The sequence below is a fragment of the Vulpes lagopus genome, chromosome 16, assembly GCF_018345385.1.
Source record: "Vulpes lagopus strain Blue_001 chromosome 16, ASM1834538v1, whole genome shotgun sequence".
Taxonomy (NCBI): domain Eukaryota; kingdom Metazoa; phylum Chordata; class Mammalia; order Carnivora; family Canidae; genus Vulpes; species Vulpes lagopus.
In genome coordinates this window covers 7,332,315-7,404,403 of record NC_054839.1, presented here as the reverse complement: position 1 = coordinate 7,404,403, position 72,089 = coordinate 7,332,315, and positions in this window count along the sequence as shown.

Sequence of the window (72,089 nt, the reverse complement as noted above, 5' to 3'; positions counted from 1 at the left end):
GCCTCCAAGACAATCTTAAAAAAGTACAAGAGGACTTACTCTACCAGATAACACAACTTATTGTAAAGCTATAACGATTAGAGGAATGTGATATCAACCCAATAATTAATAAGTTAATTAAATGATAGAGCATAATTAAAAGCCCCAAAGCACATATCTTCTACACATTTTGATTTGGGACGAAATTGGCATAGAAGATCAATGGAAAACGGAAGATGTTTTCATTAAATGAGTCTCAGGCCACTCAGTATGCATATGTTTAGAAAACATATCTTTGCCTTAATTCTCATCATATCCAAAAATAAATTAGAGATATTATTGTGAAAGACAAAACAATAAAATTTCTAGTAAGTCATTTAGGAAAATATCTACACAAATCTCAAGTTAGGAAAAGTTGTCTTCAACAGGATACAAACGTTCTATCCACAGAAGAAATTAGTGATATATTTTAATACATTTAAATTAAGAATATCTGTTCAACTAAAGACACCACCTTTGTTATTAATTTTAAAAATACTCAAAATAAGTCTTTGCAATATAGATACAGAATAAGAGGTCTTTGTGATATAAATAATCAACAAAACAAAAAGCATGACAAACAAAAAAATCCTACAAATCAATAAGAAAATATCTGACAACCAATGGAAAAACGAGGAAGAGACAATATCAGGAATTTCACACTAGATTAATTTCAAATGGCTACTAAACAAAGGAAACAATATTTACTGCCTTAGTTGTCAGGCAAACATAAAACTTCAGAGAGATACAACCACAGACCCACCAGAATGGTTTAAAATCATCTACTAAACTTAATCTATAAACACTGGAGATATGTGCAAACATGGCCCAAGAATACTACAAAATAATATTTCCCTGAGAAATGCATGCTTGTAGGTAACAAGTGTAAGTATTAAAACCACCAGGGCAGTGTCATTCACAGTATCCAAAGAAAAGAAACCCTTCATGGATCCATCAGTGGATGAACTGGGAAATAGTACGGTATATTCATGTAATGAAATAAAATACAGCAATTAAAATAGCCAATGTATCCTAGATAAATAAATCTCATGAGCATAATATTGGGACATCAGAAAAGAATAATGCTTTAGGATTATCTTTTTTTTTTTTTTAGATTTATGTATTTGTTTACTTGAGAGAGACAGAGAGAGAGCACTCATGAGCTGGGAGGAGGGGCAGAGGGAGAGGGAGAAGCAGACTCCTCGCTGAGTAGGGAGCCTGCCATGGGGTGCAATCCCAGGACCCAGAGATCATGACCTGAGCCAGAGGTAGATACTTAACAAATGAGTTGCCCAGGTTCCCCTAGGATTACTTTTAAAAATGTTAAAAAGTGGCAGATATAAACTACCGCTTTTATTGATACAAACCAGGCAGTGATCACCCCACCAATTTAGAATAAAAGGTGGTTAGCTATTGATTAGGAAGATGCTTGCAAGAGCATCAGGAATACTGGCAAAGTTCTACTTCTTGAACTGCATAACAAAAACAATTTGTTTGCATGTATCTCCAATGCCTTAAAATTAACATCATAAATAATATTTACAGTAGCTTAAAAGAAAAAGTGTTTCTGATTTTGAAATAATTATATTTACTAAATATAAGAGTAAAATTCCATTGGTAATGCACCTGTAATCAGAACTATTTTGTATTCTAATAATTAATATACCCCTCTTTTCATATTAGTTACTGCTAAACTAGGATTAGCTTCAGTGGAAATAAACAGAAAATAAAAGAGAAGGTCATTAATAAGAGAAGTCCACTAGGAAATGTGGAGCTTACAAAAAGGCCTACTAATTTTTTTTAACATTTTAAAAAAATATTTCATTTATTTATTCATGAGAGACAGAGAGGGAGAAAGAGAGAGAGAGAGAGAGAGAGAGAGGGAGAGACACAGGCAGAGGGAGAAGAAGGCTCCCTGCAGGAAGCTTGATGGGGGACTCTATCCTGGGACTCCAGGATCATGCCCTAGGCCAAAGGCAGGCGCCAAACCACTGAGCTACCCAGAGATCCCAAAAAAGGCCTACTAATAATTGGTATTGAGTGCATTACTTATGGTTACAAAATTAGATTATTCTAAATCTCATAAGTAAATGAAAAGAATGAAGAAATTAGTAGATAAGTGATTGGTAAGTTACAGCAAGGAGGAGAGATTCACTCAAGTTAACAAATAGCATCAATTAGTAATTTTAGCAAATGTTAAAGACATTCAACATTTTTTTCTGAGTAAATTTCAGAAAGCATAAATACTGACATACAGCCTCTACTGTATGTCTGAACTTAGAATTTGCCAGCACAGGTTAAAATATTCTTTCAAATGCAACACTTTTATGGAAAAAGTGTTAAAGAAAAACATAAAACCTTAGCAAGAGTGTATGATGTCTGCTTAAAAAAAAATTCACCCAGTATTCCAGTATTTCTAGTTGCCCTATATTTGGTTGTTTTTACACCTTACTGCAATGCATCATAGGATACCTCCACATGGGTGTTCAGTATCTTTTTCTTTTCTCAAGTGGGAAGAGTGATTTTGAACAAAGAGGTTGGCAGTTAGGAAGGTGGTGAAATCTTCCTATTGCCACAACTTTAGGAAAATCTCAGACTAATCAATTTTAGGAAAGAGTATATTTGGAAGATCTATAAATTGATTCCCTTAAAACGACCTCATTTGTGAATCCCTTGGAAAATATGTGGGTACTTTTGGAATATGCATGCCTTATTTTGCAGGCCACTCTTCTCGGCCACCTCATTTACTTTCATGGCATCAAGTAGCAGCACTGTTTTAGATCACTGCAAATTTATTCATTGATAAAATACTTGCTAAACTTCTACCATGAGCCAGGCACTGTGCTAGGAATTGGGAAGCAAAAATACACTGAGTCCTACTCAAAACCGTTCCTAATATAGATATTTATATTTTAATTCAGACATTATTTCTGATCCCAGGCATTTATTTTCATTGCCTTTGTATAACTGAAATGTCTTTATTTCTCATTCTTAAATAATATCTTAATCTGGTATAAGTAATCTTGGCTATATGTTTCCTCAGTATTTTGAAGGTATTGTAACATTATTTTTAACCTCTATTCAATTAATGCAAAGCCTGCAGATAGTTTTAGTTAGTTGATTGTCTCTCTTTCACAGAGAATCCCTATTACTCTCTCTGGATTGCTTTATGTTTTTCCTCTGTTTTATTTTCTGTAGTTTCACTATAAATGTATAAATTGTTGTTTTTTAAATTATTATTCTATTTTTCCTGAAAATTATTACATTTGTTCCAGCTAAAAATTCATTTCTTCAATTTTGGAAAGTGTTCATCCAGTGTATGTGGACCTCATCCTTTTGTTGCCTCTCTCTCCTGTGAGTGCATAAGAGCATCCTCCCCTGAGCTCTTTTTTTTTTTTTTTTAAGGTTCATTTATTTATTTTAGAAAGAGAGAGCATGAGCAGAGGGGAAAAGGGGATAGAGGGAGAGGGAAAGGCAGATAAGTAGTCTCCCTGATGAGCACAGATCCTGATATGGGGACATGGGGCTCAATCTCATGACCCTGGAATCAGGACCTAAAAAGAGACAAAAAGCCAGAGGCTCAGCAAACCAAGCCACCTAGGTGCCCCTCTTCCCTGAGTCCTTAACTACTCTCTTGCATTTGTATCTTGTATCTCCTTTGTATTCTCTGTGCTGCATTGAAGGCAATTTCCTCAGATCCATATTTTCCTTTGTTAAATTTCTTCCTACATATCCAGAGACGAATTCTCATCATTGAAATAAAACATGATGTGATAAAATATGTTTTGAAGCATATCACACTTTACCTTTTAAAACTTCTTATTTTGGGGGCACCTGGGTGGCTTAGTCAGTTAAGCATCAGATTCTTGATTTCAGTTCAGGTCATCACTTCCGGGTCACGGCATCCAGCCCTACATGGGCTCCATGCTCAGCAAGGAATCCATTTGAGATTCTTTCCCTCTGCCCCCCATCCCTACTCACACTTGCTCTTTCTCCCTCTCTCTCAAAAAAATAAATAAATCTTTAAAAAATAATAAATAATAAAACCTATTTTTAGAGTTTTTGTCTGAATCCCTAATCTATATACAAATTTCAAATTTCTGTAAGATACATAATTGTCATTCAATGTAAATTGACTTTCATATTTATACTTTCAATTTCAGAAAATAAAGAAGAAATGTATTGCTGATACACATTTAATAACTTGGAATTCAAATAAAATTCAAATAAGATTTAATATATGTTTTTATCACATATCTAGTCTGCATGAAATCTGATGCTATAGGTAAAAAGAAATAAACTGAATAAAAGGGAATAAAATATTTAGATCTCTGACTTTTAAATTACAGGTCTTCCCCAGGGTATGAACGGGCAAATTTCTGATTTTCAAATGAGTGAGTAGTGGAGCAAAACAGGATGATAGAGAGAAGCTCTTTCAACGAACTTCTGCAGGATAAAACATTTCTGTAACCAACTTGTATGCATTTGAATTTTATACTTTGCTTATTCAAATACATTTCCCATTTTTAAACAAAATCCCTAGTTTAAATTATGTAGTCAAGAAAATAATATGCACAATTTTATCCCTGTACTTTATATGCAATATAGATACATTTTATTATATTTTGTTTAATTAATATGTAATGTAAGGACAGAGTTTGTCTAAATAAAAATAAAAATACATATGGAAATTTGAAGGTAGTAAAGACTTCAAGAAAAAATATTTATTTATTAAATAGATATAATCAACTTATGTGTGAAATACTGAAATACAATGTTTGGTAAAAATCAGACATGGTCCCTGTTTTCATGGAGTTTTTTGTTTTTTGTTTTACTTTCATATTTTTAAAATTTAAATTCAAGTTAGTTAACATACAGTGCAGAACTGGTTTCAGGAGCAGAATCCACTGATTCATCATCTACATAAAATACCCAGTGCTCATCCCAACAAGGGCCCTCCTGAATGCCCAGCACCCATTTAGTCTATTCCCCCACCCACCTAGAGGTTTGTTCTGTATATTTAAGAGTGTCCTAATGGTTTTCCCTCCTTTCTGTTTTTATCTTATTTTTCTTCCCCTTCCACTATATTCATCTGTTTTGTTTCTTAAATCCCACATGTGAATGAAATCATACATTTGTCTTTCTTTGACTGACTTACTTCACTTAGCCTAATACAGTCTAGTTCCATCAACATTGTTGTAAATGGAAAGATTTCATTCTTTTTGATCACCAAGTTTTATATATGTATATGTTATATGTATATATATCAGTTTTATGTGTTTATAAGTTTTATATATATATATATATATATATATATATATATATATATAAAATCACATTGTCTTATCCATTCATCCGTTGATGGACATTTGGGCTCTTTCCATAATTTATTAGGAGGACAGAGTAGCAAATTATTATTTTTTTAAACTGTGACAACTATTAAGAAAGGGAGGTTGAGGATCAAGGATCGGTTGGTAGGGCTTTGGGAGGATAGAAAAAGATTCTTCAGTAGCACAGAGTTGAGAAAGAGAAGAGGTGTGAGGTATACAGAAAACAAGGGGGAGCTTCTTGGGGAACAATATTGCTGATTCAGTACCTGTGGCAGAAAGAAGCAAGGAGAACTCAAGGCAGTAAATGCAGTTTGCTTATGGAGCACATTACTAACAAGGCTGTGAAATGAGGTTGAAGAGGGGGAAATGGGTAGGCTGTACCTTTGGTGCTATTTCAACAGTTAGCTAACACCCAACTCAACAACTCTAAGGTACGGTTTGGAATTCAATTTGATATACAATACATTTTAAAGGGGCACCTATTAAAAATAAAATATTTTTCATTAACTTGAGATTTCAAAATGAATCAGAGAATTTCTCTATACTTGTGTATTCTATCAACATTTGAGTATTTGTAGAGAAATGATTCCAATTTCTTAAATAACCCCAGAAATCTCAGTAGCATTCTAATGGAAAGGACCATATTTCTGTAACAATGGGTCTTCACTAGCAAGTGCTCCAGATGGGTATCCCAATTTGCTGCCTATCCCACCCTTCTTTTGATGTATACAGGAGTGCCATGAACCCACTGGATGCTCATTCCTGTCAGAAATATTTTGGGCTCAATACTGTTGTGACATGTTGTGGAAAGACATCTACACTGAAAACCCTGATAGGCACAGAGCACAGACTATTTAAACGTGATGATAATTTTCTGTTTAGTTAATCAAGTGCCAAAACATTATTGGAAAATAAGAAAATTCTCTCTTCTGCCCCCAAACAAAAACTTACAGAAGGAGGCCCTGGGAGGAGGAGATAATGGGATAATTCAATGTTCCAATTTTGTGAAGAGTGAGTCCTTTTCTTGCAATGCTTTGATTTGAAGCAAGAGTAAAGGCTCTTGACCATGGCCATCCCAATGGTCCCTCTCAGGCACTTTCCCCACATATCCTTTCTCTTCAAAGTCAAGCACTTCTTATAGTTTCCCTGGTTTCTAGGACCTCATATTTATTTCTCCTCATGCTTTCCTCCATTACTTCTTAATATAAATCTAAGAAATACTTGCACATGTACACACATACAAGCACACATTGTTTTCCCTTGTCTGTCATCAATATATATTGAAGAAACATTTTATTTAATGCCTAAATCTTTTAGCAAACTACCATCTAGTGTCCTTTACCTCAAGTCAGTGAAAGCTCAGTTTCCAAATCTATTCATGGAAATGAAGAAATCATTACCTTCAGTCTAGGGGAAAATGTCTTTCTTCTTTTAATTGCTGGAATCCCTCTAATAGACTAAAACAGGGAGGAATAGTGTAACAGAGGTGAGGATGTAGTCAGAGAATGTAGTCAAATTTCCAGATTGAAACTGGTTGAATATTCACATTTAACTCATTTCCCATGATCCATTTATTATGAGAATTTATGACTGGATAATAATGATGCTTGTAATTTGATGGAACAGATATTTCTTGGCAGAAAACAAGTGATTTATCTGGAAAGTAAACAGCTGTGCAGAAAATGATTTTTTTTTTTGGTAAATTAATGAGGAAAAAAACCTATCTGAAATATTTTGGCTTCTAATTTTTAAGAGCTGTATCAATCAGTTTTTCACCAAGAAAGCAGAATTTTTATGAGTATTTGTAAATAGGGGACTTCATGAATTTAGACTTTACTCCCAGTGAAAGTGGTTGTGATGATAATGTCTGGATAGAAGAGTTGAAGGATCAGAAAAATCAATAGCCAATTTTTGCAATGCACTATGATATGGTGGTAGACATTGAGGAACCTATGGGAAGATCTGGGAAGCCAGAGGTGTCCAGAAATTTCAGTGGAGCGTGAGAGGGAACTGGTGCAGGTGTGTGTGTCAAACTGCTAACCCTCTATCTGATGGTGGCAAAGGTGTTGCTGTCAATCAGCACAGAGAGTAGTCTGAAAGAGCTGCACATGCAGGAAGTGAGAGAAAGGAAAAGCTGAGAGTCAGCACTTCCATGTTCCACCAAAGAAGCCTTCACAGAAAAATGACTGCTATTCCACTTCTTCCTTCTAAGCATTGTGTGGACCTCCATTTCTAAAGAGTATGTGCCAGTAATCATCCTGCCTATATTGATTGGGTTCTTCATTAAATTTCATCACAGAACATTGGAGAATTAAGAGGATTCCAGTAATAATAATCCCTCCCCCAATCTTTAGTCATAATCCGATTTCCTTATGATAGCCAACCCAACCAATATGAAAGCTCTTTTATTTGCCTGTAAGTTTGGGATTCTAAGAAGCACAAAGTGGCTAAGTGACAGTCTAAGCTTCTAGCTTAATGGAACCTTTACTGAATCCCCTAGAAAGAGGATTCTTCCTTTGTAACTAGGACCTGTGTACTGACAGAACCCAACTTTTTATGAAAAGTAAACAAAATTTTTCTAATAAATCACCAGGGAGAGGAGTGAGAGGAACTACTCCCATTTTCATCCCTTAATTACAGGACTCTTAAAACCTGGGCTTAGGAGAAATTTGGAGGATATTACCCTAGGTCCATAAATTATTGTCATACAGATGGCACAGACAGCCAAGTTGTCAAAAGTCCATCCTCCATTCTACTAGGAGAGTTGCTTCATGGTAACATGTAAGGTCAGTGTATTTTATGTGTCTAAGTCTTCAACATACTTTATTTGCAGTAAAATGATTTACTTGGTCAGAAACAATGTTATGCTTAATATCATGACAATGAATAATTCAGCTGTAAGCCCCCATGGATGGTGGTTTTGGCAGGTACATTACAGACAGGAAAGGCAAATCCATATCCAGAGCAAATGTCTATTCTAGGAACAGTCTTCCCCTTCTCATGATAAAAATACTGTAATGGAATCAGTCAGACCAATGCAATCAGCCTCGCTGTCTTATTTTCTCAGGGAGTAATGCCATCATAGGCTATTCCTCAGAAATTTTGGTCACCAATTTTCCAATTGTATTTCTTCCAAGTTCTCGACTATCCATCCAAATCATTAGCCTCTGTCCACATATCAGTGTAGATCTGTATTTTACTTTTCATTTTAGGCAAAATAAACAAAGTATACTGCTCAGAATTATGCCATCTGGGAGCATTGCCTCTTACCACTGCTTCTCACTGACCAGCCTGCTGAAACTATCTCTGGTGGGTACCAACATATCCTGTAGAACCATCTGTATATGGGGCCTGAATTCTTCTTTCCCAAAAAATACCCTCTTCGTTGAGATCATACTAGTAACATTGTGTTCATATATTTTACATGTATCTTCAGCGCCCACTCAAATCATAGTCTTTATTCACTATTACAATTTGATAATGGAGCACTGCAGTGTGCACCTGAATTTATGGCTTGGTGGGTGAATTCTACCAGAATTTTGACTCTGCAACATGCAATTAAAAGCAAGCAGTTTTCAAACATATCTCCTAGAGCCTCCATGAGCCTTTCCTCCTGCACTCCTCAGTACGGATTTCTTTACTGTTTCATTTAATTTGCTTCATTGATAAATAATCTCAAATTTTGAGTTGAAATTTAGATTTGCCAGTGATAGATTTGCTCATGACAAAAATGTTGTGGTCTTCATTACATTGTGTATAATAACTTCTTTTTATGGACTGTCTAAACCAAATGGAAGAATGGCTTCAATTTTCTTTCTAAGAGGTAGGTCAAGTTATTAACCTGACCATTGTTTCCAGAGGGTGAAAGTCAGCCAACATCTGTCTTATACTCGTCTATGCACTCAGATCTCTAGAAAATGAGAATATGAAAAAATAAGATTCTTGTGTTACCGGTGATATTCTTCAGAAAAGTTTATCATAATCTTTCAGCTAAGGACTTTATTTTATTTCCTAATGTAGTAAGATTTTAAAGTTTCACACTCAATCAATTACCAATGATTAGTAAAAATTGAGTGAATATGTTATATTTAGGATTATTTTTCAATATAAATCTACATATATAGTAATAAGGGAAAAAGAGAGAAGAAAGAAAGAAAGAAGAAAGAAAGAAAGAAAGAAAGAAAGAAAGAAAGAAAGAGAAAGAAAGAAAGAAGAAAGAAAGAAAGAAAGAGGGTTGACCCTTTGTTTATATTGACTTAGCCAAGAATTACAGTGATTTTTACATATTCTTAACTACATATTTCACAAAGCCTGAACAAGCTTTTTAAAATCATTACTTACTGATTGATTTAAACTTTGCTATTTTCTTTTCTATAAAAATACCAAAACTGACATCATACACATATACCTATAAAAGTTTACATATGGTTATATAAACACATGAAAGTATAATGGGTATGATATATTTATTTATCTGTGTATATATGTATATATATACATGAATTTAATATCAACATTTTAAGTCAAACATTTCCTATTTAAGAAACACTTTATAATACATGATGTTATTGTAAAATATATTTTTGAACATATCTAAAATAGTTAAAGTTTCAGTTTTATGAATATTCTTGAAACAGACGTGTAATTTAGATTTTGGCAGATAATTTTTCAGAGAATTTTTCTAAATTAGAGGCAGCCAGATGTCATTTATTCATTTTATTAGGAGAATGAAACCAATAGGTAATCTAAAACCTAGCTTCAATCTTTAAAGTATTTAAAGTCTTTTTTCATCAAATAGGAAAACTGGTTCACTGAATTTTCCCATTTTTCATTTCCTTTCTAAATGTAGATAGTAATGAACTCTGAGATTGTAAAATGATAGGTGATTGAAAAGGGGCTAAAACAAAGATGAAAACATTGAGTGATCTGTTAGCTGAGTATTTACCTATGGAGCACTCACTATCAAAGATGGAATTAACAGAAAGCATTCCACTGTCCCCATCTTTAAGAGTTTGCATAATGTTTCACTGAAAGACTCGAACTGATTTCTGAAGGGATTATTTTGAAGAGTGAGTTTGGTAACAAGTAAAACTCATGCAGTCTGTTTCTCCTTCTAGTTTCTGTCTAGTTTAATCTACAAACAAAATCATTTTTGAGTATGTGAAATTTTAAATATATTTTTTCCTAAATTTTTTTTAAACTCTCAGAGAAAGAATTGGTTTTTTTTTATATGACTTCCTCCCAAGAGTAATCACAAGTATTTCTTTAAAGAAAACCCTGAGAGTTTATATCCATTGTTCTACTAACTCAGCAATGAACCCAAGGCTGACACATAGAATGCAGAACACCAGATAAATGTAAATTTCAGGTAAACAACAACTAATGTTTTAGTATAAGTATACCTTACATAAGATTTGGGACATACTTTTGGGATAAATCATTATCTGATGTTCATTTAAAAGTCAAAAACTGAAAAACAGGTATCTTTTTTGGTGTGTGTGTGAAATCTGACCTACAGAAATCATCACATTCATCTTCTCAGACTATCGGTGGTGTTGCTGAAGGAAAAGACCCATAGTCTTGTCTTGTCCAGTAGTTTTTTAATTACTTACGCTTAGATTCCCTAACTAGATTGTGAACATTTCCTGGGTTCCTCATATATAAATTCTTTTTGAAAGAAGAATCAATATTACAGGAAGTTTCAACATATGGAACATTTAAAATTCAGCAATTTCAGAAGAGCTGTCCTTATTAGACAAAGATGCTCCTATTTGTGTGAAAAAAAATTTTTATGCCCAGCTCTATATATTTTCAATGTATATCAATTTCATTCTGTTTTCAAGGAAGCAGAGCAAAGTTAGAGAAGCTATTATGATCATTATGATAATAGAAGCAAAGTTAAATGTTCCGTGTGGATACTGACTCCCTAACTCTATGGTTTGGTATCTCCTGCTAACTGATTCAACCAGCTACTCAGACCAGATTAAGAGTTGAAGCATTAATGTTTAGTAAATTCAATAAATTTTGATCAGAAGTGAAGAAGGGGAGGTCATTCTGTTAACCTAATAACAGTTTTCTTTTTCTATAAAACATTAGATTATTAATTCTGTGTCAATATAATAATGACCCAAGTCCTTTTTTTTTTTCTTTAGCCATTGTGTGATTTTCTCAGGATCACTCTGAAAAGTGATCAGATTCTATTTCTACTGACTTTGATGGTTTTTTTCTGCATTTATTACTTAAAATGCTTCCTAAATATAGAAAAGATAACTTCTACAGTATAATTATCTGGGATGTCTTATATAAATCGTCTTAAAATAGATCTCCACTATGACAGTCTTCTAATGCTCTCTTTTCAACTTCTCATAGAACATGCTATATGGAAATTTTCTTTTTATATTTAATTATGCCTCCATGACAAAAACCATAGGGAGAGCTAAAAACAAACAGATTTTCTGATGAATTCTCTGAATTATGCAGCATCAGTTTTTCCTTTGTTAAAACAAAATTTGTTTCAATAAATAGACTTTTCCTAGAATATCTTTATTTTTTTTTTTTTAAATTTTTTTTTTTATTTATTAGGCACACAGTGAGAGAGAGAGAGGCAGAGACAAGGCAAGGAGAAGCAGCTCCATGCACGGGAGCCGACTGGATTCATCCGGGTCTCCAGGATCGCCTGGGCCAAAGGCAGGCGCCAAAACCGCTGCGCCACCCAAGGGATCCCAATATCTTTATTTTTAATTAATTTTTATTGGTGTTCAATTTACCAACATACAGAAAAACACCCAGTGCTCATCCCGTCAAGTGTCCGCCTCAGTGCCCATCACCCATTCCCCTCCAGCACCCACCCTCCTCCCCTTCCACCACCCCTAGTTCGTTTCCCAGAGTTAGGAGTCTTTATGTTCTGTCTCCCTTCCTGATATTTCCCAACATTTCTTTTCCGTTCCTTTATATTCCCTTTCACTATTTTTTATATTCCCCAAATGAATGAGAACATACACTGTTTGTCCTTCTCCGATTGACTTATTTCACTCAGCATAATACCCTCCAGTTCCATCCACGTTGAAGCGAATGGTATATCTTTTATTTATGTCTCGTTTTTAAGTTTTTTTCTAACATTTGAAAATTGAGAAGTCACCTATTCTATTTTTTTAAATTTTCAAATTTATTTTTTTAAAGATTTTATTTATTTATTCATGAGGGGCACATAGAGAGAGGCAGAGACACAGGGAGAGGGAGAAGCGGGCTCCATTCAGGGAGCCGGACATGAGACTCAATCCCAGGTCTCCAGGATCAGGCCCTGGGCTGAAGGAAGCGCCAAACTGCTGAGCCAACCAGGCTGCCCTAATTTTTCAAATTTAAATTCAATTTGCCAAAATATAGTATAACACCCAGTGCTCATCTCATCATGTGTCCTCCTTAATGCTCATCTCCTAGTTCCTCTATCCTCCACCCACTCCCTTCTATTCTAATTTTTTAATTATGCTTATTCAATAGCCACTTGGTTATTAACCATTCCATAATAGTATAGGATACATGACCTAAATAGTTCCTTATATAAATTCCATGGGTTACATGGAATAAACATAGCATGAAAGGCCTCTCTTATTTTTATTATGAGGTTATATATATTTTAGTAGTAAAGAGCATGCTGGATTTAAAGTCTGACAGTTCTGTGTTTAATTCACAGATTTCTCCTGATTTGGGTGGGGGGGATTTCTCTAACCTTTCTGGGACTAAGTTTCCTAATGCATAAAATGGCAGTAATAGAGATTTCAAATATTTAACATAAAGTAATTTCAAGTATTTTTTTAAAGATTTTATTTATTTATTCATGAGAGACACACAGAGAGAGGCAGAGACATAGGCAGAGGGAGAAGCAGGCTCCTCACAGGCAGCCCAGCCCGATGTGGGACTCCATCTCTGGGCTGGGATCACACTCTGAGCCAAAGGCAGACGTTCAACCGTTGAGCCACTCAGGTATCCCAGTAATTTCAAATATTAAGTGGAGTCACAGGTACCCAATAAATAGTAGTAATAATTACATTCAAGCCTCAAGTCCCCTTTGGGAACATTTTAGTGGATGCCTTTTTAACATATCAGCAAATGGAGCAAAATGGATCAAATGGAAATCATTTTATAACACAGAAAATTCAGTACTCATCTATAGAATGGTAACTGAAAGCCCTATAGCACACCAGCTCCAGATTTTTTTTTTTTTTTGTATTCTTCTGTGTGTATAAGCCTGTGTTTAGAAGTTTAGGGAAATATTTTATACATTTATATTTATATGTTTATAAATCATATGTTATAGCAGAATGACCTCTCATGAATTGAAAGACCTCTTCCAAAGAAATCAATTAAATGGTTGTTAACTAGTTAACAACCTAGTCAACATCTTAATTTACAATAATCTAGTCTGGATTAATATCAAGTTAATATACACATATACCAACTTTCTCTTTCTAAAAAAAAAATCTACCATTACTAGTGCTTCCTAGAATTTCTGTTAATTTTCTCTCTCCACCATCCATTTAGAAAACTTGAGTTTTTCCATAGAGATTCAAGATATTAGAGTGAATGATTTCAATGTCTCTCCTGTTTTAGAGGAAAGGCAAATCATTCTAAAATGCCACCCTTTGTTTGTTTGTTTTCTTAGATATGGAGAGAGGGGTGGTAAGGGCAGAAGAGAGAGAGAGAGAGAGAGAGAATCTTAGACAGGTGCCACACCCAGCACAGGGCCCATTGCAGGGCTCTATCTCACAACCTGAGATCACGGCCTGAGCATAAATGAAGAGTTGGACATTTATCAGACTGAGCCACCCAGGCGCCCCTAAAATCTCACCCTTTGGATTATTATAAATAAAAATTACAGACATGATTTCAAGGAGATATAAATGAAATTGCACGTATATCCTGGATGTATTTCCTATTTTTAATAATTTAGGCACGTAATTCAATTGTATCTAATTTACTGTGAGTAGAGATTGGGTATTGATATGCTCTGAAACAACTCTTTCCATCATTTCATTGTGGCTTGGTTTGTATTTCCTTAATAACTAATACTAATGCTAATGAACATCTTTTTGTATGCTTATTGGACATTTGTATATCTTCATTTGGAGAAATGTCCATTCAAATTCTTTGACCAGTTTTTACTTGGGTTGTTTGTATTTTAATTGTTGAATTATAAGTGTTCTTTGTATTTTCTGGATGCTACACCATTATTAAATAAATGATTTGCAAATATTTTTCACCCATTTTATAGCTTATCTTTTAACTTTCTTCATAGAGGCCTTTGTTGAACAAAATATTTTAATTTTAATGAAGTCCAATTCACCTATTTTATTCTTTGATTTCTTATACTTTTTTGATATATATATGATATATATGTTATATGTTATATATATGTTATATGTTATAGATATGTTATATATGATATAAATATATATAACAATAATATATATATAAACATATGTATATTTTTTCGATATATCTTAAAATAATTTCCTACTCCAAGGTCACTCAGATACTTATCTTTTTGTCTTACTAAAAGGCTTATAGTTTTAAGTCTGACCTTTTTTGAATTATGATTATTTTTCATATAGTGTGAGAAAGGGCATTAAATTCATTCTTTTCCATGGGGGTATCTAAAAACAAAGTCACTATTTGGTCTACTGTTTGTGTATCAACTTCAGCTTTTTTGACTACTGCCTTCATGAAACCTATTTGTTCTGTTTTGTTCTATTGTTTTGGTTTGGTTTTTGCATAAAAACTATTTGTATCTTTACATCTAAAGTAAGTCTTTTGTAGACAGTAAAGTTGGATCATAGTTTTATACCCATCTTGTCACTCCCTGCCTTTTTAATTGGAGGGTAATCTATCTATATTTAGTTTACTTATCAGTAAGGACTTAACTTCTGTGGTTTTGCTATTTGCTCTTTGCATGGCTTATGTTCCCAGGCTCTCTAACCTGATTTCATAAATCTTATGGCTTATGTTCTTCATTTTTTATTATCATTTTCTTTTGTATGAAATATATGTTTTCTAGTGTATTATTTTAATTCTTTTGAAATTTCTTTTACTATATTTTGTATTGGTTTCTCTGGGAAATGACATTTTACTTAACATCTAGTCAACATCTTAATTTATATCAATCTAGTTTGGACTAATATCAAGTTAATATATATGTACACCAACTTAATATCATATCTATCTACCGACCTACCTATCTCCTATCTAATCACTATGCTATTATTCCCACAGATTACATCAATATGTATTATGTGTGCATCAACCTAGATTTATAATTACTGTAAATATGTAATATTTTAAATAAGTAGTCTTTTAAATAAGATAGGAAAAAAAGGTGGCACAAACAAAAAATACATTTGCATTATCTTTTATATTTACCTACGTATTTACCCTTCCCAGTGTTCTTTATCTCTTTGTGTGGAATTGAATTACTGTTTAGAGTCATTTCATTTTAGGATCAAAGACTCACTGTAGTCCTTGTGCTGTAAGGCAGGTATAGTATGCATGAACTTTCTCAGTTTTGTCTGCATATGAATGTCTTAATTTCTCTTTCATTACTGAAGAGTAGTTTATAGGTTAAAGAATTCTTAGCTGAAGGTAAGGTATTTCTCATTTCAGAACTTCGATTATGTCATCTCACTTCTTCCTGGCCTCCTTATTTTCAGATGAGAAATCAGTGTTAATCTTGTTGAGATCCTTTGTAAATGATGAATGACTTCTGCCCTGCTGTTTTCAGGATTCTTTTTATTTGGATTTGAGAGATTTTTAAAATGTTTTTGTATGTGGATATGTTTGCTTTTATATTACACATAGTTCAGTTAGATTATTGGATTTGTAGAGGAGTATTTTTCAACTTTGGAATTATTTAGTTAAGTATTATTTCTCCTTCCTTTCACTTTTCTTTCTTTCTGGGACTCCCATTATGCATGTGTTGGTAATCTTGATGCTGTTCCACAAGACTTTAAGCCTAAATTAGACTCTAAGATAAGTTCATTTATCTTCATTTAAGTTTTATTCTATTCCTCAGACTGGATAATATCAATTGATCCATCTCCAGTGCTGAGTGTTTCTTTTGTCTGTTCATATCTGCTTTTGGTATTTTCTAGTGGATTTTTTGTTTCAAGTTATCATACTTTCACTTCCAAAATTTCTATTTATAAAAATATTTTATTTATTAGTTCATGAGAGACACAGAGTGAAAGGCAGGGGGAGAGCCCGATGCAGGACTAGATCCCAGGACCCTGAGCCAAAGGCAGATAAATGCTCAACCACTGAACCACCCAGATGCCCCTCTATTTTTTTTATGGTATTTATTTTTATTTGATATTCTCAGTTTGATAAAATGTCATTTTCATATTTTCTTTTAATTTTTTGGAAATAATTTTCTCTAGCTCATCCAAATATTTAAAAGAGCTGATTTGAAATCTTTGTCTAAAAATTTCAATTCTTGGGCTTTTTCTGACACAGTTCCTATTGACTTATTTTTCCTCTGTAAGGTCCATATTTTCTAATCTATTATTGTCTTGAACATTTTTGTTTAAATTAACCTTTTTGAATATTATAATATGGCAACTCTGGAAATCAGGTTCTCTGTCCTCCTCAAGATTTATTGTTTTTTATGTGTTTTTCAGATGTTGCTATTTGTTTAGTTAGTGATTTTTCTGAGCTAACTGTAAAGTCTGTATAAAGTTTATTCTTTGTCAGTGTGGCCCTTAAAGTTTCTCTTCCATTGGCTTAGAAGTTAGCCACACATTGTAAAGGGAGTTTCTTAAATACCTGCAATAAAAAAAACAAAAACAAAAAACAAAAACAAAAACACAAAAAAACAAAAAAAACAACTTCCAGTCTTTGCCTACAGTTCTGTGTATGTATTAAAGCCAGTTGGAACTTTGTCTTTACTTCTTTTAACCTTACAGTGTCAAGGTCAGGTGGGAGTTTTCCCTAACCACATTCAAAGCCCTGAACATGTGTGTGGACTTTTAGATCCTCAGAAATGTGTATGTGTATGTGTGCATGTCTGTGTGTATATTTTAAGATCTATGTATGTATTACTCCCCCAGCATTTCCTCTATGGGTTTTTGGGTTTGTCTTTGTTTTTAGTTAGTATGCTGTTAGTATTGTAGTATTTTTTTTGGTCAGTAACAACTGTTGTCTATTGCCTCAGGCAGCAGCAACCTAATAATTAGCTTGTAAATATTTTCTGATAAATTTCCCCAGGAAGCAGTTTTAGCATTTGGTCAATCTTGAATTAGGTGAAATAGACAGGCAGAGACAATTTGAGCCTGTCATGCATGTAAACATCTGACAGGTCAGAACAAGACAGGCCACAGGTTCTTTGTGAATAAGGTCTGTCTACTTCCTCTGGTATAGTCTGCACACTGCTCTTTTCACAGTTACTGCTGAGCTAGGGGGCATGGAATGGGACTTCTGTGAGTTAAAATGCCACACAGGTCACTGTTTTTACTGAGGACAAGTCACCTTTTTCCCAATAAGCAGTCTGAGAAATGCTGCAAGGTAATTCATTTCCAGAGCTCTGAAAAAGTGGATTCAATTTTTGCCCTTTTTTGTTGTTGTTGTTGCTTCTATGGAGGGGTGTCTTCTGTCATTCCAGTTCTACTCTTTCCATCTGTTATTATCTTTTTTCTTTATTTACTTCCTGGTTAGTAACATCCATGAGCCATTAGTTTCTTGTCATTCTTACCTAAACACAAAACTATCTCATCCCTTGTAATTGTATAAGGACCTGGCTGGCAAAAGCCCAGCGTTCCATGAACTTACTTCCCTGATTTATGCTAATCAACATCTGAGAAATGGAACAATGTTGAAGAAAGTCCCAACATAAAAGATGTCTTCCCCTCATTGTGTAAAACCAATCCCACCTCCTCGTGCTATTTAGATCAATTACCTATGCTGTGATTGTGACTGCTTCTCTCCTGTTTCTCCATAGACACAGGGACAAATGGCTGTTACCAAGGTATATACATGCCCAGTTTTCTTGGTCTCATTTTTTTTTTATTCCTCTACCTACTGGCAGGCATTTTCCTTTGTTTTTGTTTCTTTGTCTGTGACATAAGGATGGGGACTTCTCTAGAAGGGGCACACTAGTGAAAATTAAAATTTCAGATACAGGACATGGAAGCTGTAAGTTAATCGTGCTACCTCAAATGGTTAAAGCAACCCGAGACTATAATAAATATGAAAAGTACATTATCACATGCGTTAGAAATGTATTATTGCAAGGAACTGAATCTATTCAATCTTTTACAAGAGAAAAGAATTAATTGGAAGGTTTTGTGAGAACTTTGAAGAGATGAAGGAGAGAAAGTGCAGCTCAGCCTAGAAAACAATTGGATCCAGGAATTGATGAGTCTGAATGCCAGTTTCTTCCTGAATTGTTTTCTCTTATAAGGCTGGCATTCTCTACTTTACCATGCTCATGTTGTCCCAACTCTAAGTCTACATTACTTTATTTTTTAAAGATTTTATTTATTTACTCATGAGAGACACACAGAAGCAGAGACATAGGCAGAGAGAGAAGTAGGCTCCCCATGGGGAGCCTGATACCAGACTCAATCCAGGGATCACAACCTGAGCCAAAGGCAGATGCTCAACCACTGAGCCACTCAGGTGCCCCAGTCTACATGACTTCCAATGTAACTATTAACAAAAGACACTATGGTGTCTGCAACATAATTGCGAATTCCAATGAGAAAGAATCCTACTTGCCTAATGTGAGACAGTATTCATATATGCTGTCATTTATTTGATTATTCACTCATTCCTGCGCTATTTTTTTGTTTACTTACTGCATATCAACTCCTACTTTGGGTAATAGGAAAGAGCAGTGACAATAAATATGAAGCTCTATGTGCCATGAAGTCTGTATTATACAAGCTTGGGGATCAGTTCCAGAATGGCAGGTACCTGTGCTATTCAAGTTTTGCAACCTAATTTTATGAGGGGTATTATGAATACATAGGACTGAGTGTCAAGTCTCAGAATGGAATCTGTGTGGTGTTGTCAGATATCCTAAAAAGTGAATCATATACCCCATTAATACTCTGGAGTCAAAGACATAATAGTACACATAAGTTACATTTGTTTTGTCTGTTTGTAGTTATTGTTGTTGTTTCTGCCCCTTGGGTATTACATTTTTTAATGCCAAGTACAGTTAACATACAGTATTATATTAGTTTCAGGTGTACATATATTGATTCAACAATTCTATACATTAGTCAGTGCTCATCACAATAAGTGCATGGTAAGTGTACTCTTAGGTTTCACCTATTTCACCATCCCCCCACAATCTTCCTCTTTGGTTACTATTAATTTTTCTATATACTTAAGCAACTGTTTTTTGGTTGTCTCTCTTTTGCTTTGTTCATTTGTTTTGTTTCTCAATTTCCATACATGAATGAAATCCTATGGTATTTGTCTTTCTCTAACTGGCTTATTCACTTAGCGTAATATTCTCTAGATCCATCCATGTCATTTCAAGTGATAAGATTTCATTTTTTTGTGGCTTAGTATTTATATATCACTTCTACTTTATCTTCCATTTATTGGTGGACACTTGAGCAGCTTCCATAGTTTGGTAATTATAAATAATGCTTCAGTAAACATATGGTGCATATCTTTTTAAGTTAGTGTTTTTATATTTTTTTGGTAAGTACCCAGTATTGTGATTAGTAGATCAGAGGGTAATTCCATTTTTAAATTTTTGAGTAATCCCCATATTGTTTTCCACAGTGGCTGCACCAGTTTTCATTTCCACCAATAGTGCATGAAAATATATGACTACTTTTTTGATTGAAAATATGAGAAACTGTCAAAGGACTCTGTAAGTTTCTCTCCTTTATTTACATCATGTGGATTATTTCAACACTTTCAGTTCACTACCATACATTGTGTAATAATGAAAAACTTATCTGGGGGGGAGTTTAATTAATTTATCTATTTTATTTGTATTTATTTATTTATATTTTTGTAAATATCATCAAGTGAGAAGATGGATATATATATATATATAATTATGTAAATTCTATACTTACAGCAGATCTTTAGATAAGGAAACTCCTCAATTAACGTTGAGGCTATGTCTGTGAGTTACATTTGACCCTTCCTAATTATTCTTTAGAAAAGACCATTAGTGATAGCTTAACTTCCTGAAAGAGACAGTTCCTCTTCATCTACTGTGATTATTTATTGTAAAAGCCTCATCAAACATAACTGACAGCATGCTTCTATATTAATTTACTGTCACTATGGATTTAAACATAATGACTCAAACTTATGACATAATTCGTATAACTTTTCAAAGTTACCAGTGTGTCTGTATCTCTCTTTGCATTGAATAAATGTTATAACAACAGTTGAAATGCCATCAATATAATGTTATACTAGGAAGAGTGAATATATTGAAAGAGATCTGAGGTACTTATGTTATTTGACATCAATTACCCACATTTTTAGAGTTGTTCAAAAAAGATAGAAAATATTGTGATACTTATGTACAAAATTTCTAAGATTATGGTTATAATTGGCTAGTATTATTAAATATAGGAGCATATCATTGAAATTCTGTTTGGCATGAAACATTTCCTTTCTTCTATTTATTATGATTTTTTTCTTATATTCAGGAAAGTAGAGGGAACAGTACAGTAGGCATTTATAAACCCTCTATCTGATTCAATATTTGTTAGTATTTTATCTTCTGTCTTTTTCTCGCTTTCTTTTCTTCACTGTCTAAAGACTTATAGTACTGTTGGCAATTGCCTTTGGTAGGGCAGTTGGCACCCCCTGGGTTACAAGAGATGGAATGTGTGAGTAGATGGAACAATACCCCAGCTTCATTGTCCCTTGGAGGGAAATTCAAAGTCATGTTTGACATGGTTTCTCAGTACTTTCCCAATGGGACTGTGCTTTTATTGCCTGCAGGGATAAGCTTTTAATTAACATAAATTTTATTGGCCTTTCTCCATTTCTTCTTTCTCCTTTTTCTGCTTCCTAGTATTATCTTTTATATAAAATAGATTCACACAAATTTTGTTTCAATTTCTGCTTTCAGAGAGACTGCAAATTATAAGACAGATGAATTGTTACTTCATTGTGCCACTTAATTCTTATCCTTTTTTTTTTTTTTTTTAGAAACAGGAAGTCAGTTCTCAAGGCTTGCTTAAAATCATGTTAAATATTTTGGTTAAAAAATGTGAATTTCATATTGTACCACATCAGGAGACCCATAATATCAGTTTTGTCAATATCTGTTATGCAAAATTTGACCCCCTGGTTACTAGATAAAATTCGGTAAATTACATAACTTTATCCCTACATATCAAGGAGATGAATGTGGAACAAGCATTTGGAGGCTCTTCTTCATGAAGTGGTAATTATTTGTTTACATGCAAGTTTTCTAAGGGAGATGTCGTGGGTATTAGAGCTGTACACCCAACAAGATTTACTGAATCAAAGTGAGTCTAATTAAGGTTTCTTGCTCTTGGCTAGGGACAAAAAGGTAAATTTTATTGTTACTGTTGAAACTGTGAAAGAGAAAATAGGAAGCAAAAATCTGAAAAGAATTGGTAAACGTCTAGACTGTGATATTAGTGGAGACTTAGTAATGAAAACAGAACTTTGGAAATTGTATATATATATATACATATATATTGGAATTGTATATATATATATATGTATATATATATGTGTGTGTGTGTGTATATATATATATATATATATATAGTGTGTGTGTGTGTGTGTCAAGGATTATGCTGTTTGTTTACAATGTTTTTTTTTTCCTATTTTCATTTTTTCTAGGAATTATGGGAAGATTGCATTCTCCAGGCTCCCTGTGGACCTATGGGTCTAAATGGCTGTCCTGACAAAGGAAAGAACGTTAGTCACTTACTAGGTCAATCCTCCAGACATCCATCTACCACCTCACATCCTCTCTCTCTTTCCTGCTGGCTTCTTGTAGAGAATCCAGGGGGAAAACTCAAAAGTGCAGAAGTCTGTGTAGTTATTAGATTGAAGGAATTCCAATCCCTGCCAGAGCTCCACCCCACTCCTTCTCTGATCCTTACTGGAGTTAAAAGTAAATTAAGAGCAAATTGTCAAGTCACTGAGATTTTGAGATTATTGCTATAGCATAGCACTTCCTGACCAATTTGATAGGGGATATATGGAAAAGAAAAATGTATGACAGAGGTGATTTTATGGAAGATAACTGTCTAGCTGGAAGAGGGACTGATACAAAAATACCCACCCATCCTAAGAAAAACATTGTTGACTCTATAGATCTAATGCAGAATTTGACTCACTGAACCATTTATATCAGAGCAAGGTTGCGTTCTAAAGTGAATAATGGACGAGATTGACATTTATACGCACAAATACTATTTCACACTTGGAGACCTCTGAGAATGGCTTTTCAGTAGTCAATACCTAGGTGCCATTTCAAAGCATAGAACATACCATTTGTCCATTGGGGAGTATCATTGATCAGTGTTATTGAACTGTCAATGTATCTCTGTTACCATAATAAATCATTTTCCTAGAAATTATTGCAGTTAGACTTATAAGAAGTAAATCAATTTTACTCTAAAATATCCAATTAAAAGATGTTTCTTAGACAGCAAATCATCTATATAGGCACAAATATTGATGTCTATTTCAATGTATCTATTTCTAGTTATACACTTCAGCCTTGCTATATTTGGAATGTTGGTACAGTGCTTCCAAAATAAATATCTTGTCACTTGTGACTGATTTTTATGTTATAGGGTACAAGAAAGATCATTAATCTGAATCGGGTTAACTGAGCCATGAAACAAGGCTGGCATTAGGTTTTAAAAGGGTGTACTCAGGATTCCCTCAGAGACTCACTGTTTAAAATCTGAAGAAGTTTAAATGATTCAAGAGTTTAAAAATAACTGTAATTAATAGTTTATAAGTAACCATACTGGCTTCCAGTTTTATATCTCTTTTTTTTTTTTTATTTTTAGTACTGTTGAGTTGTTTCCACAACCTGAATATATGTTTTGTCTTCATCTATTAACCTTTTACATGCTCTCTCTAAACATTCAAAATTATATCTATCTGAGATGACACTACTTAAGTAATTCTCAGGTTGGTGTCATTGCTATAGTTAGAGTACTTAAATATTAACTGTGATTTAAAAAAAAAAAACCAAAACCTGTTTTATTAAAGAGTGCCATAAACCTCTACACTGCATTCACAGCAAACCTATTCAATAAGTAATTACTATTACTTATAATGTTCCTTTATAATTCATTACATTTGTGCCAGATACTTGGAGGTTTAATGCAGATTACTTAAGAAAATTCTGACTGCAGGCAAGTATTGTATACTTTGTACTAAGAGATCTTGAAGTAATTTCTATTGCTGCTGGACGTACAACGTTACATGTGATTTAAAACGGTTTGTTCTTCCCGGGAGATGACTGGTCTGTTTTATAAGTTCCCTTAAATAACAGCACAAGCAATGGGGAAAGTCATTTGGATAGAATCCAACTGAAAGTAGCTATAGTGTACAGCATAGAGAAGTATGTTTGTCTCCTTGTATTTGTAGTTAACCACAGAGTGGTGCAAGTGATTGAACAGAATAGAAAGGTGCACGGGAACATTCAAAGTGGATGAAGGGTCCCTTCCCTTCCCATGGCACATGAAGAGAGATAAGCCCAGGTTCCCCTGGACATAAGCAAGAATTTAATGTGATTATAGAGGTCTTTTCCAAGACTTCAGGGAGGCATTTCACAAAGTTCAGAGTCAAGGGACAATTCACGAAACCCGCCCACATCTGACCTACCACACTAAGAGAGCCCACCAGCTCCTGCTGTTCTGGCCTTGATTTGCAGCTTCCTGTCACCAGTGGCGCGGTCTGGAGACAGGCTGAGCATGGCCTGTGGGAGATGGTAGGATAAAGGAGCCAGAGGAGGGGAGAAGCAGGAGCCAGCAGGCTTCCATGAGGTGAGCCATTCCCTTTATGCTGCCATCAGGGGGTGAAACCTGTCACACCAAAGCAGCTTCAGCTGTGAGAAACTAATGATGATGGGTGGTGAAGAATTTCTCATCTAGTATAATTATATTTTCTCAGGAAAGGAATCAATGGCAAGTAGATACAAACAACTGGTTTCATTATTAAAAGTCTGTGTTTGGGCCAGATACAATCATTTTCTTTAAGTAGCGGAGAAGATTGTCACTTCCTGTAAAATAGCCTCACAGATGGGTTAAAAAAAAAACCCATCAGTCTGAAAAAACTTACATGTCCTTCCCACATTTATCAATGTCATACCAGTAGCATTTCGTATGCTTTTCCCACACTCATCAATGCCATAATAATACTACAATCAACTACAGTAGCCTTAAGATGTTGAGTACTGATTCACCAACTCATATTTTCTTTTGTTTTTAATGATGCCATTTTCTTTTCTAGTGCCTTTTATTCTAGATATAATAGCATTACTTGATTTTTTGAATTTTATAGACCGGGCCTAGTTATTGACCTAAAATAAAATTTGCTTCTCAGAAAAATCTCAATTCTATAGAAGGATAAAAAGAGAATGATCTTCCTATTTCTTATTTCTTATTAAATGAAAATCTGTGCTAAATGAGGAATGGGAAAGTTTGTTTATATAGGGCTGTGTTTCACCTGTGCTAACCCTCCATGTGATTTTAGACAAGCAAGTTAATCCAAAGACCTTTGATTTTAAAAATATGAGATTTAAAATAGAGATTCTTGCAGTTTCTTGCCTTAGCAAAATTCCAGGATAAGGTGACCTAACCTAATTTATTAAATACGCAGGTACACCTAGAGAAAAATAATCACTTGACACTAATGTTCAGTTCTTCTCATCAGATAATTGGCCATCTTTATAAATTCTCAATAACAAGAGGGTTAGCAAGGAGTTATATATGAATAAATTAAACTCACATTTTTTGAAAAAGGATTTAAATATTATACTGGATTAGTTTTTAGGATTCAGCTAATTTGGGGAAGTTTTAACAGTCTTCTATACTATAGTCCTGGTATTTTATTCAAAGGGAATCACAAATCATAACATTTACGGCTGTTTTCTAGTTCTATAAAGTGTCATATCCATATAAGCTTTTACATATTTGTCTGCTTTGAAGTTAATCAATTGGTGGTGTGGGAAGGGCATCAAGAAGACAGATTTTAAGATGAAATATTGAAACAAACAGCCCTAAAATATCCCTATGCATTTCAAAGTCCACAAATGCTCTAAAAATACTTAATTTTTTAGAAATAAGTATTTCAATATTTTTACATGTGATAATGGAGTTATCTTCCCAGCAATGAAAAATAGGTTTTATAGGATTTTGAATTGAATAATTTCTTAATGTCTTAGAACTATCTTCATTCATTTACTCAATATATAGTTCTATGTCTTAATAATTTACTATTCATGATTGTATCTTCTCATTTGTAAGCGGATCCAATACTACATTGAGATCAGTACCCTTTGCTTTCATTAGTGGTATGTGAGGATATTTTTGTCATAGTAATGTTCTCCACCTACAGTGGCAACTTCCCTCCTCCACTTCCAATCTCCCGTTTCCAATCTCCATGGCCAATATGATCAGTTTTCACTAATGCAAACAAAGACTTGAGGGATAAAAATTTAAATATGTTCCTTCATTTGAGTTTTAAAAAATTTTTAAAGAAAAGAATGAGAAAGGAAAAACATTCTCATAAACTGTGTATACAGCATAGCAATGCAGGAGAACATGCTACTGTGCTAGTCACTAAGACTGTACATGAATTGCATCCATAATACTGTTACACCTTCCTATCCACTTGAACTCGGACCTGGCCAAACCACTTGCTTTGATTTTCCTGCCCATTTCACCATTGCATATTAAGTGTGAGATCAACAAATAACATTTGTATTCCATAAGTCTCTGGATTGAGAGTCATGTCTGAAAAGACATACACAAACTTGGTGTAGATCACGAGAACTGGGATTCTGTGCCTGCAGTTGTGATTGGGTGAGGCTCTAATGATGAGCTCCTGTGATGAGGACAGACTGATGGAGGGAATGTGAATAGTCATAGTCAGACTGTGAACTGCAGCAGATTGTTCACATTAATGATGCAGCATTTTGCTAGGATGTATGATCAGAAGATTAGGAACAGACATTTTGTAACATATTTTGTAACAGATATAATAGACTACATGTATTAGATATTCATGTACTTATCCTTGATTTGAGGATTCATATACTGTGTCTGGGAACTGAGAGCCCAACGGGCTCACTAAAGCCTGGATTGCATGAGTTCCTAAAGATGGTGAGTTTGAAATACAGAACTTTTCTGGCTCACTAAAGAGGTGAGTAGGGTCTGAAGGCTCAGGAAATGGGATAAGTGAATAAGTGTTGTGAAACCATCCCAACCACTTCATACCTGCACTGTCCTCTGTGATGGTTGCCTTTTGTAGGCTGGAGACAGAAGTCAAGTGGCTCAATTATGTCACTGTCTTTTGAGAGTGAGAGATCAAGTGAGCACCATTATTGTGAAAAATAACAGAGATGGAGGGATCAAGAAAGTGTTGCAGTCCTTAGCCCCCACAAATGATCAAGAAAGTGTTGCAATCAATTAGCCCCCATAAATGATCATTTGATCCTTAATTGTAGGAATTGATCCTTAAATGTAGGAATAAATACATAAGCCACCTACCAAGGTAACACTTGCCTATTCAAGCAGAACATTCCTATGTCTTTTTGGGAAATGCCCAAGTGGAGAAACCACTGCAGGAATTCCTGGTTTCTTACCTAAGTCAAAGAAAATGTTCCTTTTTACAGACAGGAAGCTCCTGGATGGAAGGGGACCCTAAGTCCTTTTGAGAAAAAAAAAAAAAAAGTCCTGCAACAGAGCCATACCTGTGTTCTGAGTCTTCTAAGCAATTTTGAGGCTCCTGTGGCCCTTTATGGAAGTGTCAGTACTCTAGTAGGGGAAATAGCCCCTCTGGAGATTATTCCTTGTTGAATTTGACCTAACATTAATACCTAAAGACCAAAATCTTCATCACTTAAGGCAGTGTAGCCACATTTTTTGAAAAAAGGATTTATAGAGGGAGTGATGGCCTGCCTCCATTCTACAGCTATGCACTTAGTTTCAGTATATGTAAAGGAGATAAATATTCCTAATTATGGACACATTACCCATATGGTTGAGGGTCATGGAATGAAGTAGCAATAATGGCCCCCTAATCCCTCACTGAGATAATAAACTAAAATAAATATTGCATTCCTGAGAACTTGCAAAAACTTGCAAGGCTGAAGGTTAGGGATTCCTATTGCATCTCCATTCAACTATCTTATTTGGCCAATGCAAAAGATAGATAGATCTTTTACCCTGACTTTGGATTTTGGTTAACTTAGGTCTTGATCAATCACAGTTGTTATTTTGATGTGGTATCTTTGTACTGCCTGCTAGAAACCCATATGCATTTCTTGACCTGACAAATCTGTTTGGATCAAAATTCACATGGATAGAAGTAATTTGCTTACATCTTATACGGCGGTGGTGTATCTTCAGTATTTTATTGCAGTCCTATTTCAATTCTTTTGCTCTCTAACACAATGCAAGCTTGAAGAAATTTGTTTTCATTCTGTACCAAACATTTCAACAGTCCATTGATGATGTTGTACTTAATGGACTAGCAAGAAGGAAGTAGCAAGCACCTTGATCTCTTATTTGATCTCAGATATACCTAAAGAGTGACTTTAACTAGAGGTGACAGTATAAACTTAATGATATGTGTGTGTGTGTGTGTGTGTGTCCTTTGAATAGGTTTAAAACAATGTTCTATTATCAGTGAATACATTTAGTGCTCAAATCTTCATGTTCTAAAACTAATTGTCAGAATTAGAATCAGAAAGAGCTGCATGGAGAAATATATTTAATATGAAATATATGACTCCACGTCTGAGCTTCCAATTTGTCATGTGAGATCACAAGTTACATTGATTTGCCCCTGAAAATGAATTATGCAGTAATATAGTAGACATTTATAATATGCAAAATAATAGTGCATACTGATACTCAAAAATTATAAAAATATAAGAAAAATAGGTATAAACATAACTACAGAAAATATTATGTAATGAATACAGAAGACATGATATAATTTTAAAATTTCAATTTTACAACTAATTTGCAATGTAAAATTATTTTAGGCAAGTATCTTCGATTGGGTGATAGTTGCTGGGGAATAAGACTTCCATGTGGCCTGAAAGTACTCTACCTAAGTATCAGTTGCAAACTGAAATATGTTTCTTTACTGTGAGTGACCTGCTGATCACCACTGTCGTACAACTAATTACATCCAAAATGGACACACACTAAGCACCCACCTCCTGATAACATACAATGGCAGACATCATAATACCTATGCTGTATTATTGCTTAAAAAATGTAGCATGATCTAATTTCAAGGAAACAAAGTCAAAATATGAGTGAAGATTGTAAATATGGTTGCTTTAAAAGGAGACTAAACCTGGAATCTTCAAAACCTCATTATCATGGGGAGAAGGAAAGTTGGGAAGTATTGAGATTACAGAAAACTAAATACAAAGCTCCTGCAACAAATGTGTCAAAATGGATTGAATCCTGAATAGAAAAACAAACCAACAAAAAGCTATAATAGACTTTCAGGATGATAGGGGAAATGGGAATTATTCAGAATATGTTAGACTATGTTACTGATTTGGTGTTAATTTTCTTAAACATGATAATGATATTGTATTTATAAAAACAATGTTTTAGGTTTAGGATACCCATGGAAAAAATGTTAGACATATATTATGTGTGCATTGTATTTTTAAATGTCTCAGGAGAAAAAAAGGCAAGAAAAGTTTGAATAACGTATCTGAGAACTACTATAGCTGGACAATGAGCACTGCCTTCTTTCATTGAGAGACTTGAAGGAAATATGTCTTTTCTAACATTTTAGGCAAGAGTCTTATTTTGTACAGTCATCCCCTGCTAATCTGCAGCTTCACTTTCAAAGATTCTACTTACCTGGGATCAACCATGGCCTGAAAGCAGATGATCCTCCTTCTGATGTATTTTTAGAGGTCAGTATTAGCCTAGCACTAAGTCACAACACCTGCATTATTCATGTAGGCATTTTATCATCTCATATAATCACAAAAAGAAGTCTGAATCATAGTATAACAAACTATTTTGAGAAAGGAGACTACATTCACATAACTTTGATTCTAGTAAATTGTTATAACTGTTCTATTTTATTATTAATATTTTTAAATTTTTTATTTATTCATGAGAGACACATAGAGAGAAAGAGAGAGAGAGAGAGAGAGAGAGAGAGAGAGAGAGAGAGAGGCAGAGACGGCAGAAGGAGAAGCAGGCTCCATGCAGGAAGTCTGATGTGGGACTCGATCCTGGGACTCCAGGATCATGCACTGAGCCAAAGGCAGATGTTCAACTGCTGAGCCACCCAAGCATCCCTGTTCTATTTTATTATTGTCGGCAGTCTCTTACTGTGTCTGACTTAAATTTACCATGAGTATCTATGTTTCAGAAAAAAACATAGCATGTATAGAGTTTGGTATTATCTTCACGTTCAGACATCCAGTGGGAGTCTTGAAATGTATCCTTTGGGAAAAAGAGGTGTACTGTCTATTGTGATGTTAACAACGAAGTTATTTCACAATATAGGAATAAAATATGTAAAAGGCAATAAAATGTCCCAAACATATATTACTGTTTACTCTGTTATGAATTTTTAAAATGAAATATTTTTCATTTGAACTGGGATTCAAAAATGTTTTATCTCATTAAACTAATTCTAAATTAAACTAATCTCATCAAACTAAATTTACTGCTATCCTTAATTAACATAACAAATCAAATTATGTTGGTGTTTTTATTATAGTGGTCCTGCATTTTAAGTTAAAATAATCTGCCCCCTTAAGTTGTTTGTAACTAAAATTTATAATCTGGATAAAAATATAATTTTTGGAAAATTGACTTCCTGACTATAATTTGAATTTATATTTAGACAACATTTGATTAAAAAAGCATCTAGCTTAGAGACATAACAGAATCAATGAGCTGATTTAACAGAGTAATTCTGCTAAATTATTAATATGTCAAAATAATGTATTAACCATGAATGATATAGCATGCAATGAATAATATCAAAATGATAGTAGTAAAATAGGTAATAGATACTTAGATTTTGAATATATTATTGTAAAAATAATATCATATAATTTTCCTAAGGATATGAATATTGATTGGCTATTTTCTACATTGATGAAGGGAATTAGAAACAGGTCTATTATTATTCAGTTGAAACATGCATATTTTTCTCTCTTCAGAATGTTTCCTTTTTGATCCATTTTCAAAATTGGATAAAAATTAATGGCTGTTCATGGGATAATCAGATGCCTTCAGCAGTAGTAGCTTAGTTTCATGTTTCCAATAGTTGCAAAGATTGTTAATTTCTTCTAAGAACAACTAAGTTGAATTCCATTGTGTCTTTAATGTAGTTATATAATCACCCAATGGATTTAGTTGCAAGTAGATAAATCTTGCTTGTTTAAGCTTAAGCCATAAAACATTTATTAATATAATTTTTATTAAGATTTTTCATTTTCCTTTCAAGGAATTCATCTTTAAATGCTTTCTTTCTCTAAAACAAACACCTATAATGCTATGAGATATTATTTCAAGCTATGAAGTCTCAGAGTATTTTAGAAATGCAATACACTAGGCTTTTGAAAGAGTGTCTTCAAAGTTATAATGAATAATACCAACTTTATTCTATTTGCTCCTATAGAGACCTTCTCTTTCCCCAAAGGTCTAAAATCTGTGGAGGTCATAAAAAAGGTAAAGATAATTATCAGTTCCATCAATATGGTGATATAATCATGTCCATATAACCAAAGAGTTGGTCATTTCTATTAAAATGGTTGAACCTGATCACTAAGAGAGCAAAATGTATCATCTGCTTCAGGATCAATCTTTAAATCCTAAAAGCATAAGTTATACTTGCTCTATTACAATGCCCTTTTATTGAGGGTATATATCTATTCATGGTGAAACGGTATCACTTCAAGTGAATATTACACTAGAGAACTTTAAGAATCCTACTAAGTATTGGAGGGCTTACTCAAATCAAAATAAACATTAGCCAAGAAAAGAAACATTAGTATTAAACCAAATTTCATTGATTATTTGATATAAATTTTCAGAAAATAGCATTATGAGAAGATGAATGAAGGAAGGAGAGTCATATATGGAAGATACCTTAAAGAGAGATGGTTTAAGAGTTTTAATTTTTCCCATAAGCTACATGTTAGAGTCAATGTCATAATCCGAAATATCTGTTGCCTTGACTTTTTTTACCATTTGATTTTCCTTTCTTGTTAAACACACATAATACTATTTAGCTTTGGATCTTTCTGTGCACTCTTTTTCCCTTTTCAAAACGTTGTTTTGGTAAAAGTTAGCCCAGTTTCACAGATTTTTGTATACTGACCCAAATGCAGATGTGTCTGTGCAATTTGTTATTTTCTCAAATACTTTCACTTAATCTGCAAATATTTGGAAATTAAGAATTGGAGTTTCTACTGAAGTTTGACACAGTTTTAGTTTTGCTCAATGTGATAATTAAGTATCAATTTCCTGAGCATAATATAAGTAAACTGCATACTATTTTAATGAATATATACAATAAAATATGAACTGTTTATACACAGATATAAATAAATATGTATATTAACAATAACCAACCTTATAAGGTGATGTGGGCATCCAATGTAAAAATGGAGAGTATTTTGTAAATTGCAAAGCTATGTCACTTTAGCTTTTGCTAATATCAATTGCAATTGATAGTCAGAATCATGATATGAATAACGTGATTGTCCTTGAATTATTGAAAAAGTCTATTCTTTCTTAACCTATAAGTGAAACCTCATTATATGCAAAATTATGTAGTCAAAATTAACTTTACTTACTATCTCTTTTTAAATATCTAAATGCCACAGATAACATGAGCTTTCTCAAATCATGGCATAATGAGGAATGACAGATGTTTTGTTTTATTTTCCAATTAAATCCATCTTTACATTCAGATGCTCATGATACTTGCTTTGACCATTCAATTTGAATAATGGAGTTCTGCAGTTTTTTTGTAACACTGCTATAAAATGTGTGTTTTAAGTATGGCCGATGATACATGTTAATCTGTCAAATTCACTTTACATACTACCTCATTGATAATTATATTTGAAGATAACTATGGCAATTTATTGGAAAAATTGAAACATTAAACTCTAAAATATTTAAGTTACAATGTGCTCTGGTAATACTTACAATTCAAAGAAAATAATTTAGTGATGTAATTAACAAAGGATTATTTTTCCCTGAATAATAATACTTCTTTAAGCATTTATTTTAATAGCTATTTATTTTGACTTTTTGAAAGTAATTTATATTTATTAAAGTAAAATTCAGAATAAGGTGATATATAAGAAAATATCACTGTTAGCCAATGGCAATATTAGTAATCCTGCAATTTATTTATTTATTTTTATGTGGAAGCCATATGTAATCTCCAAATTGGGTATTTCATTATATATCTCTATCTACCTGTCTGTCTACTTATCTATTTATACTTTTATATTTTTCAGTTAAACATTTTATTATTAATATTAAGGTATATTAACAAGAATTATATCATCGTATTTATATAACAAAAGTTTAAAGTAAATTTGCATTAACACTGAAAATTATTTCATAAAAATGTATAAAACCAATATGTCAAATTTGTGTCTAAATCTTTGTTTCTGTGTTTAATTATTGTATGATAATAGATGTCTAGGATAAAGGTTACTAAGTCAAATTTTATATAACATGTAGAAAAATTTTAAAGAAATACCAAGTATTTTCCTAGAAAATTCACAGTACTTACATAAGTAAAATCAGGGCATGAATGTGCCTGCATGACTGCATCTTTAACAAACTTGTAAACAATACATTATGTTTTAAACTTGTAGGCCAGGATTAGACTACAAAATTTGGGATTTTTTTTGGAGTTTGAGGTTGCCTAGGATATGGCAAAATGGATACATGCTTCACCAATAGTTGTTAAGAAAGCAATGCTCCATGCTCTTAGGGTATATACCTTATATGTATATTATTTCAATATCATCAATTATGTTCCTCATATGTGGTCTCTTTTTGTTGTTGTTTACTTGTTTTATTAAAGACCGAGTGGCATGTAAAAGGCTCCACAATAAATATTTTTAAAATTTCTTCTTATATAATGGCATTTAATACATATTTAATGTGACACATATTTGTATTTAGTACTTATTCTTTGAGCATTGTATACTTTATGAAATTTTTGCTGTATTTCACTTAATACTTTTTCTCTTGAATATTTATTTTCTAACATTAATTCAGGCAGATTTATCCCCCATCCCCCCCTTTTTTGGTCTGGCATAGCCCAATCCTTTATTTATTTATTTTTTTAATACCTTTCGTATTCAGTGTATCTGTATGTTGCATTCACCTATTTTAAAAACAAAAGTTTTATTAAAGTAGCTACAGGTAATAATAGATAAAAAGCCTAAATCATAGGGCAGCCCTGGTGGCGCAGCAGTTTACCGCCGCCTGCAGCCAAGGGCGTGATCCTGGAGACCCTGGATCGAGTCCCATGTATGGCTCTCTGCGTGGAGCCTGCTTCTCCCTCTGCCTGTGTCTCTGCGCCTCTCTCTCTCTCTGCATCTCTATGAATAAATAAATAAAATCTTAAAAAAAAGATTATCTTAAAAAAAAAAGCCTAAATCATAAATTGCAGCTTCAGTAAATGTAACCACAGCTACCAGTCAGAATATTACAATATTTCTAACACACAAGAAGCACAGTCCCCTTATGAAATCTCTTGCTTCTTATTTAGAAGAACTTAACCCATTTCTCATAATTGATATAGGCGGTTTTACCTCAGTCACCTAATATAAAAATTTTGCTGCTTTTATCTATTTTTTCTCTGACATGTGTATTATTTTTGCTTTTATTTTTTTTGAATGAAAAAAATCCATCCTATTTTTTATTACATTTTTAAAATTGCCTTTATATTTCTCAAAATGTTACTTTAAAGCACATTTCCAAACAGAATCAGGTTTAAGTTATATATAATAACTTTTGACTCTCCTAAAATAAGGTAAGGAATTTACCATGCATTGACATTCCTCATTCTCCCACTTCCTGACATTAAGAATATAGAGATTATTCCCCTAGGAGTGCTAAGGATGAGGACACTGTAATATGATGTAAAATATCCTCAAGGAAATGCTATTATAGTGGAGACAGATATGAGTATAAGGTTGCTGTTTCTTCTATTATCCTTAAAAATAAGTCAAGCCAAAGGAAAATTCATAACAACATAACTCAACAACAGACAACTAATACTAAGGCTCCATATAGCTGTTATAATTGATCCACAGCCAGCAATGGTTGCATATAGAGTCCCTGGATTTCATCTTAGTGATCTATTCGAAAAAAAAAAAAAAATTGTGGTCCAGAAAGTGAATAAAAAAATCAATAAATGCAATGTTTGTAAGAAAGGAGTATAGAATACTGTAGGTAATAGTTTTCCAGAAACTAAGCAAGAGGTCATGATAAAGAAAAAGCATATTAAAGTCAACATTTTAGAATATTTACTGGAATAGATGGATTTCATTTCATTGGAGTAATATTATGGAAATACAGTTTCACTTGGCTAAGTTTCTGATAGATGTTGAGTAGAAGTGAAATTTTAGTCATGGAAAAGTTCTCAAACTATCACTTTATTGTGTTATCATGCTAGTACAGGAAATAATTCTTCAGAGTTGAGCATGAGAAAGAAATGGCATTCTATTAAGAAAATGGAAAATTCTGTGGAAACATTTGATGTGAATGAAAAGTTACTTCCCCCGTAGTTGATTGTGAAATAAATCTATTTTGATAAATATCTATGTGTTAATAAGTATTTTATGTGCTTTAGTTATGCAGTCCCGACTGGAATTCACACTGACAAAGAAGTTTGGGCCCCTGGAGGGCCTTCTTGATGGTGGCTGCCCCAGATTTCTGTGGCCTCAGATATATATATATATATATATAACTATATATAGTTATAGGATCCCTGGGTGGCGCAGCGGTTTGGCGCCTGCCTTTGGCCCAGGGCGCGATCCTGGAGACCCGGGATCGAATCCCGCGTCGGGCTCCCGGTGCATGGAGCCTGCTTCTCGAATCCCACATTAGGCTCCCGGTGCATGGAGCCTGTGTCTCTGCCTCTCTCTCTCTCTCTCTGTGACTATCATAAATAAATAAAAAATTAAAAAAAAATAAAAAAATAAACCCACAAACTACCCATTAGTTGCCAGATCTAAATAATAGAATGATTTAAAATATATATATATATATATATTATATATATATAATTTTAAAAAATAGATTCACAGAAACTTTTGAAGATAGTACAATTTCCATATACCTCACACTCTGATTCTTCTATGAACATAAACTATTAATATGGTTTATTTGTTGCAATTTACAAATCAAAAATATATGTTATAATTGATAAAATAAAGATAATTCTTTATGCAAATTCTATTAGTTTTACCTGATCCTATTTTTCTGTCCAGGAGTTTATACGGGATCACAGTATATCTAATTGTAGTGTTATAGTTTCTTAGCCTTTTTTTTTTTTTGCCTTTTTTTAATGACCAAGAGAGTTTTCAGAACTACTGAAATGCATTTTGTAGAATGCCCCTCAACTGAGATGCATCTGATATTTATTTAATAGTGAGGTTGAGATTATATGATCTTGGGAGGCCAAGAGGTAAAGTCCCATTCTCTATACATCCTATCAATGATTTTAACTATCAAATGACACTGTATATGTTAAAATTAAGTATTTGGCTGAAATAGTGCTTATCAGGGCTTTCCACTAACGTTACTTCCTCCCCTTCCTTTACATACTTCCTTCTTTTGAAGGAAGTCACTATGTACCATACACATGTAAACAATGTAGAGTTAAGTGTATAATGCTTGATTTAGAAGTTGCGAGTTAAGAGTCCCACACTGTATGTAGAGATTACTCAAAAAATAAAATAAAATTTAAACAATGTGGAATCATGTCACACTTCCTTGAGGATGGAGCATCTACATAAAATAAATGGAGCTCTTCTGCACAGGAGACTTGTCTATTCTCCCTCATTGATTTATTTATCTAATTATTCATTCATAGGAGTGATGGATAGGAGTGAATAAACTCATGGGTGTTTATTTATATTTTGTGTTAAACCCAGTGCTATTCTGTTTGCTGCTCAAATTGTTACAACTTTGGCCTTAGCATGCTCTTTAATTAGGCTCTTGTGTCGTGTTGGTATACTATATCCATATGTATGGTCTTTTGCTTGTTTGTTGTATGCACTTATCTACTTTCTGGTACTACAGGATGCTCCAGAGTCGTCTTGCATATTAGCTAGCTTTGCCCTAGAATCAGCTATTTCTCCAAGGATCCTGGGTCTTCTTTTTGGAAAATGATATTAGCATCCAAAAACTTTGGAGCTAGGTTGGCTCATTGCTATGGTGATGTGATTGCTTCTGGTTCTTTCAACTCATAGAGCAAGGAAAACTATGTGTATATATTAACTTCATATTAGGTAACACATAGGTAATATCTGCAGTATCTATATGTAATCATCTGCATCTATATTAAACTAAACAGTTCATGCTGATGTCTCCAATTCCAATCCATTATCACGTGGATCTTTATAGCCTCCCCTCCTCTTGCCTGCCTGTAAATACCCACTCCAACAGTGAGAAACCTGGCTCTGACCATCTGTCATTCATTTAAATTGTTCAACTCTAGTGTACATGTAGAGGGTTTTTTTTATTAATCTCAAGATACTGAGAATAAGTTTTGGTAAGTTTTGTCCAAGAATATTCATGTCCAGCTTCAATTCTGAGAGACAAAGAATTTAGAAGTCATCACTTTGTTTTTATACAACAAAAGCTGGAAATGTTAAAAACTAGTGACTTTTTGGACCAAAGGAAGAATTGAAGTCACAGGGCAAAGTGCTATTTGAAATCTGGAGAGATGGCATAATAGGAGAGACATAGCTGAGACATGCTCACCTGAAACAGAAGCTATTGAAGTCTTAACTTGGAACATTAAATGGTAATTGTGAAGAATTACTAGAGATTAAATGTGGACTACCTTGAGACTGAGAACCTCTTGAGGGCGGAACTCTTGGCAGGGGTGTACTTTCTTAGTCTTTAACTTCCAGAACTCTATTAGGTTCCCACGGTGAAGATCCAAAAAGATCTCATTTTAGCTCTGGGAAGGGGAAGGGAGGGGGAAGATTAATCCTTGTGAAATGTGCTGAAAACCTTCTCCATCACAAAGAACTTCTCTCCAGAGGAACGGTCTTCCACAGAGCCTTAGCCCAAATGTAGGAAGGAAATCCAGCCAGAGAAAGGACGAAAAAAATTGTATTAAGAATGGTGACAGGAAGCAGATTTATAAAGTTTTATGTGTACTGTAGAGCTATTAGAACAAATCTAGATCAATGGGATAGAATAGAAAATACAGAAAGTAGATTCAATCTTATAGGAGAATTTAGCATATGATGAAGTTGATCTTTTAGTTTATTTTTTAAATTAAGATTTATTTATTTATTTGAGAGAGAGAGCAAGTGCATATGAGCAGGGGGAAGGTCAGAGGAAGAGAGAGAATCTCAAGGAGACTTCTAACTGAATGCAAAGCCCACTGTGGGGCAAGATCTCAGGACCCTGAGATCATGACCAAAGTCACATGCTTAACCAACTAAGCCACCCAAGTGCCTTGACTTTTTAGTTTAATAAGGAAAAAGATGGATGATTTAATGTAGGGTGATAGTACAGCTTAATAATTGCTGTTTAAGAAAAATAAAATAAAATTGGAAACATATCTTACCAAAAAGGGGGAGTGATTCAAATTAATTAAATAGTTAAAAGCTAAAAAATAAAACAATATTCATCATGTAAGAAAATCATGGAGGAATTAATAAAACACGGGGGAAATTTCTTAATTAAGGATTATATCAAGATTCTATAAAAGAGTGGCTTGGTAGCCTATATAAAAATAAAGCTTTGCATAAGAAAACACCCTCAAACAAAATCAATAGATAGCCATTAGATTTAGAAGAAAAAATTCTTATTTATTTATTTATTTATTTATTTATTTATTTATTTATTTAATTTATTTTTGGAAAAATAAATTTAGTAGAAAATTCAGCCAGAGGTAAAATTTCATGATGAACAAAGATTTTAAAATAAGAAAGTAAGCCACCCAATAATAAAGTTGATAGAGGTTATGAAAAGTTCACAGAAGAGAAAATCCAAATATTTCACCAACCATATAATAAGATATTCTAACTCAGTTGGGCTCATATAAATGAGTAATAGATTGACAGTGTGATGCAAGATATAAAATTATTCGTAGTGAACTTGAAGAAAATAAATTGGATAAATACAGGTACACTTTTGAAAGACTTCATATGCTACATCAATTAGCTTTACTGAATTCTACAGTCCATATGGAAATAGTGAAGTATTTTGAAAGTAAAAAGTAGAAAAGCTAGAGTTGGTTAAGCAATTAGAAAATTGGTGTTGAAAGTCTTAAAGATCATTTGAAAGTTATTTTTGATGGCATTAAATCAGATAAGAAAGAGAAGAGAGGAAACATATTTGGATACCTAAGGATATTTATTAATTCCAGTTTAGTAGTTGGGTTATGAATGTCACTGAGAAACTGGATGTATTGCTAAGAGATAGATGGTTTGTTAAAGCTCAGAGTCCTCCGTATTCAAAGGTAGTAGTTAAGAATGGAAGTGAATAATTACTGAAGAAGAGTGGAGCCAGGGAATGGAAAGGGCTTTTTAGGGAACTCTGTCACATCCCAAATGAAGTGTTGGGCCTTGAATCCGTGTACCAAGGCTTTATGTATGGGGTATCATTCATTTTGCTGATGTTAGAGAACTATTGTTTTGTGGATCCCTGGCAATGAAAACAAGAGTAATGCTCTTCTCTCTGTTCTAGACATGTTATGCTGAATCTAGTGAGCAAAAAAGCTGAAAAAAAAAAAAAAACCCTCATGCTATAGACTTAGAATATAATTCTCTATGCCTGAGTGCCCATTCAAATTAGCATATTTACTTGGCTCCAAAGGTTGAATGTACCTATATCCTCATTTTTGTTGGTTGGTTTGTTTGTATCCACTTTGTGATATTTAGGTTAAACTTGTTGACTCTGCAAAAGAGAAAAATACTATTTTAGGTGGAATAGATCTGAATGGAATTTTCTCTATAACTGAATCAATAGAGTGAAATAGGATTTAGTAAGACAGTTTTGTTGCATAGCCTTCCCTAAAGCTTTGCTTAAAGGCATCTTCTGTTCCTTACCAGTGTGCTTCTAGTCCCCGAGATATAGGGTGGTTGTATAGAGAGTTCCTGTATCCGCCTGTGTGCCAGCATACATACATAGGACTCCATTTTTCACTTTTAAAATTTTTAGAATTTTAAGGGTAGCTCAGTCGGTTAGACGTCTGAATTTGGCTTAGGTCATGATCCTGGGGTCCTGGGATTGAGCCCCACGTTGATCTCTCTGCTCAGAGGGGAGTCTGCTTGTTCTCTGCCCTTCTCCCTGCTCATGTGCATGTGTGCTCTCTCTTTCTTAAATAAATAAATGTCTAACCCAAAGAGGGTAAAGGATCTATACCCTAAAAACTACAAAACCCCTCTGAAAGAAATTGAGGAAGACATAGACATGGAAAAACATTCCATGCTCATGGATTGGAGGAATTAATATTGTGAAAATGTCTATGCTAATCAGACACATTCAATGCAATTCCTATCAAAATACCATAGACTTTCTTCACAGAGTTGAAACAAATAAACTTAAGATTTGTGTGAAGTCAGAAAAGACCCTGAATAGCCAGGGGAATATTGTAAAAGAAAACCAAAGCCAGGGGCACCACAATGCTGGATTTCAAGCTGTACTACAAAGCTGTGATCAAGAAGACAGTGTGGTACTGGCACAAAAACAGACACATAGATCAATGTAACAGAATAGACAACCCATAAATGGGTCCTCAACTCTATGGTCAGCTAATATTTGACAAAGCAGGAAAGACTATCTACTGGAAAAAGGACAGTCTCTTCAATAAATAGTGTTGGAAAAAATGGACAGCCACATGTAGAACAATGAAACTGGACCATTTTCTTACACCATACACAAAGATAAACTCAAAATGGATGAAATATTTAAATGTGAGACAACAATCCATCAAAATTCTAGAGGAGAACACAGGCAAGTCCCTTTTTGAACTTGGCCACAGCAACTTCTTGCAAGATACATCTATGAAGGCAAGGTAAATAAAAACAAAAATGAATTATTGGGACTTAATCAAGATAAAAAGGTTCTGCACAGCAAAAGAAGTCAACAAAACTAAAAGGCAACCTACAGAACGGGAGAAGATATTTGCAAATGACATATCAGATAAAGGGCTAGTATCCAAGATCTATAAAGAACTTAGTAAACTCAACACCCAAGAAACAAACAATCTAATCATGAAATGGGCAAAGACATGAACAAAAATCTCACCAAAGGAGACATACACATGGCCAACAAGCACATGAGGAAATGCTCTGCATCACTTGTCATCAGGGAACCACAAATCAAAACCACAATGAGATACCACCTCACACCAGTAAGAATGGTGAACATTAACAAGACAGGAAACAACAAATGTTGGAGAGAATGTGGAGAAAGGGGAACCCTCTTGCACTGTTGGTGGGGATGTGAACTGGTACAGCCACTCTGGAAAACTGTGTGGAGGTTCCTCAAAGAGCAAAAGTTGAACTGCCCTACGACCAAGGAATTGCACTGCTGGGGATTTACCCCAAAGATACAGATGCAGTGAAATGGCAAGACACCTGCACCCCAATGTTAATAGCAACAATGTCCACAATACCCAGACTGCAGAAGGAGCCTCGGTGTCCATCGGCAGATGAATGGATAAAGAAGATGTGGTCTATATATACAATGGAATATTACTCAGCCATCAGAAACAACAAATACCCACCATTTGCTTCATTTATTCTACTACCCCTTGTTCATTTCCCAGAGTTAGGAGTTTTTCATGGTCTGTCACCCTCTCCTGATTTTTTCCACTCATTTTCCCTCCTTTCCCCTATAATCCCTTTCACTATTCCTTATATTCCCCATATGAGTGAAACCATATAATGATTGTCCTTCTCCGACTGACTTGCTTCACTCAGTGTAATACCCTCCAGTTCCATCCATGTTGACTAATAACTTATAGGCTAAATTTATTTTGACTTTCAATCTTAGAGAACTAACAATATCAGACAAGTCTCAGCTAGACCCGAACATGGAGATGTGAGTGAAGTTTCACTTTATTTTTGTATTCCCAGAGTCAATGTGATTCTCAGTTTATAGTAGTTTACAATAAATACTTGTAGCTTGAATCAATAAATACATGTATTGGAAAAATGCATATAAATAATGCTAAGTCTTTATGTTTCCAAATTCTACATTCTTTTTCTAAATTATACCCATTAATCAGTACCTACTAGGATTTGAGATTAGATAATCACTTCAAATGGATCCTGGAATCCTTTTGCAATATCAAGTTTGAGCTAAATTTGTATTTGCCATACATATTCAGGTAAATGTTTTTGATCACCCTAGCATTGTCATGTATAATGGTATATCCCCCAGGGTACCCCCTAGACTAACTTCTAGGAATTTATAATCTAATGCAAGAGATGACACACTCCATTTAGAGGCAGAGTCTTGAGAGGCAGAAAATGTTACTGTGTGGCATGAGTGGTGTGATGAATATAATACTACTTCGTTTCAGAAAAGAAAGATCTCTGATCTGGGAAGAAGGAAAGAAAGAAAGAAAAAGAGGAAGAAAGAAAGAAGAGAGAGAGAAAGAAAGAAAAGAAAAGAAAAAAAGAAGGAAAGTCTTCCCGAAGCAGGAAAACTTGAAGGGAGCAGTGAGATGAAATACTATTCTGTTATTTTAAGCTAACTGAAAGGACATTGCTCATAAATGACACAAATTATTAAAGATTGATTAATCCTTTCAGATAATAGCTTTATTTAGGGTATTCAGGGTGCCCTCTATATTCCACTCCTGAATACCATAGAAATTGTCTTAATGAGAGAGTAAGTATAGTCTGCTAAAGTGGTAATTTTAAAGAATGAAATATATTCTATGTTAAAGTCCCAACATGATTATTTAATAAATTATTATTATTACTATTATTATCATTATAAGTGATTACTGTAGTTATTAAAAACGATTGAGTAAACATATTTCTTTATTATGGATTCAGAAGCAGGTAAGTAAGCAAAGATTTTAGGTATAGGAGGTATTAATTTTAACATCTCAGTGTAATTATCTTTACTAAAATTATAACCTTCTTTAGATGCCACCTTACAGGACCTCATGTAAGCAAACAATAAATGCTATTCAGTGAATCAATAAATGAATTATTGAAATAAAGTAATCCCGGCTCATTTTATGAACTAGCACACCAGAGGGCTCTCCAGACATGTTTTAATCAACAGGGTTCTTTGATGCAATTTAGTTGTGTTATAATTAGATAAATCATGTAAAAATATAATAAAAAGGTAATCCCTAATATAAGGATAATTATCTCTGAAAAAAATCATAACACATCTATCAGTTTTTATGTTTCAGATTTTAACTGAATAAACATAGCCATTTGGTAAGAATGTCCAGAATTATTATCTACTTAGTGTGAGTGTGAACTCATCTTAAAATCACTTCCATCGTTCCCAAATCCATTTTGGCACCTAGATTTTTAATCCACAACTTTAGTATAAATCTATTTTTCTATGTGTATTTACACTAAAAATATTTTAGTATAAATCTTTTCTTTGAGATTACTAGAAAATGTATTTTTTGGTCAAAGATTGCAGATGAAGAACCAGATATCTTGTCTATAAACCCTCATTTTTATCATTTGCCTTTTTTAAAAATCATATCCAGAAAAAATTGGACAGCCTTTTATTCTCTTGATATATCCATTTGAATTCAATTTAAAATGAAGGTTTTTTAAAAAATGGAAGTTTAGATTTATATTTTAATAAAATAATGATTCTTCCTGTTTCATGTAATTTTCTATATAGGCATTATAAGGCAGTTGTAAGAGGTACTTTTTTCTTTTAAATAAAAATAGCTTGTAGGAAGAAATGTCTTGTCCGGGACCCTGCTGGCAATTATTTGACCTTACCCTGATTATATTACTCTATCTACTTTGAGAAAGGATGCTGGCTCTAAAAGAGGAGGTCCAGTGTTTTCATTCATGTAAGTGTTGACACATGTATTCAGATTTCTATTTTTAACTTTGTAAGCCATTTTGTAGTTCAGAAATGCATAGCTCTGAGCCATTTTTGCTTGTTTGCATTCAATGTTTTTCATACTGAGGGTCAGGAACTCTAGCCATGGGGTCATTGAAGATCTCTGAAGGGGTTCAAAGAGACTGTTGATAAAGAATTAAGCATAGGTAATTAGTACTGCCATTTCCTTGCAAAGAACCATATGTCAAAATTATCCATATTACCATGTCAATTCCCTTATGAGTGTCACCATTTCTTGTAACCTCCTCTCACCCACAAACTACACATTCTTTCATTCTTCCCTAAACTTTTTTAACAATGATCACCATCCCAATACACACACACACACACACACACACACACATATACATACATATATACACATGTCCATGTGTGTATATACACGGACATGTGTGTATACACACACACACACACACACATATATATCAATCTCATCAAATACAACTTTGGAAACTCCTCAGATTTACAGTTAGATTGCATTATTTGGATTTCAAAAGTGACAGAACTCCCACTTACCAATTATGTCCCAATTAAGTTTTATTTATCTTAAAACACTATAATTTCTAAGATGAATGTATATATCTGGATACAGAATAGTTTTTGGTAATCAGTTTTCTAACACTTCTATTTCTTAATAACATAACAATAAATCTTTAAACAAATTATCATTTTCATTACATAGAAAAAATCTACTTTCATTTATTTTTTTTTCTACTTTCATTTAAAAGAAAATGAACTAAGACAATACACAAGAATTTTAAAATTCAAATAAAATTACATTAACATCAAGGAAAACATGAGGACTAATAGACTCAGACTCAGTACAGACATGAGAGACAGTTTTTTTTTTACCAGTCATAGAACAGAATAAAAGTCATTTTTCCAAATTTTAACTAGTAAAATAAGCAGAATAATTACCAAATGCTGCCAATATAGCTCAAAAGCAAGATCATAAAATCAAGTTGAGATAAATATAGCATAAATTTACAGCAATATAAATTCACTGACATGCCAAAAAGACATTTGAACAACAGATTTAGAACATTTAACAATGTGACAATACAGTTTATTTGCATTTATATTCAGATCAAGGGAAATATATTAACACTTAGAATTATAAGAAAAGGAATAACACTGGTAATTAGTTCCACATCAGCCAGTACAGGATCAGGAGAAATTGTTAACACTTCCCTTTCAATATAATGGTGTTTTTTAATACCTAATTACTTCTATTTGGCTATGCTAGCATACAATGTATAATAATGTATAAGTTATTGTCCAAGAAAAAACAATAGTCCTTGAGTCAACACTCCAACCATTTACATTTTATAGACATCCAGTAATTGATTGACTCTCTAGATTACATATATAGCAAACTCTATATCCAGAGATTAAAACCATTTTTAAAGCATATGTCTTAAATTATAGCAATTGATAGCTTCTTGGTGTATGAATGATATTAGCAAATCACACTGAAATTTAAATCTTATAGAAAAATACTGAAATAAGTTTTATGATGAAAATAGTTGGCTATATATGTACTTGGAATAAAAGGAAACATAAATAATGGGAAATTTTTGGAAACAGCAGATGAATGCAGTCAAATGAACCTTGGGATACCACAAAAGTAGATAATATTATCTGGAACAAGAAACCACAAGAATGAAAGACAGTTGGTCTTTTTTGGAAAAGACAATTTCCAAAAGTTAAAAGAGTTTAAGTTGAAAATTAACTTTCAAAACAGAGGAGTTTTTGCGTCAAATTTCTATTGCTTTGATAAGAATATGTGAGAAAATCTTTAGATAACTATAGGGGAATACAGGTGTCTGTGTGTGTGTGTGTGTGTGTGTGTGTTATTTCTTTTAGACAGAGAGAGAGCATGAGTAGCAAGGAGGGACAGAGTGAGAAGGAGAGAGAGAATCCTAAGCAGGCTCCCAGCTGAAAGCGGAGCCCGGCACTCTTTATCACTCTGAGATCATGACCTGAACCAAAATCTAAGTCAGTGGCTTCATTAACTGAGCCACCCAGGCACCAGATGGGAACAGAGTTTTGAGGAGTCAGTGATCAATTCTCTCTGAGGCTGATAGTGTAACAATCCTAGACAGATTCATCTGGTTATGACATGGAGTTACTTATCTGTTTTCACGTACTAGAAGGCTACCTTCTGTGCTCCAGCTTTCCTTCTTTCCAACTCCACAGTTCAGCTCATATAAATCTGTGGGATCTCTCCATGCAATATGCAACTCTTCGCATACTTTTTTTTTTTTAACTTTTTGGGTTTATTGTTAGTTGTTTTCCTTGATGTTACCTCATGATACCTAGATCTCAAGTTTCTGAAATGCTTTAAAAAATTCTATCAGAACATACTAAAAAGGAATTGCTTGCAGTCCTCTATAGACTTTGTTATATTTCATATGCATCCCATGCCAATGTTGTTAATACAGGCATATCTATATTGTAGTCATGTATACAAGCAATAACATATTTAGTGACTTAAGCTTGTTATCACTCTATCCTCTGCATTTGCCTAACAAAGTGTATCTTATTAGCTGATAATTTTATAGAAATAATTATTTTTATACTAAATTCATATCAATAAATAGTGGAGTACTGTATTCTTCTATCTGCTAAATAATGCTGATTTTTATTACTATGTTATTATATTATACTTTTAGCTATGAGCATAAGAAACTGACATTTTCATTTTATGATATGCTATTATCAATTCTAGGTAAGAACCTTTTAATTCTTTTTATTTTACTAGTTCTTTTCCTTTTTTAAAAAAAGATTTTATTTATTTATTCATGAGAGACACAGACAGAGGCATTGACATAGGCAGAGGGAGAAGCACACTCCATGCAGGGGGCCCAATGTGGGACTTGATCCCAGGACGCCGGGATCATGACCTGAGCCAAAGCAGACGTTCAACCAGTGAGCCACCCAGGTGCCCCATTTACCAGTTACTTTTCATCTGTCATCTTCAATCATATTCTTGGCCTCCCTGTGGCATACATTTTAGTGTATTTAATAAATTTCTCTCCAACTCAACAGATTTATAAATGTTGAATTGTATAAACATTTATATATCTGTTGAATTGTATGATTTATTTGCTAATAGGTTTATATTCTATATATTTGCATTTTAAATGTACTTAAAAGTTTTTGCTATATCTTTTGTGTCAGTTTTAAGTGTTTGATATTTACTTGGATTTATATCAAAAAGTTATATTGTTACTACATAATATTCCATTTTGTGCCTATACCACCGCTTATTTATATATCTCTCTTATGCCATTTAGATTGTCATGTTCTTCTTTGCCAGCAAAATATGGCAATTAGTACTATCTTTTATAAGAACTGTGGACCTCTGGAAGATACTCCTTCAGGTACAGGCTTCCTCCATGATCCAAATGTTGGGGATCCATATGAAATCTTTCCCAAGGCCCAAGGGCCTAAAGTGAATAAGCAATCACCATTTTGTAAAAGTGGAAGTCTTCTTTGGATTTCTTTCAGTTGTTGAAAATAGGTACTGATGTAGATCTTTTGTAAAAGCTAAGTGGGATACAGCGAACTCTCAGAGAATAGGGGTAACCTGTATTCACAGAAAAGGAGCAGTGCTGGATGGGGTGTATATGTGACTCTGTAAGTACTGAATATTTGCTCTCAGATGGTGCCCCATGTATTCCCAGCAGTAGTTCAAAGGGTTTTCATTGCTTCATGTTTTTATAGCACTTGTTATTTTCCCTTTTTCTAACTTTTGTCAATATTATAGGATTAACCTGGTATGTCAAGACTTTAATTTGCTTTTTCCATATTATTTGTGCAGTTAACTATCTCTTTACATATCCTTTTCCTATATGACATCTTTAGTTTGATATATTCATCTATACCCTTCATAGTTTATATTTCAAAAATTAGGAAATATTCTTCCAAAGCTAGTTTCCAAAACTGTTTGACATTTTCTTTTATTAGCATCTTAGTTTAGACATTAATTCATTTGAAATTGTTTTTTGTATGGTATGAGATGGGATCCAAGTTTTTTTCACAAATAGATGAGACAATTTTCCTATATCGTTTTTTTCAATAAGCTCATCATGTACCCACTGATTCTGGAAACCACTTTTGTCATATAATACATCATAATATGTCAGTGAAAGTTTCAGGACTTTCTATTCTTTTGGACTCATCTCAGCACTTTTATCCATTCGTCAGTATCTTAACTACGTGTCTTTTTTTTTTTTTAATTTTACTTATTTATTCACGAGAGATACAGAGAGTAGAGAGAGACAGACAGACAGACAGGCAGAGGGAGAAGCAGGCTCCATGCAGGGAGCCTGACATGGGACTCGATCCTGGGTCTCCAGGATCATACCCTGGGCTGAAGGTGGTGCTAAACCGCTGAGGCCGGGCTGCCCACTATGTGTTTTTTTTTTTTTTTTTTAAGTTTCATTTTGAGCTAATTTTAGAATTAAAGAGAAGTGCTTACTTATATGTCTCTTGATTTCTCATAAAGATAACATCTCAGAACCATAGAGCAGAGCCATAACACAATTATCAAAACAAAAGATTAACCCTGGAGCACTATAATTACTGGACCACAAACCTCTCTCAAGCTTGTCCTGTTTTGCCTCCAATGAGCTTTTTTCTTTTTTTTTTTTCTTATTTATTTATTTATTTATTTATTTATTTATTTATTTATTTAATTTATGATAGTCACAGAGAGAGAGAGAGAGAGAGAGAGAGAGGCAGAGACAGAGGCAGAGGGAGAAGCAGGTTCCATGCACCGGGAGCCCGATGTGGGATTTGATCCCGGGTCTCCAGGATCGCGCCCTGGACCAAAGGCAGGCGCCAAACTGCTGCGCCACCCAGGGACCCCTCTTTTTTAAAAATTTATATTTATTTATTTATTTTAGACATTGAGTGTGCATGGGGGTAGGGGAGGCAAAAGGAGAGAGAGAGAGAATCTTTTTTTAAAAGATTTATTTATTTATTTATTCATGGTAGAGAGAGAGGCAGAGACACAGGTTGAGGGAAAAGCAGGCTCCATGCAGGGAGCCCGATGCACGACTTGATCCCGGGACTCTAGGATAGGGCCCCGGGCCAAACCACTAAACAACTAAACCACCCAGGGATCCCCGAGAGAGAGAGAGAGAATCTTGAGCAGACTCTCTTCTGAGCACAGGACTCCATCTAGTGACCTTGAGATCATGATTTGAGCTGAAATCAAGGGTCGGTCACTTAACCGACTGAGCTGTCCAGGTGCCCCATATGTCTTATTTATAATGATTTGCACTCTATTTCAAAATTATTGTATCTGGTCATGCATATTTATCCTTTTACAGTAAATTTAGTATTACTTTGTTATAATCTCATCCCAGCTGAATTGATTGGAATTGCAACAATATCAGACAAACTTGGGGACATTTGACATTTTTATGATACTGACTTGTTTGATGCATAAAAACAGTGTTTTTCTTAATTATTATAATGTATTTCTTCCTACAATAGATTTTGTTTTTCTCCATAGTGTTCTATTCATTTGTTGATAGACTTAATTCTATAGTTTGTTTCTTTCTTGCTATTAAATATTTTAAATTATATTTTATATTCTTTTTATGTTTTGCTTCTAACAAAATTACATAAACATAAGAGTTTAACATTTTAACTTGTTTACAAAGTATTTTTAGAGACAACAAATAGCCTCCCTTCCCAGGTCACTTCCAATGACTTTAGTTAAGTCTGGTCTTCCAAATTTCCACATAACACACCTAACAGTTTATCATTCCTCAAGTTCAGGCTCAATTATTTCCTAAGATGATGACTCAGCTTTCTTTCTTCCAGTCTCACAGCACCCTTACATATGAAACTACTAGGTACCTCATGGCTATTCACTCTATTACGTCTGCCATTCAAAGTTAATCTATAGAGTGGATCAGGATTATTTATCCCTTCTATTATTTTTTGTTTGTTTGTGATGGAGGACTTTTTTCTTTCTGATAGTCTTCTTTGTGTTTATTAGTAATTCAACTCAATTCTCCTCTCAAAACCATTCACATTAGGCAATCTACTTAATACTACTAGAAGGAATGTCTCCAGTGGTGGTGTAACATGCTCTGATCTGAAGAGACCGTCTTCACCTGACACACAGCTCCCATCCTGTCACTCCATTTCATTCCCATTCTTGGGATTGTGCCACATGTCCCTGATTTTGCTGTCTTTTTTGAAATGCTCCTTTATTAGAATGAAACAAATTGTTCAGCAGATTTATGAGAAAGAGAGATTATGAGGTAAATATTTTGAATTGTGTAGTTCCAGACATACCTTTATTCTACCAACACATTTTATTAATTGTTTGGATAGATAATTTTTTTTTTTGGCCTGGGAATTATGTTGCTTCAGAACCTTTATACTTGGCTTCTGTGTTTTCAATCTTTCAGAGGTGCTATTGAAAATCCAAAGACACTTTGATACCTGAGTGTTTTATTTAAATTATCTTTTTTGCTCTTGAAATTCTCTGTGGAAATGCCATTTGAGCAGGTGCCTGGATAATATGAAGGGGTGAGCTAGTTCTGTAGATGATGTGAGAGGTGGCTGCATTCATTTCCTAGAACCATGGTAACTCATTACCTCAAACTTGGTAACCTAAAATAACACAACTTTAGTGTTTTACATAACAGGGAAAGAAAAGTCTGAAATGAATCTTACAGGGCTAAAATCAAAGTTCTAACAAGGCTGGTTCCATCTGGAGGCTCCTAGAGACAATCCATTCCTTATCTATTTGATGGATGCCAGCATTCTTTGGTTTGAGGCCACATCATTCCAACACCACACTATAAACCCATGGCCTTCTTCTGTTCTGTGACCAATCTCCCTAAACCACTCACCTGAAAGGACCTTGTGATTCCATGATTACACTGGGACTGCATAGATGATCCAGGATGATCTTGCTACTTTCAAATCATTGATCATATCCTCAACATCCTTCTTACCATGGAACCCATCAAAATCATAGTTTACAAGGAAACAGATGGTGACATAGGTGGGGGACAGTTATTCAGCCTCTCACAGTGGCCAATCAGAAAATGGAGAGAGGTAAAGCAGATTTTTTTTCAGATGCATTGAATTCATCTAGAATTTAACATGCCCTGGAAGGGTAGAACAGGGAACAAGAACAAGAGGTGGGAGTTAACTTTGTGCATGATGTTGAAATGTATTTAGGAGTTAATGAAAGTGAATGAATAATTTCTTTAAATTCAACAACAAAATAATTATCTTTTTGGAAAATGTGGACAATGGGCTAGTTTATGTCACATGTATCCCTTTTAAACATATATTATTATTATTATAAAAAAATGAAAGACTCAAGGTTTTAAGGGAACAAACAATACTCATGATTACAAGAACAATGAAAGCTGATATTTCTTCTTCCTTTTTCTATGAGAAACTCTGTGGGGAACATTTTTCATCATTTTTTTCATTTAGTTCTCTCAATAGTATTATTATTATCATCTCTACTCACCAGGTGATGGGTTATACAAATGGCCCAAGCTTATGCTCAGGTCAAAAGTCAAGGTTGGGATTCAGACTCCATTTCTTCTGAATCCAGTTCTTTTCCTTGTAGTTCCTTCCATTTGCTGTAGGGAACATCTCAGAATAAGGTGAGGATGCCCTGTGGGTAGCTTCTTCCTCAGTGGCAGGTAAAAAAAACAAAACAAAACAAAACAAAACAAAACAAAACTTGAGCCAGAACTCCTGTAAGGAGCGTGGATCTCCTTAATTCCACTGTGGAATGCAGAAGGAGGGGAGCACCAGAGGCTGGTGGTTCTCTGGGCACCTGGGTTTGCACTGCTGGCTGGAAGAGCACAAGGAGGTCACGTCACAAAAGGGCTGGACTACTGTAAAAGTTACACACGTAGTCAGACCAATGGATTTATATAGTCAAGTTTTTTGTCATGTAACTTATTAACTATTACAAAGACACAACTAAAAATATCAAGTATTTCTCTGGCTCTTGACAGGAAAAAAAAAATCACAGTCCACTTAACCCTTTGCTGTCTAAAGAGTTGGCATTTCCTGTCCTGGGTGCTACTTCCAAACGTTCTGATCCTTGGAGTTGGGATGTACAAGTTCCACCACCGACCTATCAATGCAGCAGAGTGCGTGTCGCAATTGGCCTTGCGGTTACGCACCGGAGCCACTGGGCTTTAGTTCAATGGTTACAATAGGCATCTTTACAGTATCGGCAGTTCTGCTTTGTCGAAGTGCAGCAGGGGTATTCCTCTGTCCCTTCCGTTTATAGTTCTCTGGGAGAGTTCTAGTTTTCAGTTTTTGTTTCTGTTTTCTTTTGCATTTTATATCTTGTATTTATCCCTAAACACGTTTTGTATCCCCCTTTTTTTTGAGAAAAGAAATGCGTTTGTGTATTTATAGATACTTGCATGATATGCTGTGGTCAACATTCGGTTCCTCAAAAGGTCTTGCTGCTGTCGGGTGTTCTGCACTACATCCATCATAACTATATTAAACACATTTCGTATGTAAATAAACATGGGGCATTGGAAAAAAAAAAAGTGAGGATGAAAGTGTCGGTTGCACCAGGTTTGATTCAGGAATACAATGCGATTAAATACAGAACGAATAGCTTTTTTTAAAAGAGTAAAACATAATTAAAATATACTAATTATAAATTTCACAGTACTCGAGTTTTCCCTAAGCATGTTTAATTGACAAAGGTCAATTATTACCACTCAGAATGATTTAATCTGCAAATACTGAGAATTTTCATATGACCTCGGTCATTGTTTCCTAATTAGTGAAACTCCGTATTTAAATTCCAGAGACTAGAATAACTTCTGTACTTTACAATTCCAAAAAGCTCTGCCAAAATGCATTTTGGCTGTGAAATGCAGTTTTGTTTTATTTCCCTAGGTGCAGGTAAGGAAAACACAAAAGCAATCCTCTTTACTGTATGATTATATGCTTCCCAATAGAAAAGACATTAGGTTTTAATTATTGTTCTCCAATTCTTCAAAGCAAGTTAATTAATTTGTGGAATTTAAAATGTTATGAATTCTGGAACAATACAAAGGCCCATAGGTTTGGTTGAGCTGAGAACAATGATGGGGTGTCTCCTAAGTTTAATTTTCTGTTTGATGATAAATTGAGCCTCATTTAGGGGGAAAGGGAGTCTGCAGGACTGTTCAAACAAGTTCATCTGCTTTTGGTTTGGGGCCACTTTACCCCTTGCATTTCTAATTCTCTTTTGTATGTGGTTCTATATCCAAATGGTTGGATCTGATCACTGAATGCTGACAGAGACTCCCTCCTGAGCACACAACAGCATGTTTCATGGTCTTTTTCCATGCTTGTGAAGGATGGAGTAATTTCCCCCTCTTCTCTCCCATTTTGGTGTTACTCAAAATTATGCCTTTATTTTCCTCTTATCATCACTCTACACATTCTTCTTCAGAGACTCCACCTTTGTCCATGGCTTCAACTGTCACTTACATTCTGACATATGTTTTTAATCAACACCTCCTTTCTGACATTCAGGATAATAGACCTGACTTCCTCTTGGGCATAATTACTAGGTGGTCCCTTACGTATCTTAAATTCAACATGTTCACAATCCAACAAGCCACTCTTTCTGCTCTTTACTTCAAACCTATGCTTTCTCCTATGTTCCCTTTCTCTGCAAAAGGCATCTCCACCTACCTGGGTAACTAAGGCTCTTAGGGTTGAGACAGAGGCCCATCTTTCTCGGGGATTCTCAATGTGGCTGCTCTTTAGAACCTCTAGGGAGATCTTAAATAATACTATAGCCAAACTCCCCAGTAGAGACTCTGACTTACTATTTCTGAATGAGGCTAGGAGTATTCATGTTTCTTAGAAGCTGACCAGGTGAGTAATCAGAGTCAGGGTTAAAAATGACTGTTCTATCTCATCCAACCTTCATCAGTTTACCCTATGTATAAATCCTCGGTTCACAACTTTGGCTGGGCCTGGTGATTGTCTGAGACCTGGAAAATATACTCATATCAGAATCCTACTTGTTTTCCACCCATGGCTAAGAACTACCTCCATTGACACTACCTTGAATATTTGATCTCTGACAATCCTGTTCTAACCCATGTGAGTTGCCTTGATTCAGACATTTTCACACTCTCATTCAGTTCCTCCAAGCAGGTCTCTCCAATCCTATCTCTTCTCTGCTGCCAAAAAGATCTTCCTAAATCACAAGTCTGATTGTGGTCCTCCTTGTCCTAAAACCTCTCAGAGAATCATTTGGATTCTCTAGCATCCCAGCAAGGTGTTTCTCATAAACCAGTTTTACCAACAAGAAAAGTGATGCTCATAGATTTTTAATAACTTGCTCCTGATCTTAAGCAGAGAGCAGTTGGGCTGGTGTTTGAGCACAGGTGTAAATGACTCTAAATCCCACATTTCTTCTATAGTTGATATTGCTAGCTAAACACAATATCCCCACAAAGAAAATTTAAGTCTCTTGTGGCAAGAGCATTTTCAATAAAATGGGTGGCTGGTAATAATAGAACACAGAGTAACAATAATAATAACAGCAAAACACCAACCACCACAAAAGACTTAATTGCATACTTCTGTATAATTTAGATAAGTAATAAAACTATTAAACACAAACTACTAACAAATGGCTTAAACCACCTGGAGTAATTTTATTCAGCAGATTTTATAGTCATCAGTTTGTTAAAGTGTTTAAACCAGACCAATTTTGCAAACAGTTCTTGCTGGTGTTGAACTGAAACTGTTCAAAAAAAAATATCTAGTCAATAAGATTAAGTGCCTCACACTTGAAGTATACAAAAAAGCAAACAAAGAAGTCAAACATCTGTGTCTCCAGATGATGAGAATTTAGAACCCTTCTCCTGTCTGGATTGCATAATGCTTAGAATCTAAAATGACTTCAATATTGCTCTAAAGATTGTTGTCATTATGCAGTAGTCAAACTAGTATAATGCTTCTGAATATGGAGCTTTCCTTCTCTGAAGGAAGCAGGGTTATAAGGCCCTATGCTGTAGGTTATAATCTTAAAATGAAGAATAATCTATCTCTATCATCTATCTAGCTCTTTCCTTATAATACTATGCAATACATTTTAAAGTATCACCATGAAACCCCTTAGGTAATTTTTCATCCATTTAAAACTAATGAGAGAGAGAGAGAGAGAGAGATTTGATCCTGAATAACCCAAAAATGTGGGCACAGCAGCACCATAATATGCTTTCTTCCTGTGATCTCTTGGGCTGTGAACACTCAGAATCCATGTGGTTAACTTCTGAGATTCACAACTACAGATCAGATGATGTGCTTGTGCCAGTTAAAGGGGCTGGTTGTCCTGTCTTGACCTGAGCCCTCTGGCCATAATGGATTTTCCAATAGTGCACACCTGACACAAACTAGGCCAGGGGAGATTCTTCACTTGGATGTGTTCAGGTGGATTGAAGGAAGAGCATTCATTTTTCTATGTGGTGAAGCCTCACACTGTGAGTCTTAGGAATCATCAGTTAAGTTCTACTCCCTACCCACCCAAACAGAGGATGCCAGTCTACGATGAGAATGAAGGATAAAGCTAAAGTTAGAGGGTCACAGAAAAATCTGGCAGCTTTCTGGTCTCTATTTTTTTTTAATTTTGTCTGACATACAACCAAATTACTTTCTGTTATAGATTTTTGTTGTTCAACACTCCTTGGATTTAATGACGCAATATTCCTTGTTTATCTATGTTAGTTTGACCCATATCTGTGTGAGAAGTATTTGTTCAATCACCCTGCTTAGTGATTGTCTTGATTGTTGGCCTAACAGAGACTAACCATACACAACAAATTGTGTGTGCAGGACATACACATAGAAGTAAGAAGCCAAGTGTTTCCTGGAAAAAATAAAAAAAAATATGGTGATTTTCAAAATACTGAAAAGCCACATAATAGCCAAGCAATCAAATGCCAGCTATAAGCATAGACTAACTGAACATGGGTCCTGCATTGGTCTTGGGACATGCGTTTAAAATCAAGAGAGCTCATGCGTTTCTAGGAGTCATATGGCATGATGCATAATTTGTGGAAAATGATAACTAAAAAACTAAAGTGAAATTAGGTTTAAAATTAATAAATGGCTAGTGATCTCCAAGAAAACTTGCAAATATTTTTATCAACTTTGATATTTTTCTTTTACTTTTCTACTCTTTCTCTATTACAATTATAAAGTGGACAATGTGCCCTGTTACTTTTCTCTACAATCTCAGAGTCCTTTCAACTTCCATCTTCTCTGCCTTTCACCTAAATGCCCTCTTCTTCATCACAGGCTCAGCTTGTCCAGTGAGCTTCACGGAATCCAGACCTACTGTTCTCCCTACAACCTGCCAAGTTCCTAAGTCATCTTTCTTCCTTCTCAGTCAACATTATTTGAGACCTCTCATTATTTGAGACTGCATATGCTTTTTTATTAAACATACACATGCACACGCACTCCACAGACAATGGCTTTTTAACTCAAATTAAAGGACCGATGATAATAAGGTCAGAAGTGCTGGCTGATTAGCCTATCTACGTTCTTTCCTTTCTCTCTCACGAAATTTAAATAATATGACATGGGTATTTTAAAAGACTGGTAAAATATAGCTTAATTAACATACCCAAATCCTTTGCGCATTCAATACAGTACTTAGTAGGGAGCACATGAGAATGTAGTCTAGCAAGGCCAAGCATTGGAAGATAAAAACTATAAATACATCTTCTTTAAACTACTTCATGATTGTACAGGATCAAGAAGCAGAAAAGTTGGGGATCCCTGGGTGACTCAGCAGTTTGGCACCTGCCTTCCTCCCAGGGCGTGATCCCCGGATCAAGTCCCACATCGAGTCCCACATCGAGCTCCCTACATGGAGCCTGCTTCTCCCTCTGCCTGTGTTTCTGCCTCCCTCTCTCTCTCTCTCTCTCTCTCTCTCTCTGTGTGTCTCTCATGAATAAATAAATAAAATCTTTAAAAAAAAAAGAAGCAGAAAAAAAAAAGAAGCAGAAAATTCTTTCATGTAAGTCTTTTGAGAACATAGTGTGAGGTGTGCATGAAATTGTGTGTGCAAGTACTTACTCAGCAATACAAAAATGTTAAGCCTGTTAACAGTAGGTTTAGGAAGTCAGAGGTGCTTATGTCTCCTGTGATAAGTAGACTTTTAGGAGAGTTAACCAATGCTATTTTTGTAGATGTTATATTTTTAGAGCAGTTTCTATTTATAGCAACATTGAACCAACAGCAGTGTATATTAAATATACCCCCAGATTAAGCTTGCAACTTCTCCACTATACAGCATCTCCTGCCACAATGGCACATTCGTTACAATTGATGAACCCACAGTGACACATTGTTATCACCCAAAAGCTGTAGTTTACATTAGAGTTCACACTTGTGAGTGTGCATTGTATGGTTTTTGACAAATATATAGTGATATGAGCCCACTGTTATAGCAGGCTACAACATAGTTTCACTGCCCAAAGAATCCCAAGCCCTCCCATTCACCCCTCCCTGCTGACTTTTGTTATTTCCATTTTTTAACCTTTTCCAGGATGTCATATAGTTTGAATTATATAGTATGCAGCCTTTGTAGATTGTTTTTTTTTTTTTTCATTCAGTGATAGGTATTTAAGGCTCTTCTGTGTCTCGTCATGGCTTGATACCTCATTTCTTTTTAGTGTTGAATAACTTTCCATCATATGGCTGGTCCACAGTTCATCTGTTCACCTATAGAAGGACATCTTGGTTGCTTCGAAGTTTTGGTATTTATGAATAAAGATGCTATATATATCCTTGTGCAGTTTTTTGTGGGGACATAACTCATCTGATTACCAAGTGGCGGGATTGCCAGGTGGTATGGTAAGAAGATGTTTAGTTTCATAAGAAATGGCCAAACTGTCTCCAAAGTGCTGGCACCATTTTGCATTCCCACCAGCCATGAGTGAGAGTTGCTTTTGCTTCATATTCTCCCTGGCATCTGATAATTTGAGTAGTTTGAATTTGCCTGTTCTGATAGGTATAAAGTGGTAACTGATACTATTATGGAGTAAAATGATAAGCATTTCATTTAACAACCATTTATCAAATGACTATCATGTGCAACACAGTGCTGAAAAGTGTTAAATGAACATACAATTCCATTTCTACTAATAAAAGCTTTGATTCCAGAACAGATGCTATATGGACAGAAAAAGTCCGTTTGCCACATGTTTTTGCTGTTGTTAAGGAACTTTTCTCTGGGTTGGAGAATTTATTTATGTATTTGTTCATTTTTTTATAATAAATTTGTTTTTTATTGGTGTTCAATTTTGCCAACATACAGAATAACACCCAGTGCTCATTTTGTTTATTTAGAAGTTGGATGTACGAGTGTGGGTAGATTTTCAGAGACAATGATTTTATACGTTAAGAATGGGGAGATAATGAAGACGAAACTTCACACTGGTAAATTATTATTTTTTGCTTTTATCTACGATGCTTTCACCTCACATGAAACAAGCAAATATACTACAACTATTGGGCAGCTTAATTACCCCAATGTCAAACCTTAAAGCACAATATACCCCCCAGTCCAACTTCATTTTTGAAATTAAACTGAAATAAATAAGACTGAACCATAAATCAATTGGATGTGATATTAGCTTTTTGGTTTTGGTTTGCAGACATCTGGGAAAGACCCCGTGTCTCCATTAGCATTTCTACATATGGAACTTCACTAAATGGGACCTTTAAAAGAAAAAATAGAAAATACCTGTTTTCTCTGTCTTTTTTGTATGTTACAATGTATGACAAAATACCCTTTATATATGTCACCAAAAAATATAAATAAATAGGTTACTCTGGGTTCAACTTCATTTTGGACTCTTAGACACCATCTCAGCCAAACACTGACTCTGTCTTTCTGACAAAACAACACTGTGTCCAGCACTAGTGCTTCCAATGAGTAGTGCAATGGGCTTTGTCCCCCACAGATGCTGTCAGTGCTTTGCCTTCATCCTGTAGACTCCTTTGTCCTTCATGTGCCACCTTTCATCTCCAGCTCCTGCATATCTTTTCTGGAGTTCAGCTCTCTGACTTCTAGAACCACTCTGCCCTTGTGCATGGAAAGGCCAAGGCTGTGAGGATTTTACATTGTCCTCAGGGACACTTCTTTGCCAGTGACTGGCAGAAGGAGGAGGACTGTCACGTGCCCAACTTGCTCATCTCCCCAGTAGACCCTGCTCTGCAATACTAGTGAGCAGAACTGAGCTACATTTTCCCCTGGCACATTCCTTGATAAACTTTCTTGGCCTCCTCCCTTGTCAGTTTTTCTTGGAACACTGGTGATTAAATTCTTTACATGGAAACCTCTTTCTTAGAGTGTGTTTCTGGGAAACCCAACTTAAAACGGTTACCCAAAGGTTGGATCTTATGGCTACATGTGAATAACACCTTCAACTGATACAAATCAAGTAATAAATTTAATATTGATTCTTGTATTCAATTTATTACCTCTTAATTATTATCCAAATCTTTCAATCTAATAACAGCATATAGTCATATGTGGACAGTTTCAAAAAGCCTTAGTTTTGGTCTCTCTGCAATCAGCCTTAAAGAGGTAAATAAAACATCTGCATTTGTATTTTGGATTTTTTTAACTACATATTTTAGAAATTTAATTGATGTCAATGCTAGTCTTGTTTCTTTATTCTAGAGGAACTTTTATATTTAAGCAATCTCTAGGAGAAAAGATATGTAACTGTATAGTTTAAAAACACAATCTATCCAAACATATGATGAAAATATAGCTCATAAACTAGTTCATGCAATAAAAGTAAATAACTTGCATGGAAAGAACTATTGAACATTTACAGTGGAGAAAACCAGCAAATCTGCTTTAATCATGTGGCCTATAATTAGGTCATAAGTCATGTTGATATTATGCTTACCCTGAAAAAATGTAGTGAAAAGGCACTTTACCTCTATGATTTTCTTTTAAAAGTCGTATCTCCAGTAGAGTAATAATAATAATAATAATAATAATAATAATATAATAAATACAATTACTAGCTTTCTCCCAGAAAAACAAAAACAAATTGAGACACATTCTACAGACTACTGGATTGGTGCCTTTCAGAACTTCCAGGCCATCAAAAACAAGACTATGAAAGTGTCTGTCGCAGACCAGAGCAGCCCAAGGAGACATAATAACAGAATGTCATGTGGGATCCTGCAACAGTAAATAAGCATTAGTAGGAAAATTATACATATCTAAAAATTAGCATTCAGTAATATTGTTTCAATGTTAATTTCTCAGTTTTGACAAATGTATCATAGTACTGTAAAATGATAACATTGGGGGAAATTGGTAACTTGTATCTGGGAATTCCATGAATTATATTTGCAATTTTCTATAAATCTAAAATTGTTCCAAAATAAGAAGATATTTTAAAAATATGAGTAACTAATGCCACAGCTACACTATAAAAGGTCATTGTCATATTCTCCAATTGCTCTTAACAAAAATAAATATACAGGTTTATTTTAATGGGAATGTGCTGGGGAAAGGGAAAGGTGCAGAGTAGGGTTGTGATAAAACCTGAATGAATATGCAGCAGCCAGACTTTTGCCAGTTTGTCTAAATAAATTATTGTAGGGGACACCGCATGAGATATTAGAAGGAAATTAAAATGGAAGGCTACTGATATTTGAAGATTTGCTCATATTTGTTATAGGAAAAATATATATTTAACTTTATGCTATAAGCAAGGTTAGAAATAAAACCAGGAAATAACCTAGAATTTACATTAAATTTCAACAGCATAAATATTTTAGTATCAGTATGTTCCAAACATTGCATTTGTTATTTATCTGAAATTTGAATTTAACTGTGAATTCTTTGTTTTATCTGACAAACCTACATAGAGGGGACACTCCGGGCTGGTGGCAAAAGCCTCTCTTAATACAATTAAAAATAAAAGTAGTTAACCTTCTGCTAGGAGAAACAACTATGTAACTTGAAACCATGATACAATGTCAGAGATTCCAAAGTCAAAATTTACTTTTTTTTGTTTTTAAATATTTTATTTATTTATTCATGAGAGACAGAGAGAGAGAGAGAGAGAGCGCAGAGGAAGAAGCAGGCTCCATGCAGGGGCCTGAGTGGGACTCAATCCCGGGTCTCCAGGATCAGGCCCTGGACTGAAGGCAGTAGTAAACCGCTGAGCCACCCAGACTGCCTGCAGTCAGAATTTAATATACTAGGAAACCTTTCAGAGGGAAACTTTAATTAGAACCGAAGGAATTAAAAAGGCCTTAATGGAATAAATGGTATTTTCACTGGGTTTCTAAAGGAAAGCAGAAGGAATGAAAAATGAAAGATAGGTATTTCAGAACATATCAACAATGTTGTAAAATTACATAAATTCACACAAAATGTTTACTGATTACATAGTAGGTAAATTGTTCTATTCTTGGGTCTGAGAAAATTGCTTCTAGGAAAATGAAGAGGAGAAGAAAAGGAAGGAGAAGAAGGTGAAAGCCCTATCTTCCTAATGCTTAAATTCAAATGGCGAGAAGGGACCAAAAGAAACCCAAGAATTGTTGAGCATAAAAAATGTAAAGTGTCATTCAACACATAAGTTCAGGAAGACTCATAATGATGCAATATAAAATGATCACAGGGAAGGTAACATTGGAGCAGTTATTTGAAGGGAAAGGAGAGAGAAGTCATAGAACTGTCTGGAGAAGTTGCAGGCAGAGAAGAAAGCATAAGCAAGTGTTTGAGGGCAGGACATGTGGGGTGGTGAGATGTGGGGTGAAAAGAGAGGCTGATAGGGCTGGAGCAAGGTAAGTTAGGAGGAAAGAGGCAGGAGACAAGAAGAGTTAATGCATCATTCAGGTAGTTCCTTTTAGTCCATGGCCTGGACTTTGGCTTTGTCTCCAGGTTCTCAGTGAGCAAAGAAGTGACATGATGTGATTCGGTTCCTAAAGGAACACCAATCTACAGTAACAAACGTGGAAGCTGAATAGCCAATGAGGAAGCTTCCCTGATGCTTCCACTGTTGCCAACAATGAGTATGCTATCCAGATGTTTCCATGATAGCAGCCAATGATCATGGAAAGCTTCTGCCATGTTTCACCTGGGATTACCCAGTGAAGCTGCGATCCTATTGTTTCCAAGGTGAAGCAAGGGCTCAGATTTCTGGATTTAGGAGCAAGGCATGTAGCTCATAGATCAAAAGTGAAAGGAGGAGAAAATTCAGGGATGACTTCAAAGAACAGAGTCATAAAATAGTAAGATATATGTGACATAATAAATGATACCATGAAAGGAGTGGGTGATGGACCAGGGGGAGAATAAGAAGTGAAGTTTGTTATTGAATAATGGATGGCTTTTAAAATGTTGGGGTGATAAGGAAGGCAAATGATGAGACGAGCACAAGGTGTTATACTATATGTTGGCAAATTAAATTTAAATAAAATTTTTTAAATGTTGGTGTAAGAAGATTGGGGCTAGATTCTAAAAGTCATAGTGAATGACAAAAGATTCTCAAAGAAGGCATGTCATGTTTATATATGACAGAATATGTAAAAATAAGATAAATAACATAAGATAATGATATGATATAAATTGCTTCAAATTTCTTTGACTAGAAGTGGAAAGATGATTTAATCATGCTACATTCTTCATGACATAGGATCTATATATAGAATCCCTTGATAATTTTATTTAGCCCTATCTACTACCATCCTGAGCCCAACCTACTTCCTCCCACTCAAAACTCTCAGAAAAATCACCCCACTCTTTTCTAAAATTTGGAAATGCCAAGATTACAATATCCTTTCTCTCTCTTTCCATGTCCCTCCTTTCTTCCTTTCTGTAGAGTATTCTGTATGAAGTCTAAAGGGGAATGAGTGTTCTCATATACCGATTTTGAGGCTATTGAAACCCATGATTTTTGTGGAAGATAAAATGACATGATTCACCAGAAATTAAAAATACACATACACCTCAGAGGTGGGTCATGTGGTTAAGTGTGGGACTCTTTTGGTCTAGGCTCAGGTCATGTACTCAGGGTCCTGACATTGAGCCCCACTTAGGTCTCTACACTCAGCAGGGAATCTGTTTGAGATTCTCTCCCTCACCCTCTGCTCCTTTTCCCTCTCTAAAATAAACAAACCCTTTTTAAAAAATGCACATATGGTGTGAACTGAAAGCATAGTTTATAAATGTATCTTATAGAAATAGACAATTTTATATGAATATATAAAAGAATGATTACAGTATTATTTTTAATAAACAATACAGTGAAACATGGAGATGCTTGAAACTTGAGTGTTACTGACTTTAGTAAAGATTTAAACAAATAAGGTGAATAATTATCTACAATGAGAGACTTCACGTTATCCCTAATATAATAATAAAAAATAGTTAGCTGAAAAGATAGGATCATTCCTTGTTAAAATAAAGAGGAAAATATGCAAATATATATGTTACATGTGACCTTTTTCCATTATAAAACTTTGTTTCTTTAATAGAACAGTATGGTCAATTAGAAACAAAAATGTAATGCAATTAGGGTAAGAGTGAATAACAGCAAAAACAAATATTATAAATAATCTGATAATGATGAAATTAAAAATTTAACAGTGATCAAATGCACAAAATACTCATTTCAAATACAAAAAGCTACAACATTTTTGTCATGTTCAAAGAACTAAATGTATTTTTTCAATGTAGGGATTTAATCCCTTTGTGTATCAGAAGAAAGAAAAATGACTGATACATTGAAAGAATCATTCCAGTAATCTTTGCTTGTAGCAAATGTTTTTAAGCATTGTGTGCACTAGTGACATTAGCTTTATATAATAAATTATTACAGTTAAAGCAAATGCAGAAGATTTTGCCAAAGGCAAAATACAACATGTTTTCAACAAGAGTTATAGTTCCAGTAGGGCCATTGCAATGAAACTTCATGGTATTACAAGAGCTGTTTTTAATGTAATAATAAATATTAAGCACTTACAAAATGCTTACCCTTAATTGGAATGAGTTTTGCCTGAAGATAGAATATAATGTATGTAACGTTATTTGGTTTGTCACAATTAAATAAATACATAGCTTAAATATGTGATGATTAGAAATCACTTTGGGTGCTTCATAAGGTACATGATTTTACAGGGGTTAATTAAATATATGTAACTATCGTTCTAGTCTTTTCTTAGAGAAATTTCATTTAGGAGAATATTTATAATGTTGACTGATAGGAAATAAACCAATACATAAATACATAAGCAAATCTGTTAAAATAACATTGCCTTTTAAATATCCAGCATGGGTTTCCACTTAAAACAACTACATCATCATAGACTGGTTTGTCATACTACATAAAGCCAAAGAACTAATGTTCGCTGTTTTTAAACAATCTTTCACTTGATTTTTACTATTTTTTCTGTCCCACACTTAATTTACTTTTGAGAGACAGGAAGATAAAAAGGGAGTTTTCTTGTTTTCGAAGCCCTAAATGGTGCTGGTTAAAGTCCTTTTATGTTGTAATTACCATTTTCTGTTTACTCGTTTGGGAAAAATAATCTCTGGAAAGCAGTAAGCTTATGATTCTAATATTCAAAGTCTGTGGTATTTAATGCTTTTCTTGTAATATCATCCAAATTTGGACATAAAATAAAGAGGAATTGTACATATTTTTACAAAACAAGGCTTAAATGCAAAATATCTAAATTATTTTTAAAAGCAATGTCATGCTGGGAAGATACTTCTATGGATCCTTTGTTCTCAAAGAAGGGACTGGCTAACCTACTCCTTGGGCTTTTCAGTAACGATTTAGCCCATGGTGACCTTTGTTCTGATCTAAGATACTAGCTAAATGGATCCATGTAATACCTTCTCCTACTGATCTATCTTAGCTACTGCTTCCAGACTAAAGAATTCAGTAAGAAATTTAATTAGTAAGCAAAGAGTAGCTTTGTGTGCTATACTTAGTTTATACTAATCTTGAAATATATCCAGTTCCTTCCAAATTAACTGTTCTGTGTTAATGGCATATCATTAAATACTGTTATAAATCTTATAATGTCGATATATTTAAGAAAATGTTGTTTATGTATCTAATGTCTCCTGGCTGCAGTATCAATAATTATGCATGTATGATACAAAGAGTAAGAGGACTTTAAAGTATTAATAGAAATGTAGGAATAATTAAGTAAAAAGGAGAAAAATAAAAGTGACATATCTGAATGCAGGGTTAGGCTGTGTCTACAGGCGTAGTCTTTGTTAGCATCAACATAGGCTTAGACCAAGAAGTGTGATAGGACCTCCAATACATTGAGACCACCTGAATATCCAAGACTATTTCCCAACAATATGTTTTAAAGGTAATTATATCAGCTTAAAAATTAATATAATTGGATTTTAAAGTTTGTAAATATAATAAATATTTGTTGAGATTCCTTATTTTTATTTACTAGTTTGAAAATTGGGAGGGGGAGGCTTAATGTATTTTGAATTTCAGTGTGTCTTTTTTTTTAAACTAAGTTTGACCTTTGACCTTTTTAATTTTTTTTCCTTATTTTAGAACAAGCTCAATAGAAACACCTTTGTCTTTGTTCATGAAACTCCACAAAATTAACTCTTTCACCTTGAGATTAATTAGAAAGTGTCATTATAACATTAACCCAATCAGGATTTTACAATGAGAAATTCTCCTCTCAATTTTTCACATTGTCTATTAAAATTTTCGATAGGTACTATAATAATCTTTCATTAAGTAATTTGATCACTGATTTACCATTTCATTTGCAGACAATAACGCATATTGCCTTATGTACTGAGAACATGTAAGTCTCCGGTCCTGGAGGAAGTCCTAATCATAAGGCAGACATAAATCATCAGTCATGTTATAAGCGACAGGCTGGAGTTAAGATGTAATATTTCTGTAAAGCATTCAGTGGCACTCTACTTGGGACTGTGGTGTTAATCACCTCAAAATGTTTAGGAGTCTATGATTTTCTCAGAGTAATATAGAAATAGTGGTCCTTTTAAATATTTAATTTAGAAATGAGGAAATGAAGACATATGCATACAACATAAATATATTTATAAATAAATATATAAATATAAAAGAAATATGTAAATATAAAAAATTATATATATATGTTGTATATTGTTTATATACACTACTCAGCACAATTGCTAAATGACGGCAACAGAACCAAAACTAAATAGCTTCAAACACTAAAGTAGCACTTTTATGTTTTAGGAAGCACATAAAAAATGCATAATCAGGGCACCTGGGGGGCTCAGTTGGTTAAGGGTCTGCCTTCAGCTCAGGTCATGATCCTGGAGTCCCAGGATCCAGGATGAAGCCCTGCACTGGGCTCCCTGCTCAGCAGGGAGTCTGCTTCTTCCTCTGCTCTTCACCCCACTCATTCTTTCTCTCTCTCAAATAAATAAAATCTATAAAAAATTGCATGCTCTCCTGCATTTTGGATTGTTTGTTCTAGTTAATTGTATTGAAATCGTTAAAAAAAGAAAAATGTATTGTTTTTGTCCCTTGAATCCTTCAACTTTGTTTCTATTTTAGGTATTTTTCTTAAATTTCTCTCCAGTGTAATTTTAAAAAATACTTTATTTAGGCCCAAGTGGTTATTATTTTGGATTCCGTGCCTCTATTTACGTTGTCAGATAAAGTAGAGTAGACACAGACTTTTTCATTGAGTAATTTTAAGAGACTATGGTGTTTATTTCTACAGATGTAAAAACTGAATGAATTGAATGAAGAACTATTCCGATTCTTCAAAAGTATGTCATAGTTAGCCTGTCCCTGGTGTAGATAGTGTGTGTCAAGAACTTGATATTTTCAGTAACTCCCCAGCAATGGTCTTTAGTCATTGACCATCGTGAGGCATCTCACACAGAGAAGACATGATCTTAAATGTGGAGAGTCAGGTAGAATAAGGGGATCTTTATATTAAATTTCAGACAAGTGTGTGTGGGTGTATGTTTAGTATATAAGTGCAAACAGATGTCTACTGAATAAATTTAGCAAGGAAGGGGCCAGGTAGATGGATAAAATGGATAGATAACTCTTTTTCTTTCTATTTTTAAAACCAAAATCACCTCAGATTTTGATTAAAAAGAAAAATAACATATGTTTCAAAAAAGATGAAAGATATGTCCAGTGAAGCACAATGCACAGCTTTTCTTCTTTTGCTGAGAGAGATAGGTATTTAAGAATATAAACTCAGGGGGAAGATGTATCTTTCCTATTTAGCACAATGGGAAAAGAAAAGAATCCTGATAGTGACATCATTTTATTTCCATGTGATTCTTCCTTTGGCAAGCACCGCCTTTAGTACCTAGGCATCAGGGTGACTGAGCAGGCTGCTGGCATGAAGGTGACCTAGGTTCTGGAGGCATTTCAAGGCTCTGTTTCATGGGCAACTGGAGACTAGGAAGATTGCCGTGTTAACGTAATTGATATTCAAGGGAGCTGGTATATTCACGGCTTCAGAAAGGTATTACTTGCTGTTAGACTGTGGGAGAATTCAACCTAGGAGCAGAATGTTGTCATCAGGAAATACAGGCAGTCTTGATCTAAATAAGATCCCAAACAACCCAGATTCCTAAAGCCAATGCAAATGTTCTTGTGGTATATATATTTTTTTGTATAATATATTTTATGTTTCAACACTCCCTGCAAACATCGCATGCAAGCTGCATACATTGATTCTGATTTTCCTTGCTGATTATATCTCCTCTTGGTAGTAAGTCAGACACTCGGGAAGATATTTGTTTTTCACATGAGGCTACAGCTTATTGAAAAGACTAAGACCATCAAGTCACATCCGGAACAAATCAATGGTAAATAGAAGCTTAGGGAGTAAAGGTGAAATGTGGGAAAGATCAGACTGTACTGCTTTCTAGTCCTATATTTTCACTCCATTCTTCTCTGTGCCTGGCATGGTGTCCTGTTAAAGATTAAGGTTAAAGATATATATTTGAACTGATTGAGTAGGTATTCAATAAATTCATATAGAATGAAGGAATGGATGAATACATGAATAAATCTTTCTTTCTGTGTGGAGCCAACCCTGGAAATGAATATTTCACTGCATAAGAAATAAAAGAAGACAGACAAGAAGAACATCCTATAGGAACAATTTTACAAGGGCTAGCTAGCATGGCTTCATAGGTAAGAGGGATGGAATAGAACAATTTCCCTTGGTGTCATTCACCTTTTATTCCATGTCATGTAAGTCTGATTAACAAAATAAGAAATTATCAATGTATCTGATCCCTTGACTTGGCTGGGTTGATAAACTAGATTATCAAAGTATGTCCTGAGAAATATTCTGATACATATTCTTACCGATGACTTCTTAAAAAAATACAATTTTATTTATTCATGAAAGACACAGAGAGAGAGGCAGAGACATAGGTAAAGGGAGAAGCAGGCTCCCTCTGGGGAGCCTGATGTGGGACTCAATCCTAGGACCCTGGGATCACGACCTGAACCAAAGGCAGATGCTCAATCACTGAGCCACCCAGGTGTCCCCTTACCAGTGACTTATAAGAAATAGTTCATAGTTTGTCAGAAAAAGAGTATTACCATATAACATGAGAAAAATAAATATATAAAAATAACATCCAAAATAACTTTCAGAAATTAAAAATATTATCCTGAATAATTAATTGAAGACTCTACTGGAAAACATTAGGAAAAAAAAGGAAGTGTGTTTGATAATGGAAAAAAATATGTCCCCGTTGAAAATCTAATAGAGAAAATGGTTAGTGTCATACAATTTTATGAGTCACTAAAATACTCCATCTATGGAAATCAAACAAACAAAAATGATAGCAGATGATAGCAAAATGGAAAATGGGATGAGAGGTACTGTGATACTCATTATTCTCTGCTCAGGTAGGGAATTTTCTGTCCTTGTTAAAAGAGATTACAGAGGGTGGGAAAGCCTCTTAGGTCATGCCCTTGCCTCATCCCCCTGTTCCAACCCTTAACTGTGTCATCTTGGCTTCACTTAAAGTTTCTATGGCTCAGTTCTCCCTTATGAACAACAGAACTACATTAACACTTATAATACATGATTATAATATAGGTTTATCACTTATTCCCAATAATAGAAATGTTTAGCACTATGACTATATTCAATGAATATTAAATGTCTATATTTTTACCATTTTGAAAACACATGGGAAGACATCGATTGTGGAAACAAATGTTTTTTTGCGAACCCAGCAAATAGGATTAGGCTTAAGATAAATTAAGCTTTGGATTTACATTCAGGAATTGCAAAGATTTAATTATGAAGCCAATAATTTAGAAAAGGTGGTTATTTTTTCAAGAGTGTAATATATGACTAAAATAATAGTCCTTTTTCTCTATATCTATCTACACTGGAACAAACAATAAATAACCTTAAATATTGATCAGAGCAAATAGACAAAGACTATTTTGATGACATGTTGGTAGACATTATATAAACTTCATACTAAATTTGTAGACTATTTGTAATTATGTAAATTAGATTTCTACATTTCTAAGGATAATATAGCAATAGCAGTAATAATAAAAATGTCTAAGACTTATAGAGCAACTACTATATGCCATATATTCTTCTAAACCCCTTACTTATATTGTCTGAAAGACAGATTAATCCAAATACTTTATCTCTTGTGCTAATAACTCAGTCATAGATTGTAATTCTTAGTGTTCTTCAGACAGTTCTAGAGCTCAAGGGAAATTGAGGAGCATTAAATATGGCTTACAAGAAAAGCACAAACATGCTTTCAGGTATACACGCATAGCAGGACAAAACAAGGAAATTCTAGACTGGGTGAAAATTAGTAATCTAAAGTAGCCAGCGTTGCTGCTGATTATATGGCCAGAGAACCCAAATCACTCCTTTCAAGTCAAATCCTGTGGTAATTTGCACGGCTTCCTTCAAAGACAAATTCATTTAACATGAAATAGTATGGTTCAGAGCTAAAGTAATAGTTAACATATTGCTTCATTCTAGTTTGGACTCTTCTTGTTGCTTACATCCTCCTTATTAAAGGATTAGCAGAAAGTTTAAAGCAAATGCATATTTTATGAAGCTTTTTTCCCCTAAACTCTGGATTTAGGGAGTGTCCAATTATTGAAACAATTTTAAAGGAGACTTAGGACATATAAAATAGCATTGTATTGGGAACTAATTGTCCTTTTTCTTATAACTGTGATAGGGGATATTTTTTTTTTTTCAGTTCAACGGATTTTATTTAGCAGTGAAAGCTTGAGGCAGGATGACCAAGCTGTTAGCTATTCCAATTACAAAAGAAACATCATAGACAAGGTGCCAGAAACCCAAGGTCGCTGTGAAGCATTTCAATGGATTCAAGAGTGACTTTAAGTATACAACAGTGGAGAGGACTCAAAGTAACAAGACTAATTGTTTTTAAAGGGAAGTGATAGATTTCAGTGAATCAGGTCCCAGGTAAAGTCTTTCAAAAAGCCAAAAATTTACAGGAAACATCTTAAACTCTGGAATGCAGGTATAGTACAGTTACCAGTACATTACATTTACAAAACTGCTTAGACAGTAGGTCTTCAAGCTGACTTCAAGCTGTTTATCTCCTTTTGCAATAAAACTTAAAGATACAAGGTTCCTAAAACTCAGAAAATCTCTGTGATTGAGAGTCAAATTCCACTTTAAGCCTTCCCTGGCACACATATTTTATGTTGTTGTTGACCAAAATGATGAATATCAGATGAATTATTCCTTTTCTGGGAAGCAAAATGCCTTTTATACTTATTATGACATTTGGAATGGAGTAAGAAAAAGCCAAAATTATACAGAAAAAGAAGCTGCTATTGTTGTGGAAGGCAATAGGTCATCATTGCCTCTGTATTTTGGGGTACAGATTGATCATTAAATACTTTTTAGTACCACTCGATCACAGGCATTTTATACCCTGGATTAAGAAACCTGGCCAGGAATGAAAGAAAGGGAGGGTGGGTATGGAGGGGAGTTGTGAGAGGTGAGGAAATGGAGGGGAGAGAGGAGGGAGGAAGGGGGAGGAGGGAAGACTAGATAGAAAGAAACAACAGGTTGAAGCAAGATTTCACCTAATGGGTTTAACAAGCATAACATAGAATTTGTTTCCAGCCATATGCCATATTACTCATTCTGAAATAATTTCAGTGTTTTTTGGTGTCTTCCTTTCATTAATTCACAGCCATCTGTCACTATAGAAGTGTGATGTGCATACCCTGACGAATGCCTCAGAGCAATTCAGATTGTTCTGTACATTATTTTTATCAGTTGAATTTTGAAGTGGGATCATAATTGTTGTCATCATCTTTCTTTTTTTGACTGATCAATGGATGTTTGATTCTAAAATTTCAGTTCATATAGGAAGACAACACGACTAAGATTCTGTATTGATGGTTTGCTCTCAGGCAGCCTTTGGGAGAATGGCCTGTGTTCACCCTACACCATGTTCACCTCTGCTAGTAGCAGTCCTGTTGTGACAAACTTTTGTGAACTGGTGGCTTTCATGGCTGTCATTAATTCCTTCTTTGGCAAACTCTAGGAGCCTGAGATTAACACTTACCTTCATCCTTGGAAAAAGAGTGCTTTTATCATTTGGGCAGAAATGTATGTGCATATATTTGTAGCATTTGTTTAATTAAGTAGACTTGAAAAATATCAGCTTCCACAAATATAACCAAAAAGCTAATAAATCACTGCTGTCACTTCTTAACAAAATATTAGCTTAATAAAGGGCAGAGACCATACTCACTTCAATTTTATCTCATCATAAGCACACATTTATGGAAAATAATTTATGTGTATTGCGTTTGATTGATTCCACATACAGGAAATATATATCTTATTTTTCTAATAATTGCTAGAGTCATACTTTTCTAACTTTTCTATGTATATGAATAACCTTGGGATCTGGGGAACATACAGATGCTGTTTCAGCAGGTTTGAGGGTGGAGGACAGAGATTCTCATTTCTAACAAGCTCCTTGGTGCTGCTGGAGCTGCTGGCTCACAGAATTATTTTTAGTAGCAAGGTGTTAGAGTGCCCGAAAGCATTATTATCCTTTTGAAGCTTCTCTTTTTCAGTTATCCTTAAATCCCCA